The 56,039-nt window shown below is 28.2% G+C and overlaps 1 protein-coding gene across 4 annotated transcripts; it reads left to right on the top strand.

Annotated features, from left to right (window-relative positions):
• Positions 1-26,721: 26,721 nt before the first annotated feature.
• On the top strand, positions 26,722-55,299 carry LOC111028509 (protein spinster homolog 1). Of its 4 annotated transcripts, none has more exons than XM_022307176.1 (12): positions 26,722-26,749; positions 45,122-45,383; positions 46,312-46,467; positions 47,668-47,778; positions 47,873-47,927; positions 48,211-48,318; positions 48,625-48,883; positions 48,972-49,165; positions 51,035-51,119; positions 51,222-51,419; positions 51,972-52,133; positions 54,909-55,299. In XM_022307176.1, exons 1-11 carry the CDS (start codon positions 26,737-26,739, stop codon positions 52,127-52,129), a joined length of 1,599 nt encoding a protein of 532 aa, XP_022162868.1. In that variant the 5' UTR covers positions 26,722-26,736; the 3' UTR covers positions 52,130-52,133; positions 54,909-55,299. The 4 variants fall into 4 exon arrangements, with proteins under 4 accessions (XP_022162868.1, XP_022162867.1, XP_022162866.1 ...); XM_022307175.1 differs by lacking the exon at positions 26,722-26,749 and adding an exon at positions 33,980-34,208 and having other exon boundaries at positions 54,912-55,299; XM_022307174.1 differs by lacking the exon at positions 26,722-26,749 and adding an exon at positions 33,980-34,208.
• The last annotated feature ends 740 nt before the right edge of the window (positions 55,300-56,039 follow it).

The raw sequence follows: 56,039 nt of genomic DNA, 5'->3' as shown, positions 1-56,039 counted from the left end.
AAATTGATACTTCGACACGATCGGAATTTGTGTACCTACTAAACTAATTTAAGCTTTCAACATCATTATGTAATATAATAGGTGAGATTTAAAAACAAACAAAAATAAAAAAAGCTACTACTAATGGCAATTAATTTAAATCTAGAAATGTCTAACATTTAGAATAATCATAATAATTTAATAAAGTAGGTTAGGTACCTAATTTCAAAATAAAATATATAAACTAAATAGATCTATAGGAAATAATATAATTTTGTTGTCACTTACTAGTAATAATGCCTCAATTCTGAATTATCATTGAATTAAAAATTTAACACATCCGTTAGTCGTTACAGGAAATACTTACCCAATCACGAGGTCCCTACAGTGATGAAATCCTACAATACAGCAGAGTGACTTCTCGGTTTTTTAAATATCTATAACTTGCGTAAGGTAGGTTTAGTGTAGTTATTAGTACAATACAAATACACTTAAATGTTTTAAAGTCTACACATTCTTGCATACACATAGGTATACTATAATATTATAAAAATATAGGCACTATAATTATTAGTTACATGTTTCAATACGAATTCCGATAGAAGTCCTTGATACAAAATAACTCATATAAAATAAAAAATAGGCACTACATTATCATATATATAAATATATGTATAAATATATATATATTAAAATCTATAAAATCTATACAGATTTAATCATATTAAATCATAAAAATAATTACCAAGTGATCTAATATTTTATATATTGTTCTGTTAGTCATTTGTAAGAATAGTCCTGTTTAAATCCCTTATATATAATATATTATATCATGTTTCATCTCAACTGATACACTGAGCTCAATTATCTTAAATGTTTGTATTAAAACACCGATTTTATAAAGCTATTAAAGTATTATAACCCTTTCAGTATCACTGACGCATCATTAAAATTGCACTCAGGGCCACTGTCACACATACGTGTCTTGTATGTTTTATTATTTTAAAATTATTTTAAGGCGTTGGTGCCACTGCAATATAATAGCATTTTATGAAGTTTACAAGGCATAAAAATCTATACTATCTGGTAATATATTCAATCATACAGAAGAACATTTGGTTTTTACCAAATTAATTGGTTCCCTAAATGTTATCGTACTGCATGGGCCGTTATTTTATTCAGTCCTGTGAGGTAATAGTTAAAATATTGATGTTTTAATGAGAGGGTTAAAAAAGTGGGCAAGTAGATGACTGTTTTGCTGTAAATTATAGGTGTCAAGTATATGTACCTCGTTATTGACGAAGTTATTATGGAAGGGTTAAATTTGAATTCAATGATAAATCATAGTATACAAATAATGGTTCACAGCGAAAACAGTTTGTCGATTACTTAGTTTATTTTATAATATTATATTTATAGTAAAATAGTAATTTATTTTACTATTAGTAATTCAGTAGATTGAATTAATTTTTGCCAAAAACATTGCATTTATTATATCATTCATATTTAACAACCATAATATAGTATACATTCTAATCATATAATATGGTTGTTATTTACTTTTGAGTCAATACTGGCATACCATACAACAGTGTGACTAGTTCGTGTTCATTAACTATGAATCTGAATGTTTTGGAAATATCATTGTTTGTATAACATATAGAATATGCATCAAAGTTTTAAGTTTCAAGAATTATAATTTAGATATCAAATTTTGTTCAAGTTTAAACTTGTTTCTATAAAAAGAAATTGTGCCTATATATTTTTTAGATTTTTAGACTTCATTAAGATCTACAATAACTTATATTGAGTGAAACCTTATACTTATTACATTTTCAACCTTTAGTTGTATACATTGAACATTAAATATATTTTTAGCTATAAAATAATATACAAATGTTCGTGTTTTTGATGAGTTTTTTTAAAAATGATTACTTCAAATACGTATAAAAAGAATCTTAAAATAAATTTTAAATAGCTATGAAAAACTTATGCAGAATCTTACATTCAATTTTTGAGCCTTTTCACCAAACTTAAACATTTTGAATTTTTCGAAACATTCTGTGAAATTTTTAAAGTCGCAAGTTATTCATTTTTAACTACAGCAATACGACAAAGTCAAAAATCCCTGTTTTTCCTTAATGTTTTTTTGTTTTTCTCTTTTGAAAAGTATTGAGATTTTTCTTAATTGTGATCCCTTTAAAAAATTCATCAAATATTAAATACCTATTTTATAATTAAATAAAATAAATTATAATAAATTGAAACTAATCTCTGTTAAAGCAAGATTGGTTGAAGTTCAAAGCATATATGCAAATATATACCTACCTTACATTTACTTTTTTTTTATTAAAAGAAAAAATATGTACAATCGATATTATTATACTCTACAATAAATAATACGGTTAATAATTTACAAAACTGGACGGCCTGATGGAAGGGGGTGTCCAAACAACACTATACTTCAATTCTAGACTTTTATAATTATTTTTTTTATTTTTATTTTATTTTTATTGATTGAGAAGGTCCCTGGGCCTATTTCACTTTAGACGACATGGTGTGTTATCGGGGAGAGTGAGGGGGGAGAGATTGGAAATGAGTGGATTAGGGTGGTTGACTGTGTTATTGTGAAATAATTTATAGTAGTGGTAGGCTAGGGTATTAATGTTTGGGATTTTGAAGTCAGAGTGGAGTGTGAGGTTGCTAACGTAGGACATTTACTTAAACTTAAATTTTACTAAACAATTTGTTTACAACCAACCTTGAAATATTTAAATTCATTTAAATTCGTGCACAATATTATAATAAAGACAATTTCGATAACTATAATATGTCTCATAAATACTAAATTCTTAAACTTAACGGGATTTATGATCTGCAACCTTCTTAGATGATTCTTATTGACATTTTTATTGCCTTGAAACATATATTTGTATTAAAACACTAACTACTAGTTCCATAGTCGCAGCGGATTTTTTGCTATAGTAAAAAAAAAAGTAAAAAATAATTACAATTATTATTATAATATAATTAATATATAATAATATAGTAGGTACCTATAATAGAATGAATAATTATAGACTATAATACTCATTTAGGAAGCATAAAATATAATAACTTACAAATTACGATAGATCTAAGATAATTTTATTTCTTACAGATTAGTTTAATATGTTATCGGAACTCGTTACAATAATATTAGATTTAAAAATATTGGTTATGTTGGAAAAAAGTACTGAAACACAAACGCTCGTTATTTGTAACGTTTTGAGAAATAGAATATTTTGAAAAAAGTATTAGCTTGATACATTTTTAATTTATCAGTTGAGTCATACGATTTACGGGTGAGGTATTCAATGTCATACTCACAACTAACTATAATTTTTATACATATTTGAATATTTCGATTTCTATATTTTTAACATTGATATCTATAATTTTAAATTTTATTTTAACATTCAAATACGGTAAATTATAAAAAGTTGGTGCGTTGGCCCCCTTTTTTTTTAATAGGAAACCTATATATTATATAGATATACATATTATTATGTATTAATGCCATAATGCTAGCTCCACACTCTCGCCGAGGCGAAGCGAGGCAGCGCGAGCACGAGAGTGTAGTCGGTTCACTCGTGTCGTCTTGTCTCGCCTCGCCTCGCCTCGTACGCGCTCCGTTCGGTGTCGGTATTTTGGTCACGAGTCAAAGGACACGCGGCACGAGGCGAGCTCGCGAGAGTGTGGAGGAAGCATAAAACAATTATATTATACATGTCTTGTTAATTGTTTTATAATATTTTCATAAAATAGTTTTGTTCCTAATAACTATCATATTGTATCAAATTAATAAATATACTTGGCATAGACATGATTGTTAAAAGACAAGAATTAACATAAAACGCAAAATTATTGACATTTAATCGATACGCGGTTATTCATATCAAATATTTATATTTATCCTAATCCTATGCATTTACAATGATAATATCAATAATATTGTATCACGTGTATGTACTTACTGTCTATTCTTTTGCTTTAAAACAGTTTTTGAGAGTTGAAATAGTTGACATCTCCGTTAAAAAACGTCTACGTAACTACTCTATTGCACCTTTTAATTTAATATAAATTTTATTTTAAGCTTCAGGCGCAAATTGCACTTTAAATTTAAGGGTAATTATTATATCATATATTAAGGATATATATATTTTTTTAAAGTTAACCTATGGAACATTATCTTGCACACATTTTGTTTATATTGTATTTAAAAAAAAGATTACATAATTGCAGCATGTTATTTACTAAACGTTAATTTACAGTAGATTATGGAGTCTATATTTAGTAGAACAATACTTACTAATATTATTATGTACGGGCTCAGCTTAGTTGTCGGTTTGATACGGGACACCTTGTTATAGCTATTATTTATATTTTCAGAATCTAATACATATTTTTTAAACAACCAACATTGCAACATAGATGTACACATATTGTACGAGCATTATTTATACAAATGGTTATCACTTATCACTTAGCATAATAGAGTTGCGCATTTAACACATAAAAAACCTTAAAATCTCAAAAAAGTAGTTAATTTAATGTGAGTTAAAAGATAATATTTGAAGGAAATTATTGAAATTGTAGAAAAAGTAATAAACCCCCAAAACAATTCCTAATAAATTAAAAAATACCATATAATTTTAAATTAAAAGTAGAAAAATCGAATTCATTATTAGAACCTAATTTAAACTTTGTGTTAAAGAAGCTATATGGTTAACAGTAAGCTAAGACTAGTGCATTTCTTCTACAAATTTTGCACAGCCCCAGTAATAATATCATATCTATAATAGCAATGTTAATGTTAAATAAAAAAAATACAACAATAATTATAAATTTATTAGCAAATTAAACACATATATACTTTAACATATTCCTATACAATTGCTAAACTAACATCCACCCCATTCGAGACTATGATGTGTATTAAGACACGTTATTCTTTTAGCAGCTGTAGTAGTTTTAGATTCTAAGCTGGAAGATAAGTAGTCAAAATAATTCTTTGATCTTCGACTTCAATATCTTTTCTGATTGCAAAGTGAATCTAGTTGGTGCGTTTGAGAGAGGACAACTTTCAAAATTCCCAGTTGTTTTCAGAAATGCCAGAGAAAAAATTAAAAATTAGGAAAAACTAGAAGTTTTAGATGAAAATAAATTTTGGTTTTTAGTGCAACTCTAAAAAAATAACTATAGATACATGCAATTTTTACTAAATTTTGTAGTAGCATATTCTATACATCTTAAAATGTTCGAAATATTTTGTCTCGTGTTGAGCTATTTGAAGGTACACGACATTTTAGATTTTTATATTTTTTTCCAATTAATGTCGATAATAAAATTTCACCCGGTTAAAAAAACTTGAGAGTGTAATGCCAGGACCCTCATAAGTTTATGTCTGTGGAAATCAAAAAAGGTAGAGCGTAAATCCACAGTAATTTTTATGAGCTCTAGAAGTTAGAATTTTTATCATTTGCTCCTATCTCGTTTTGAGCTGTGGACAAACATTTTCAATTTTTTTATTTTTTATTCTATAAATTTCAATAAAATTGTATTCGTTGGGTCACATAGCTTGAAAATTTAATACAAGATTTCTTATAAGTAGTTATAAAAGCAATTTAGAATATTAAAGATATTTAAAGATTTTTTTATAAGTATTTAAAGTTCAAATTTTTACCAAATTTATTAAAATTGAAGTCAAGGAAATCTCATAAATATTTCATACTGTAACCAAAGATCTAAAAAATATACAAACAGTTAATTTTACAGGCATTTTAAATTCAAATTTAGACGAGATGACATTTAAAAATCAAGAATAACAATTTTCGTTATTTTGTTGTAATTTAAAAACATTATTCCAACAAATCCATTATACTGCAGTGATTTCTCTATAGACATATAATGTACAGCAGAGCATTATTATTGACTTCCTGGTTTTCTTTATTCATAACACTTATCATGTTTGAATTTTCGTTGAATCGTATCATTAATATCATAATAATTATGTTGGTTGAAAATACCTTAATTCCTTTTAATTTTCAAAACAACCATTTGAACATTAGTAACTACTCTTTAGATGAATATTACACTCTTGCTTAAACCCATCATTTGTTATTATAGAACAAGATAAAACATGTGGCACATCTCCTAGTCGGAAACAAATATGTACCTACCCACTCAGATATTTTCAAGGTGTTGTTTGTGTAAGTACTTATAGGATATATGACATCGAATGCCAACATTTAATAACCAGAAGTAAAAACTTCAGATTATATAAATGTAATATAGACTGTTTATTTAGGGAAAAATGTAATATTATAAGAATTTTCATTTCATTTCAGTACCTACCTATTGTTATATTAAAATGTTATTTTATCATTTGTGTTGTATTATAGATATTTAAATATTTTTCACGAGTTAATATTTTGACAAATGGCATTTTTAAAAAAAACCATATAATACCAGCACACCAGATTAGTTTAAAGTTTAAACTATAATAGTATAATAGTTAAATGTTATTTAGTATTTTCATTATAGTTATAATATTTTTTCAAAATAAAATCTAAATATAAAATACTGAAATGCAAAGAAAAGGATCGGATAAAATTATTTAATTGAATATTTATGATAATTAATTAGGTACATAATATTTTCTTTGAATATCGATATTTTTTAATCACAAAATAAATGGATGAACCTTGTATGTTGTACACACTGCAGTCACACAGGCATGAAATTTAATTTATTGAATGAATAATTATGAATGAATAAGTACCTACGTAATAAGTAATAACAAAATAAGTTAGTGTATGTTTTTAATATCAAACATCTCGTTAATATTCACTTTTATATTACAAAAATATTACGAATAATCATACATTTTGAAAACTTTAAGAAAAATAGATATGTTGTTAAAAAACAAAAAGGGAAAATCCAATTTAAATTACAGTATTCATCGTGAGAAACATATTATCATCATTTCCAAATTACATTACCTTAGTAAGTAGGTCTTATAGTTACCTAACAACTTAATACATTTATAAAACTAATATAGATATTGTTTTCAATATAGCTTATACATAAACTGTATAAAATATATTTTGAGTATTTTCAACTTTAGGGAAATCACATTAAGTATTTTAAAAGCCGTAATGGAAAAATCTAAAACTTATAAGTAACGGTTTTTTTTTATTCTTCTGAATTTCGAGCAAAGCGATGATAGTTTCTGAAATGAACATAAAATTTTATTGATTATAACGATGCGTAGATGTATGTGGAAAATTACTATGGGCAATGGGCATCATAATGTAAATATATACATTTAAAAGCTACATGGCTGAATAATAGTAATTTAAAAGTTAATATGCATTTAATTTTTAAAATCTTTTAACGAGATTTTAATATCGCAAGCTATTACATTATAGTTTGTTTACATTGTAATATTTATAATTGAGTGGAAATTGACTGTCAATTTTATATTACAGAATATGTGTTAATACACCTACGTTTACTGAATGCCAAGTTAAGTATTTCCATAGGTACTGATAAAAAAAATAAAGAACCACTTTAATAATTCATTATAATATCTTTAATATTGTATAATAAATATTATAATAATACGCTGTTGCGCTGTAGACATCTACATAATATATTAATATATATAAATCAAGGTATGACCACGTCCTTCTCTATTAAAACTTATTATCTCTAGAGTATGTGCCAACTGTTAAGAATGTATAGGCCATACACAATGCACATAATATTATTTTATAACATTTAATGTAGGTATATACTCATTCAGAGCTCCAATAATATATAATATGGCTTTGTTTTTATTTACATTGATAATACACGTTTATTATTTTCCATACGTTTTTTTAAATTGAAAAAACTACTTAAATTTATACAATACTCTAGACATTTAATCTTACACACGTGAAATCTCTAAATAAGTAATGGTTCACTGAGGCGTCGAAATATCCAATCGTAATATCATCAAACTACTCAATAGTAGAATGCAAAGCACATTTATATGATTTTATATTTAGTGGGACCTCCTAGACATCAATACCTATAGAATTTAATTAGTTAGGTGTGTAATGAATTATAGTTAATAACTTCTATTGATTATACGATATATTAGCCTCATGTATAACCAAGTATATCAAATAAGAACAACATATAAGTTTTCATTGTAAATGAATCACTGAACATTTAACTGAATACAAAATTTTTAAAATGACATCATCGGAGTAAATGTGTGATAAAAATTAAAGTCCTATTGATTTTAAATTTAAATATAAAACTTTATATATAAAGACTGACAATAAATGAATATTATGCATTGTTATAGTGTTATATAGGCACACGAAAAATACTAAAATATAGTTAGCGTATAATATAAGTTTTGTAAAAAACATTAAACATTATAAAATGAGAAAACTTTGACAAACACTCAAAAAAAAAGGAAGTAAAGCAGTAAATTGACTAAACCAATGATAGTTTATTTTATAGTATTTTATGTAATTTTTCAAATTTGATAAAATTACAAAAAATATAAACTTTCATCTTGTAAGACATTAATAAATCACAGTATGATTTATTTTACACAAGGGTACTGTATTGGTATTTCAGTGTAAAGTTATAAAAGTATTTTTTTTAAATACTTAAAAAACCGGTGAATAATTTTCAAAAAAAAATTATAAAAATAAGGATTAGGTTCAGGTACACGAGTATATTATATTTACCTATAATATAATGTCAACTAACCAAAATTCAAAGTCTCTAAGTTATTTTTAGAAACGCCGCGACAAAAAAATGAACAAAAAATATTTTGTTTAAATAGTGGTTGCAAATTTACATAAATTGACGTTTTATCAAGTTTTCATTCTTACACTATAGATTTCCAATGTTCAAAACGAAACATATTATGATATAAAAGTTCATTTCTCTAAAAAAGAATATATTTTATTAAACAAAAATAATGTTGAATTCCCTATTGCGCGTTCTAATATTATAGTTCAATTATGGTGATTAAACATCACGTCTTCAACTTTAATAGTAAAACCTATTCCTATTCTGTACACCAACGGTTAGGTTACGTATATAGAAGGGGACGTATTTAGTTATATTAGGTCCTGATATCTATTCCATCTGAATTTCTTTTAAGACTTAGATTGTTTGTTTTCCCTATGCTGGTTTTCTTTTGCAGAGTTTAACAACTAGTCAATAAAAACACAACTTGACCCTACGTGGTCAATTACGTAACATTTTATATGTTATGCAAGACGTATGCAACCTATATAATATAAGACGTGCCAAAATCGTAAACGAAACATACAAGACCTGTGGACAATACGAATGGCTTTTAGTACAATAGTAATTTATAAACAACGCTGCCTATTCATATTATTTTATAAAACTGACGATTGTCTAAATTTAACATAGAATCCCTACAGGTATTGGTCAGTGGTCGACCACAATTGTAAATAATCGGGAAAAAAGTCATGAATTACCACATCCGCAGATTTAAGGTAAAATTACATCTAAATCTTAAACAAATATCATTCACTTAACTTACGGTGAAAAAGTTTGTACTAGACACTCATTAAATGGTTAAAAAAATCTAAGTATTTAAAAATATGCTTCTTAATTATACTTAAAAAGTTAAAAATCCATAAATCAGAATTTGAATGAATTCATTATGAATGGAAAATATGAGGCGTGCATTCTTGATGAAGCCCTCTGTATATAGTTATCGAGCGCAAACATAATATAGGTACCTAAATTAAACTGTTATGATTGATTTTCATAAGGAAATATGAATAAATTAAATACACTTCTATTAAAATTGAGGAACGTTTAAAAATCAATACAGATAACCAAAACAGGCTCAACTAAATAATAATATGACGAAGAGTATTATTATCATTAGAAATTAGAACTTTGTTATTGTCTATTGAATGAATAATAATAATACAAAGATAAGACATGAATTATTATACGTATGCAATATTTCATGTTAAATAATCACTACAATAAAAACATTGATATGATAATGATTGGCATTCTAGTGTTGTTGTGTGTGGGTGACAATGTAGAATTTATGTTTATCAGTTGAATTTTTTTAAATTCTAAACGACATTGTTCGAAAATTGTTCTTAATATATTTGTAAGGTGCTTATTATAAATGTATTTTTATTACTTACTCAGGCTGAAAATATCGCCCACGTCCTGGTACGTCCATCCTAGGCGCCGCACCTTGTATTTGGTATAATAATTTGATTTATGCTTCAATTCTATGTGAGTTTTCAATATAATATATAATTATCTATATGCATACAATCAGTGTGAGTTTATTTTTTTTTTTAACAAAATACGAGTATACCTTTATTTAAATAAGTAAATTAAACATTAGCGTGGTTACTTGTATTTCAGAAAAACTGTGTACAAATTTGAAATAGAAGTACGATTTTTATTAGTATTAGACTCTCTAATGCACATGATCTATTTTTTTGTTTTGTATTAACCTTTAACCGAAGTTATGACTATAACAGTTGCATGAAACATAATCTATTAGATTTTTTTGTTGGTCGTTAGGCATCACTTTTTCTGGTAGAACAATAACTCACTAACACGTTTATGTGACCAATATTATCATAAATTGAATGTAAATTGTAAATAAAATAATTTTTAATGTAGGTTAATTAGGGAATTATAAACTCCAAAACTATGACGTACAGTTTTGAACTTAAACTATATTTAGCTGATTTTTTTTGTAATTCAAGAGTTTTGAAATGTCAGCTGAATATTTATTTTAACATTTTACAGAAATATCATTTTAGAAAATTGAAAATGTGTTGTTTTCCCCCGTTATAGTTTGTAATTTAATACAATTTTTAAATTTAATAATTATTAAAATAATTGATCCTATAATAACATGTTAATTATATATATTTATATCATAATCTAACTACATTCTCTTTCCATGATACAAGGTTAAACCGTAGTAGCGACAGAGGTAACTTTATAATCTGTTATTGTTTTAACTTATTGTTTCAATTTATATTCTCATTGAATTAATTTTAACAGTCACGTAAATATTTTTAATTTTTAGACAATTAACATGACAAATTAAAAAATGTAATGCCTGAATAAATTATCTCGAAAATTTAAGCAGAATTTAAAGTAGAAAAATCTAAGTGTAAGAAAAATGACTACATATCCTAGGTATTGCTACACTCAGTGTTTTGAAGTCGAAAATATCAATGTATCATGAAAATATATCTCACCGAAGTGATTGAAGCATGACTGGTCGTTCCAATATTTACTCAGAACTTACTGCTGTTGTATCATTTATAGGTTATCTCTAATCTCTATACAATATTCGCATATAAAAAAACATAATAAAACAAGTGATTAGAATGTAGCTTAGAAAAAGATGAATTTAAAGTATTTGTGATTATCGTGGAATATAATGGAGAATGGCTGTAAATCTGTCATATAATAAAATAATATTTATAATATTTACTTCTAAAATATAAATAACTTTTTCTTTACTTACTTTATTTTTTATTGTATATGTTTATAAATAAAAATTAGTTATAATAATAAGAATTAAAATAAAAAAATAAATATACCTACCCAGGTATTTGGTTGAGGTATGTCCATTAAATCGTATGTTATTATTATTTTTAAGTACCTAATACACTACAATAATAGATTCATATCTTTTTGAAAATGGTTAAAAATATATTGAGTAAATTTGTTGATTGTAATTGAACATTGATTAGTTTTCATTAGTATTTTCCCTTGATTTATAATATATTAATTTAGCTTACATAAATTGAATGGTTTATATAATAAGTCGATATCAATAAACTTGTCCATTGAGTAAATTAAACATTGTCAATAACCTACCTACTCCGACGGGAAAGCTAAAGCGATTTAACAAAATATGTTAAATAATTAATTAATATGGCTCTCAGAAGTTATAATATCCTTGATTAAAATTAACACATAATATGCAATTCACGACTGGTAATTTCATTTTTATTGCCAAAATTTGTTGATGCCAAGTTATTTCGAAAGTTATATTAGAAATGTAGATAGGATACAACCTAACCCCAGATAGTTACTTCAGCTGCAAGGTAGATGTGATAAAACAACAACCCATACAAAGGTTTGCACAATTAGTAATTTCGGTAATAAATAATTTACATTATAATGGAATGAAAGATGGATGAACGGTAAGCACAAATAAGTGCCATCCAACAGAGCACAGGATAAATTTAATAATTGTTCGGGCTTCGAAATTGATACCTAACAAATTAACTATGAATATACTCGTTTTGACCAGCATTTGGTCATTAGTTAAATATATACTCTCTATATAATATTCCAAAGTTAATTTTGTATGAAACCTAATTGAAAACTTATAAACTGTACATTTTTAAAAGCCATCACTAATTATAAGTTAATTAATCCATAGGGTGTAAAAAAAGTCATACAATAATATACTATTGTAATAAGTCCTTAAGTAAAATATCTATTACAGATTTTTCAATTTAACAAGTTTGACTTCCGTAACTGGGACTCCTACAGGTTCTGCCTACCTACGCGTTTATACATAATAGTATAATATGGCAATGATTCTAAACCGGACTATTGCAAAGTTGTCAAGTAAAATATGTTATCGATAAAAATATTTTATCTCATTCTAATACTCATTATTATTCATTTCTAATAATTGCACTGATACGTTTGTTCACCGGAAATTCTTAAGCCATGATACGCAAACCACTGATGGTACACGGAAAACCACGTGGTGGAATAGGAAATACATTTTAAAAATTTCACCGATTGATCATTTTGGATAGTTTTATTTTAAATCGTCAGTGATACATGACTACTGATCAAATATTATACAATTTTGGGAATATCATTTGATTTGCCCTTAAAACATAAATCGTTCTTAAAATAATAAAAATTGTGTACAAGTGGACATATAATATCTAAAACTTGATTACAGTCAATAGAAAACTTAATTTGTTGTTTATGTTAATGAATATTATTATGACGAATGACGAATGACTATGATCATTGATCAGTTATTGTTGTCGTACTTATATCAGCTATTTTACAAACACATATTAATATAATATAAGAGTAGTACATACGACTTTTATTTTATAACTATGATGAAAAATCAATAAAAATCTGTAAATAAATATTTATAATTGCAAACTCACGATAAAAATTAAAAATACAAATCAATTAAAAACAATTAGTTTTAGGAATAAATTCAATCATTTTAATGAAAAAACTTTGAAAAAAATAAACATACATTTTTGGCTGAGTAAATAAAGTATTAAATACCTATTTAATAACGATATAATGTAAAGATGGTGATAATTATCATTTTTCATTTTTAACGAAATACTTAATTATTTTTATCAACTGATTATACCTATAATAATGAATGTTATAAAAAAATTAACTGCGCGCTGAAAGAACATAATCAACTATTATAATTTAACAAATTCAAAGTTGTGTTAACTTAAATATAAAATAAATGTTTAATCGAAATCCAATCAGGCATTAGCTATAGGTATTTCATTATAATATAATAGATATCCAAGATATCCGGATAGTATTATAATTTATTAATAATTTGTGCAGAGTAAATGCTCATAGTCATAATATTTTAATAAATAATCGATTATCTAAATGTTTTTTTAAAATAAATAATTGTGTATTCTTCACCACAAATTGTAATATTAAATCAAAAGTAATGTTAAAGGACTGAATATTTAATACTCATCATAGTTATTAATATAGTAACTGGTAATGAAAAAGAAAGGAAACGAAATAATCTGCACGTTTGTAAGGTATTAATAATGAAATATAAAAAATCGCGGAAGTCGCTGTGCTGCATTGTAGTTTTTGAGTGTAGCTGTCATTGAGTATGTCACTGCAGTAATAGTTGTGTTAAATTTGAATTGAATGAAAGGTAAGTCTTTGCATATTATGAAAAACGATTCTGAGCGAAGGTGGCTGCCTCTATTTCTAAGAATAGAACTATACTTTATTTATAAATTATAATACTATATTATTATTACGATAGTCAACTAATTTTTGACAAGGCATCGCATACATTATATAATTATTATTATTACAGTAGTGATGTCATATTTATAAATTATTTAATATTATTAGTATTAACTTATGCTCCAATACTGACGTGTTATTCGTATATTGTAGATATTTGAATGGTAAAATATTTTGAAATTACTCAAATATAATTTTTCAAATAGAAAAGATAATTACAAAGTCTATAATTCCCAGTTGGTTGGTTTTCAGATATTAATTGACTATTTACCTTACAAAAATAATATAAGCATATAAAAATAGTCCTAATTAAATGTTTTAATTTTATATTTTATTGTGACCTAAAAAAAAAAAATGATATTACTATAAAATTGTTATTTTATAAATATTATAGACTGCATCAAATGTGTATTTAATTCAGCAGAAACAAAATCAATTTTATTATATCCATCAGTTTTGAATCATCATTAAGTGAATGAGTACTATTATAATATTAACAACACATCAAAGGAAGAAAAATAATCGGGGGCAATGTTCAAGGTAAATTTGTACCAGGAAGAAATGCTCAAAGTTTCAAATATATAATTAGAAACAATAGTATTGTTAAAATGCAACTTCACCTTTCAAAATATAATATTATGTTACTGTATAATGTATTGTACATTAATGTCTGTATTTCACTAACAAACAATTGTAGTTTTATTCAAACTTAAGAATATCAACGAGGAAATTATTTTTCGGTAAAACGAACATGCACGTAGGTAGGTAAAATGACAGTATAATGGTTTTCAAAAAAATAGCAATATTTTGAAATATTATGTTATATTTATACATTTATTTATTTATTAATGAATCAAGTGTTATAAATTGTATAGGTATATTATCAATTTATCGAACATGACGTAAGTGCTTTGATGTAAAATTAGTGGAATTCACTGTAGATTTACAGTAGGTACTTAACAATCCAGCCCTCTAATGGCTAAATAATAAGTTTAAAAGATAGCCAGCCAGTAACCTATTATAGACATTTCTAAATCTGGGTCTGAAAATTGATAGAGCTTAAGCCCAATAGGTTTTTTTTTTTGAGTAAAGAATTACTGTGGAGTAATCTGCTAGCTCTGTCTAACACATTTAGTAATTAACTAATAGCTAGGAGATTTCATACCAATAAATATCACTGCTGAACAGGCAATAGGTACGACTGAGATACAAATATTGTATAGGGCATAGGTATATTCACCACTTCGGTAGCGTGTGATCAATATTTTATTTTTTTTAAATATGTAGCATAATTTTTTCATGTTAAAATATTGTTAGCTCTTTCAGCTAATGTTAATCGTTTATTTCTTCTCAGTTAATAATTTTAAAATTGGGATTAGACAATTATAGGTACCTATATAATATGTATTATATATTTATATGTTATGTATATTACATCCATAGTTACGTGTATTGTAGGTATGGAATAGTGATACAAATATTTATATTTCAGAATTATTTTATTCATAACATATAATAAATTAAATTATCGTTTTACTAAAATAATTGTCATACTAAAATAAATAAAATTTCCCAAAAAAAATATAACTATTTTCAAACTTGAGTCTCCTTTGGAAATCGGAATATAAAGACACAAATAAGTTGAAATATTTACCATAAATTAATGCGGCTCCCTGTTTTTATTTTTACATTTACAGCACTATCGAGTACACTTAAAGATACGACGCGTAATTATTTTTGACAGCAGTGTAAAGTACTTAATTTTTTTACTTTGATTGTTTTCAATATTTCATTTCTTATAAATATGTAGGTGTAACACATCAATATTATTAATTTTGTTTACCCCCCTCCATTGACATAAGACTAAATATGCCACTGAAATGAATTATAAAATAAGTTTTCAACATTTTGTAATTATTAATAACAAATATAATTTTAAAATATTAAATTAACTTTTTTTTTTAAATAATAATACAATTATTGGTGATACAATAAGCTGAATAAGCATAATATAAATGCTTAACGAATAATACAAGGACATATGCATTTGTTGAAAAAACCATCCGGTGACAGAACTTTAATATATACAATAATAATTTAAAATATTGGAAAAATATTTTAAGTAATTGGATGCCAATATTGTATTTCAAGAATTGAATTCATTGAAGAATACTGAATAATTAATTATTGAATATTCATAACATAGTAGGTAAATAAATTAAAAGACAATTCTTCATACCTAAGTGATAATTGATAGCATATTTTTAGATTTTAATGGGTACTAAATTTGGTGATCAAATGTATTTCCTGAATAAAATAATAACATTGAATCTATTCATAAATTGTATATTATTTTACTAGTTATGGTTCATGCAAATTTATATGTATAGGCGTGGATTTTTCTAAAATCAAGTGGATAATAACTAGTATTTACCTATACCTGTATAGTAGCTAAGCTTATAAATTAAATAACAACTAACGAAGAATAAAAAATATTTAATTATAATAAACAGGTACTTTATAATTTATACTTTATAACTTTGAATTTATTATAATGTCTATTATCGTTACATTTATAACAATAATAATACAAAATAAAAAGGTTTACCGGAGTTTTAGCATAACATCACATTATAGTTTTTAACATGCACTACAGTAATACTTTATAGTTTTTATGTATAGTATTCAGAACATAAGTCAATGACATACAATATTAGATGTATGGACAATGGACCCCTTTAAGATAATTTAAAAATGACAAAACCGATCACGAATAGCAACTAAGTCAAATAAATGATAATAGATAAATTATTAAGTATTTTTTTTTACTTACAATTTTTGAACCCATCAAAATAACAATAAAAAAATTATATAACAGCTACTCTAACCCTTATATTTGTGCTCATTAAAAATAATTTTTATTGAAAATACACAGATTACGCTATAAGAAATAATGATAATAGGTAGGAACACTAATGATGTCATAAATCAATATTTAATAATCATAAAAACAATAAGGATATTAAAATCATGTATAATTAAACATATAATAGATATACCAGTATATTACCATAGTTGGATAATTAGTCACTGATTATTTTGGTAGCCATAATATTGATACCTACAGGCTACATGGGGGGTTTAAAAAAAAAACTAAAACACGCACATAGAACACACACTATACACACACGTGACATGTCATCCGTCGTGAAGTTCCGGTAGTTACCTATCTAAGTCTCTATCTACACTTATCAGATCTTTTTCTGGCTTGTGCAAACTCAAACTATCTATTCCATTCTGCCTATCCCTCTTTCTCTCCGGCTTGGCAGTTCTAAATATTGCACACTAATCACCAGTCGACCTTGTCCTTGAACCGTTCACCATTCTCTATCAATATTACAAAAACTTCATAATACCCGATAAAAAATTCTCATTTCTTATGTGCTTGTGCCTATGCGTCTATTATTTTTCGAATGTACTTATACCCCCATGAGGAGGATTGCGACTGTAAGGTCGATGCGGAAATGACACTGTAACTTACTGTTGTGTGCGAGGAAAGTACTATAATATGTACTTACTCGGTTAGGTACCCGCTGCGAATCTAACCACAACGTCCACGACCATAACCTGCAATATTATTAATCGAAATAGGCGTGGTCGGTGTTTGTAATAATAATAAAAAAAAAAATAGCATAATTTTATTTCCTGTTCGTATCAGTATCGGAACCAATGGAAACGCATTCAACTAAAATACAAAAAGGGTAGCTATAAGCTATTGTAAATTATAATACATATAATTATGTGAATAACTAATGTCTAATAGGTGTCTGATTTTAAAGTGAGGCTAAAAGTCAGTGCATTGATGAAAACAGTTAAATATACTATTAGCATAACTATTAGCACTACTATCTTAGATTCTGTTTGAACATTTAGTGAATATTTTAATATGAAGTTTTTCTGTAGATACAATTATTGTTGAGAATTAAAAACGAAATATTATGTAGGTTTATATTTGGTTATTTGAGAATTTAGGTTGTACTTCAAATTTACCATATACCTAATAGTTAAATTATCTCACTAGAAAAATAAAAGCAGTTTATAAATGCTTTGTTTATTTAAGCTATCGACATTTTACATTCAATTTCACATTTAAACTGAATTCTGTCCTTTATTAATATGATACAACATCTAAATAATAAATTGACAGTCGTCGGATTTTTCACAGTTGTCAAATTATGCAGTAGAAGCATATATGCTAAAAATAATAATTGAATACAACTTTCAAAATCCAGAATCGTTTTGTTTGCAATTCATACCCGGCTATACGATTTTAACTTTTAGCCATTTTTGTTTGTATTAACTATTATTTGAGATCATTATTATCAGTTTTCAAATGTGATTGATCGTCACTGAGTATTTATAAATAATAAATTATTCTCAGCATTTTACGTGCGACAGGTTATATTAGCATTTTAAATTAAAACATAATATTATATACTATATATAACATCAATGTACCTATAGATTTAAGAGTGTAGACTTTTTTTTTTACGCATTTGCTTCGATGTTCAAGTCTCACCCCATCTCAGAACCGTAATTTTTAATTTATAACCCTTCGTTATATTATACTATATGCATATTATTTAACCTGTACCTTAGGTTGGTATAAATTCTATCATTCTTTATCGGTCTATGAACTATCAGCGTTCGGTGACACCTCTTCCTGGCTATTGTCACATGGTAGGTTTTTTTGTCACATAGTCAGTGTATACAATATATTTATATAGGTATGAATTCGCCGAGATCATGATAATCATTGACCTCAGCAACTCGATACCGAGAATAGGATGGAGACCTTGGAAGCTGCTCAGATAGAAATGTCGTACCATTAACTCATCGATCTAGGTAGGTACTAGGTAGTACCTAGGCAGTTACAGTATTCACTATGTATACATTCCGTGTGTACTTCATAGTTCATTATATACTCCATAACTTCTTGCAATGAATGTATGATTGTATGAACGTTTCACTTTTCAAAACATCCGTAGAATACTCATGGAACAATATCATAAACATCATAAACTTTAATTAATTTGTGTTTCGGTTTACAATGAATGTCATGAATCATGATGACATGATCATTGTCCATCTGCATGCAGTACTCGGAATATTCTTCTGAAAAGTCTGACTGGATATAGTGGCAGGGTACTGAATATTTATCTGGCTTTGAGTAGGTACTACATCTGTGCTGAATATAGCGGTGCACTATTATTATGATTATAAGCTTGAAATAATGTTAAGTCGTTGCATTCGGAAAGCTGATTTTAGCAAAACTTTGTTAAAAATACAATTTTCTTGAAATATGTTTCGAAATGTTTTACAGTAGTCGATATTTTTTCTTTACGCTTAATAAAACTACTGAGAAATCGAAAAATTACCAATTACTAGGTACTCTAGAAAAATGTATATTCGATTTATGGCTTTATTTGAACTTTGAAGTTTTTAAAGCACTCTATTTCTATCTACAGATAAGAAAAAAATAAAAATAATATTGTTGTTGTTTATTATTATAATAGTATTTAATTGATGACTTTATATTTTTTTCATCGCAGTTACATTTCTTACGATACCAAAAATTTGTATTCTTTAATATGTGGCTAAGGTAATTATTGTATAATAGTTAAATGAAGTTCGATTATTGACATTAATATGTCTTATGTATGGAGGCCAAAAAAAGTTTTTAATGACGTTGGTACTAGTAATTACAAATTTCCAATATTAATATTAAAAAATCTCTCTTTTTGGAAAAAAAAACATAAAGTAATTAACATGACCTGATCTTGGGTTTTATTTCTTTATATTAACACGTATGTATTGTAAGTTTATGATAGAAAAATAACAAAAGGCAATGTTGCAGTAAATATCCGAAAGAGATAAAGGAGGATGTATATTTTCTACTCCTAACTTCATACTTTGCCATTATAGGGAAGCATAGGCATTAATCCTAAAATTTTTTTAAGAGCATCTCAATAGATAACCGATTTTAGTGTATCAAAAGATACTTGAAAGAAATAAATATTTAGCTCGTTGAAATTAAATTCATACCAATTACTTCAATTCAAAGTATTAATTCGTTTACAAACTCTAGAGTCTAGAGGACCATAGTTAATTAACTAGTGAACCAAAATTGATGATTTGACCATCAATATTTTCAGAAAAAAAAGCTTTACAGAGTCCATTAAAAATATAGTTGTCACCATTTAAAAAAAAGTAGATTTTACTGTTGGTACAAATGTGTGTTCAAAAATTTGGAAATTGTTATAAAAAATATTCCTGTTAAAAATAAAGAAACAAGTCTTTTTTTGTTTTTTCGAAATCCCTTATATTATCTTTCCATAATAGTTAAAAAAAACCGCTTACATTGACATAAGATACACCCGGTATACGTAATATAATATTCATTTTGTATAATGTATTAGATCTTTCAAAATTATAAGTGGGGAAGCTGTAAAAAGATATATTCCCTTTATTATTATATTTAATGAACTCGTTTTTATAACTTAAATTGTTTACTTGTACACCGCACAGTTGCACTATCATAGTATCGTATTAAACCTAGTTTAATACATTGTTTATAAATATATTGTCCATCGTATACCACTATACCAGATACCTACATTGAACATATTTTCACTCCGTTTTTTTTTTCGTAATAACAGTTATTAATAATGATTAATAACGAATATATATATATATAATATACTTTGAACACACATAATTAAAAAAAAAAATTTAATTGAAATAATTATCTTGAAGTCCATGACATTGGTCAAGATAAAACGAGTGTTATGGAAATTCTGTATTATTCATTGTAGGGTCTATAGTCGTAATTGATAACAAATACCCAAAACTAATTTAAGGTCAACGAATTTTAATTACCAGCTTATAACTTCTCACCATATTATTACTTATTGATGAATTATACTTTAATTTGTAATTATGACTATAATCATAGTATCTCAGCAACATTTATAAAGTATTTATTTTACCTTTATGTGTACTAAAATATAATAAAATATATATAGCGTGATTCACCTGGCACGCCCGCTTTTAATTTTTTTCCTTTAATAGTTAATTTATTCAAATTCTGGTTTTTGGAATTTTTAATATTCTCAAATACCATATTTTCAAATTCTTGAGATTTTCGTACTACAGCATAAGTAGTTTGTATCATTCCAGGACAAAGATCTTAAGTAGTACAAAAAACATCAAGAATTTGTTAATAAGATGTTTAAGTATATTACAGAATTTGAACAACTACGTCCTTAAATAAAAAAGGGGTGAACCACCCTGTATAATCCTATTGATATAATATTTTTTTAATGTAACTAAAAAACTTGGTTTTATTAAAAATTATTTAATTATTAATATCAATAGTATTGTTAAATATTTATAGAAATAAACGTACCTATTAACAATGTCTTTATAGACTTTTCTAAATTATTCAAATGTTCAGTACGAAACAATTTGGTATTATTGATAAATTATTTAATAAACGTTTGTTTTAAATGTTTCATGACTCTAGTATAAGGTTCGGTTAATTCAAATTTAAAGGTACCTATAACAGGTGCAATTTCCATTTAAACAAAATACACATTTTGTGCTTTAGTTTTTGATAAATAATTAGTTCAATGTTATATTCTTCAAACATAAATTAAGTATAACTTTTATAGTAGTATTTATATTATAAATTATTCTTGATTATACAGAACTTAATATATTAATACATAGGTATAGTATCAGTCATGTATATATAAATATAATTTAAGTGTAGTTGGTGAATAAACGATACGGGACTGGGTGGCAGTATTGTGCTAAACGGTTTCCACCCCAGTTTCCGGGTTTTGAACGAAAAAAAAGGTCATGTATACATAATATATTAAATTAGGTATACAAATAGGATACAGAAATAGGGAAACACTAATGAACACTATAAGTCACTCTTCACTTACTTCAACTAACTAGTACTGAAAAATCTGAAATTGTTATTTTTAAGCCTTGAAGTAATAATAAACAATAATATATAAAATATATCGTTGTTAAAACAGGTGTGCTCTAAATTTAAAAATTTCTTCACGTGATTTAAATTAAGGTAAGCATATTATATTTGCAAAATTAGTGTGGAGTTCAGAAAGTTAACAATAGTTGTGATCAATTTTTAATCGACTGATAAATGTAGTTACGAATACAATAAAACACGAATTAGGAACTATATTTACTTATATATTTGAAATGGACTTTTTAGTGTTACAGACGGGTTTTTGCTAGAAAACCATCAGAACTCACTCATAAACAACTTTTATACCCTCTTATTCCCGAGAATCCTGGTTATAGACTCAAATTAATGCGGGATAATAATATTTTGATTTAAGTACCTACTTCAAGTTTCAATCAGAAGCTTCGCCTAACACAATAAGCCATAATAATTATAGATTGTTAAATTCGTATTTTAATATTGAACACTTTAGAATCCTATGATAACACATGGGATATTTACTATCTTAAGCCAATAAGTGACAATTATCAACGAGACACAAGTACACAACACCCAGATCAGCGTGTGAATTCATACAACCAAAAACCAAAAAAAAAAATTCAATATCATGACCTTAAAATCATCATTATTTTATGGTTAATATTTAATAATTCGCTCAAATCCTATTGAATGGTTTTTAAACCCGACATCGATCAGTCATTATAAACTTGACAAAAACATATTTTCACTCATTAGTTATGTTGTTATGTTTTGAACAATTGCTCAACATAGTTTCACGTTTTTCCTTAGTAGTATTGATATTTATACCAGTTAAATGTAATATATTTTATAATTTAAGAACCATAAAATAAATGTTAGCTATAAATTAATATTTATAATGCAGACAATTACACAAATGTATACATAGTTACTGAACATGTCTGTGTTATGTAGACATATAGTTTTTAGAGTAGGTACTTTTAAAAATAAATATAATGAGCTTCAAATGAATTTTAAATAATGCTGGGCGACTCCTTATATTTTTTATATGAACAAGGTTTGTTCTTACAGACAAGTGTGGAAGGTAATCACTGCAATAACTTTTTAAATTACATAGGTAGGTATAGGTATGTAGTAGTACTAGGTATGCTGTGTTAACTATAACTGTGATTATATGTTATTGTAAAAGTAACTAATACACAAATCAAAAGTGTTGACTTTTAGTTACTACTAATTTTAGCAGTAATTTTGGTTTTATCAATAATTATTTAACATTTAATTATTCTTATAAACTAGAAGTTTCTTTTACTTAATTAAATAACCAATTTCATTTTATCGTTTATATTCAACAAGCGTTAGGAAAGAATTGTTCAACGCAATTCTACACTTTAAGATAATAAACATCATGTGTTAATACCCTATCCTTGATATTTACTTTGAAATCGTGACTAAAGAATCGATCTCATTCATACGAACTCACTCTTAGGAATACAATAAATATACGCGAATCTGTTTGATCTAGTTCGTTTAATATTTCAAATTATAACTTTGATGTAGGCACCTTACCTAAATATTTTCTCATGGACTTTATACATGCCAATTTTTAAAATACAAATTGATAAAACCAGAATATTATTATATAATATTAAGATAATGAAATGTGTCGATTAGTATTTCCGATTAGTCTTATTAAAAATTAAAGTAAAATATTATGGTTACATAGATTTTATATTAAAGTCAATGTACATTCAATTTATAAACCATGCGTATATGTAAATGTAAATACATATGTGTAGGTGTATGTTATGATTCATAAAAAATAAAATGTGTTAACATTTAAACTCATTATACAAGTATTTGTTTATATTATATTATAATATGCAACAACAAATTAAATAATGATATACATAAGTTAAAACATAACACATAAGCTCTTATAAGTTATAACTTATATCGAATGGTGCAAATTATGTAAGCATAACCATGACCTCTAAACCACTTTTTGATATGATAATAAATAATACCATTAGTCTTTATTTATTTTAAGTTGGAACTTTAATAATACGTGTTATATTTTCTGGACATAATTAAAAATGTATACAAAATATATACTTAACTAAAAAAAAAACCAATTTAAGACTTAATAGGTAGGTAATAAAATGTAATAGAAATGAGTGTAATTTTATTTGTATATGGCTTGAAAAACATACAACCATAAACTGGTTATCTCAACCAAAAATTAAAAATACAATACACGTTACACACAAAATAGTTTACATCATATTGTGACACCCTATATAGTTCCGATAAATTGTGTATCATCAAAAATATTTTATATTCATTCAATCTTTTATAAACTATTTATTTTTCGATTGATTTCAGTTGGTTATATTATATCGTATCGACAATAATACCAATAATCATATCGAATAATTAAATTAATGATTGTTATAAAATATTTTCAGGATATTAGTGACAGTAAAAATAGATTCGTATTTTATATAAAAATGTATTATACGATTGTGTTGAATTCTGTGATTTTTATTTCCAGGAAGTGTAAAAGATAAACAGTATCGTATGTACCTACGGTAGTTTTAGTTATACGTATTTTTATCGTTTTTTTTGTTCTCACTGATTGTAACAATTTGACATTGGATTATAAGATGTGTTGGCGTGACTAGGAAATCTATTATTACAAATTCGAAACAAAAATGTGAATATTTTTTCAACGCCTCCTTGAGATAAGTATAAATGTGTAGCCTTATGTATTTCGTTACAAGTTTTAACCAAAAATTGCAATAAACGACCACGTTTGTTCCAGCCGATCTGCAATTGCGTGGACGGAATATCAGGAAGGCAATTCACAATAAAATAATATGTGTTAGTAATAGCTTCAATATTCCACATTTTTGAAGGACACATATTTTGCAAAAACAAATCTGAAATTGAAAAAAAAATACGTTCAGTCTAATAATTATGAATCATAATGTTAAATGTCAAATTAAACTGTTAACTATATTGTATGTAAGTAAAAATAAACCCAAAGAAATCTTACATTTTACAACATCAATATCATTAGCAGTATTATGTACTAATAGTACTATTTAACTTTATTTTTAGCATATTACATTTTGAGTCCTTAAATTGATAAGTAAATAATTGCCATGTAAATTGTAGTATTATGTATGAAACCCGATCTGTATAGTGTTGTTCCTTGGCAGACCACAAAAGTACCTATAATAGTATAATGTCGTCTGCGTGTGGCCCACTAATAATAGCCATTTAATATTCCATCAGTATATTTACCTGTTTACTTGGTGTGTGTATAGATCAACTTAAAATAATAAAAATAAAAAAATGTTGGTAAGTGGATACCGATCTGCTGCACATAAAGTGGGTTACTGTAAGGGATCTATTGAATTTGAATTCAAAGATATAAAATCATTGTATACGAAAAACGATTCAGAGCAAAGACAATCTATCAGCCTATACATTACTATCAGTGTATATTTTGTTACTATCGCTATTAAAGTAATTAATTTTACTGTTGGTAAAACAGTAGGTTGATGAACTCATTTTTGCCGATTAAATTTATTTGATACACTTTAAAAGTGTCAAGACTCACAAATAATATTTTAGAATTAGTTAGAAAAAAAATTGTAATCGTTATTCTCTATTAAAATATCAATTTTTGTCCTTGAACTTTGAACTTAAAAATATTTAATAGAAAAACTGTGTCGACATAATTTTTTAGATTTTTTGGTGATCGTATGAATGCTCGTGAGGAATCTTGTATCACATTTTCAAGCGAAATTGTCTTTATTGATATTTATTTTTTGTTAAAGGTACCTATTCTAACTTATAGAATATCTGTTTCTTGTATTAAATTTTCAAATCATAGATATGAAAAGAAACTATTTATAAATTTCTAACATAAAATCAATTTAGAAAACAGATAATAATATATTAATTAATTAATTAATTAAATTTTAACTTCAGACGCTCGTCAAATACTATTGAGAATGTACGCTTAACTTTTTTTGGAATTACACTGATAAAAACTTGTCAAACCATGTGTCTATGGATATTTTTGTTAGTCAAGCCAAACAAATTTGTTTTGAGTTTCATTTTTCTTTAATTTTTTTGTTTTTCCCTATACTTTGGGAAACTACTGGGAATTTTCAATCTTGATCTCTTGTATGCACCAGCTATATTCACTTTAACACCAAAAACAAATGCTGAAATTTAAAATTGAAGCATTATTTTGACTATTTATGGTGTAAATAAACACACGTCATTGTAAAATCGATACATTCATTGCTCTGCTCGGGATAAAAAAATGAAATTTTAATATTTTAGAAATAATTGCCTTTTTTAAAATTTTGATCTTCACTGTATTATAATATGTAATGATGACATGATAACTACATTTTAAGAAAATATAAATACCTAAGCTCATAAATAAATAAAATCACTTTTACGTGTGCAACCGTACTGATTAGACGTGCTTCCAAGTGCTGTTCCCTTATCTAATCGCTGCACATTCATTACGCAACTTTACGCCGATGTCTACCGCAGGTAATAAAATGCTTTATCATATTACAATATATATTAAAACATAATTACCCCGAAAATCGTACATCCGTACAAAAGTGAACTAAATGATATGTCTGAACCAAATCTTATTAAATCACCCGACAAAAAAAATATGACCGATCCTAATATACCGTCAACCAACACTCAATCTATACTTACATAAAGTACAAATACTCCAAGCTTCGCATCAAAAGTAGCCTCCGAACAACTACCAAAAAGAGAATTAGCCATAGTATTCAACACTATCGAAAATATACCACAAATTGATTATCTTATCGCTCTTTCCAAATTAATTTCACCGAAAGACATTACGTATGCTTCCCGGGTATCTAAAGGTCGTTTCTGTGTATATCTCTCAAACAAAAATACAATCGACAATCTTCTTGCCAACCACCAAAACATTACCGTCAATAACCAGATTATCAATATTCGCCGTCTAATTAACCCAGCAAAAAAATTAATATTTTCTAATGTTTGCCCAACAATTCCTAATTCTATTATCGAATCGAGTTTAAATTATGCCGGTTTTACTTTAGTATCGCTGATTATTAAACCAAGAGCTGGATTTAATATAGAAGGTCTTACACACATTATGAGTTTCAAAAGACAAATTTTTGTCAAATCAGATGATTTTGAAAACAAACCTACATCGATTATAATTAACCACGAAGACATTGCATATAGAATATTCATAAACGACGACACAGTTACATGTTTCCACTGTAAATTAAAAGGACACATTTCAAACCAATGCCTTAATCTGAAAACGCAATTAGTACAAATTGAAACACATAATATCTCTCCACCCGAAACAAAAATAAATGAGAACATGACGACAACGAACTTAATCCTGAATCAAATGAAGATATTAACAACATTGAATTTAACATTGCTCCACCCATGGGGACAAAAAACTGGCGCCTTCTACATCAACCCTATCTCCCCCCCTACTTCTCCGAATAACGAAACCTCAAACGTCTTCTCAATGGATCATACCTCACAAGATATAAGTGAAAACGATAACTCAGATTGGCAAATAAAATCAACAAAAAAAACGATAGAGAACCCCTTCTCTAGAACTTTTCATCGCTAACCTGAATACAAGACTAAAACCCGCAAAAAAATATTTTGAAAGAAAAACACGTGCAATCTCATTCATTCAATTCAAAGATATGATTGAAAATTTACAAGAGAACAACAATATAATTGAAACCTAACCTTGCAATACCTATCAACTCGGAAATTGAAGTAATTGCAACAAGAATACAGCTACGCCTGGAAATAACCATATACAATATATATTTACCTGATAGTATAGTTTTTTCTTGACAACAAATAATTAATATAATAAAGAAACTACCCTCACCTTACATAATGGTCGGGAATTTCAACAGCAGAAATACAAATTGGGGATGTAATCACACCGAGCCTAGAGGAAAAATTATTGAGAAAATCATAGATGACGAAAATATTACACTCCTCAACAATGGAACATTTACTCGTCATAATTCGTCCAAAGGAACCTTTTCAGCGATCGACCTATCCTTAGCCTCTCCGTCAACCTCCCCATACCTCTCATGGGAAGTCATGACCGATTATTTTAATAGCGATCGTTGGCCAATATTAATTAAAATACACCATATAAACAGCCCACAGACCCCCAACAACACAAACAAATGGAACCTGAGAAATCCAAACTGGACGCTCTATTCAGACATAATAGACAAAACTATGTCAGAAAACCAAATTCTTAACAACGAATTAAATACAGATGAAATTGACATAATTGGAATTTGGTTTCCAAAGGAATAAGTCCACCATAGATGCTTTAACTATAATAACAGAAGACATTTACTCAGCCTTCAACATCAAACAACACGTACTATTAACTTCACTTGACATTGAAAAAGCCTACGATATGGTTTGGCGCCATCAAATACTAGATATACTCCAAAAAAATATAATTAATAGCAATACACTCGCCTATATCTCAAATTTTCTATAAAAACGATCCTTCTCGGTAAAATTAAACGAAACCCATTGGGAAAAATCAACGGGGTTCAAATTTGGCCCAGCAAAATCCAAAAGTATCCTATTCTCATACAAAACAAATACAACCCCACCACAAATATACATGAACAATATTCTAATTCCACTCACAAATGACTTAAAAATGTTAGGATTAAACCTAGGATTAAAAGTCTAGTACTGTCCGTCATCGATTATGGTTCCATAATTTACGGAGCAGCCCCTGAATCAATTTTAAAATCATTAGATCCAATCCACAATCATGGCATCCGACTGAGTATTGGCGCCTTTAAAACTAGCGCCATACCTAGCATCATATGTGAAGCAAATACACCGCCACTCGAAATAAGACGAAACATGCTCATCAATAAATTTGCACTTAAAAGACTAGCCGCAAGGACAATGCTATATCACCATATATATATCACTATATACCTTTTCAATACTTCACCTCCTTCATTGTACTTAAAAAAAAATCAGCCAATATCTACACGAATTAAAAGATGGCTAGACACATCAAATACACCACTGCCTAAACTACTCTCCCCTGTTCCCTACATATACCCTCCTTGGAAAATGAACATAAACATCAACACCTCATTGATCCAAGAAATCCAAAACATAGAGCCGTCCAAAATCCCTAAACATTTTAATGACATTATACTTAAGAATTTCTATAATCACAAAATTATCTACACCGATGGATCAAAATTCAACGTCAAAACAGGACTAGCTATAATTACAGATGAAGAAACCTTCAAGTTCTCTTCACTGGAGATTAATTCTATTTTCACCATCGAGGCACTAGCGATCCTGAAAGCCATAGAACTAACTGAACAAAATTGGAAAAATACAAAGTCCTTCTTAATAGCCAGCGATTCTCTTAGTTCTATCCTAGCTTTACAAAACCAAGGGACATCAAATGAAATAATAAAAAACATACAAGAAACAGCCTCTTTCCTTGCCCCCCGTTCGATAACCTTCATATGGATTCCTAAAGCCCACAAAAACATACCAAGAAATGAAAAAGCTGATGTAGCAGCTAAAGAAGCCACCACCAACATCAATATCCCCAAAATAGACCTCTCATCTTTCAAGGACACTGCCCGAGACGCCTTAAAAAGTAGCAAAAAGATTCACCAACGACTCTGTGACTAGGAACTGAACAACAAGTTATACCAAATAAAACCTTTTTTGTCACCTAACCCGAATCCTCCCTCGAGTACGAGAAGACAACAAGTGATATGGACACGGATAAAAATTGGACACACAAACATCACACACGTCCAATTAATAAGAAGAGAGCCGAGACGAAACTGCGAACTCTGCAACAACGCCCCGATTTCCATAACACACCTACTCTTAGAATGCCCTAATCTAACCGAACAAAGAAAAAAATTTCCTCACCTCACATTAAGAGATATTTTAAGTATAGACAATTTTAACTATTTAATAACATTCCTTAAAATAACCAATCTATATAATAGAATCTAAATTGTTATATATACTATTATTACCTATACCATTATCACCAGGGCTGTGAATTTAATGCATTTGCATGCTTTTTTTTGCTACACTTTATAAAAAAATGGATTCGGGCAAAATTTGTTTTGACTTATTTGTAGTTCAAATACCAAATTTTATTTTGCATATTTTTGCATATTTCATGGGTTAGGGCATATAAATGCATGTTTTAATAATTTTTTTGTTTAAATGCTTTTTTTTCGTAATATTCACATTTTTTCGGTCCATCTTATAGTATAAACTATAACTTTTATAGTTTTATCGAAACTATTCTATATTTACTCGGATATTTAACGTGTATTATTATTGACTATTGTACTATTGAAGTCGAGATTAAATTAATTTACTGATATCAACTCGTACATAAGTTATGTAACACATATGACAAAAATCATTAGACGATCGTAAATCGTAATCTTTTAGCCTGGTGCGATCCATTGACCAATGTGCGTCTTGCGTGTGTTTGAGTGTTATTCTTATCGTGTTGATTTCGTTGTTTAATTGGTTTATTGCACTTATTAAGTTATTCATACTTGTCATTTTTTTAAAAATAATATTGCATAATAAAAATGCCAAAAGAAAAATCATCGGTAGCGACCCGTTTAAAAAACTATGTTTCGGAATTTGGAAACATATTTACAACGGACAATAAAATTAGTAAAAATACTAATATTTAAACTAAAATTTATAAAAAAATTATACTAATGAAAAAAATAAAAATAAAAGTTTAATTTTTGTAGCATATTTTAAGAATTTTTAGAGCATATTTTGTCAGATTTTAACGCATATATGCATGCATATTTAATAGTTTTTAAGTGCATTAAATTCACAGCCCTGATTATCACTATATACTTGTACTATACTGTATTATCTTTATTTAAATATTATGATGATTGTAAATAACTTGTAAAAATGTTTTGTTCCCGACTAATGACTTTAATGTTGAAGCCGTATTAATAAATAAAAAAAATAAAATAAAATATGGTGATGTCTTCAATTGACGATTTGTTTATAAAATTTTACATAATTTAATATGTGTTATTAATTTATTATGTTAAACACTATAAGTATTATAACATTGACCTAGACATCTACAGACATAAATAATTTCTATGCTCCAACTCTAAGACATAATGCTTGTATTGGTATAAAGAGCATTAATTAAGGTTGAAGGATATCATAAAACCATTTCGTACTTTCACAGTCAAGGGTTTACCGTGCCTATAATGAGCAGTAAACGATTTTTAAGAGTGTATGGGCGTATAGTATGTTTACAACTCCTGTGTTGAACAATAATTAGAGCCCAACTTATTTAGGGCCTTAAAATACATTTCATTAGTATGATTTCCGTTTCCGAATACCGAGGTTGAAACAGACAAGCTATCAGGCTATCTATAGATATATATATCTGAAACAAGTATACCTAGATTTTCTTAGAACAGGATGACGAGAGACTGACTCATTGATATGATGTATACTTTGAGATATTATTTTTCTGGAGAGTGAATGTCGATTAACAAGACCATAACATTTAAAGTCCGACTGCGATGTCGGGAAATAATCAAAAATACTGAATCGTAAATATATATATTAATTTCATCCGTCCACAGAGACAAGTAAAATTGTTGGTATAGAGCAGAGAAGTCCTGACCGTATTGTCGAGGAGAGATTATGCTAGTGAAAATAATAATATAATCGTGCTATACAATCATTGTTATATCATTTGGAGTAGGGGCGTAAGGCTATAAGTACAACTGATAAAGTAAAGGTCTATCTAGACCAAAAAAACTATATAGGATGAGCCAGGAGGTCAAAAATTAACACAGTATAATCCGTGTGAGATGCGCTCGGTTTCTGTGTCAACGACGATTTTAATCATCAGGTTTTCATGGAGCCTTTCTTGTTGAAACATAAAGTAGACAATATTCCAATAATGAAACTATTAGTATTAAGTGATAAGTATAAGTGAAAAGTGTGAACGTTGTATGCAATACCTCTATTATACTTATAGTTTTAAATAACATAATATTATGTTATTATTAGAAATGATTATTTATTTTATTAAGTATATTGTATATAATATTAATATACATTATAGATTTAAACATTTCATATTTCATACTCACATAGAATAATGGATAAAAAGTTATGTTAAAAATGTCAAGCCGTAACTTAATGATTTAAAACCCATTGTATTTATATTTAAAAAATTACAATTACGGAAATCGTGTTTGGATTACAATTTTATTTGAATATATGTAGTATGCAATCTGTTGGAACATAATAATACATTTCATACTTTTTACAACAATACCTACATGCTACATATAATTGCGTGTAACAAATTTCATATTCTTCCTGATCACGAAACTGTCCACGTAAACATATCCTAGTAATTTGTGCAATCTAGCGTCAAGTGTGAACAGACTTTAATAACCACACGGGGTGCATTGGCTATGAATACCAGTCAAATCAGTCGGTTTCATGGTCAAGTATGAAGTCTCATTTTTTTTAAATATTTAAAAAAAAATATAATTACATAATATTTTAGTCAATGAACGAAAAAGTGTCGTAGGTTCTTATATTATTTAGTAGGTGGTTTAAGTTTCAGCATAATATCTTCTATATATTATTGTCTGTTGTATAATTCTTTGTTGTTTTTACCAGTGGTGTGATAATTATTATTTATTGTAACTATTATTATTATTATTATTATTATTGTTATTAATCATATAAAAATATGTACGCTTATTGAACCTATCAGTTGAATCATACCATTATAACGGATATGCCCTTGAAATTAAAATTATTATATCTATTTTTATTACTTATGTATCGCTATGCATAATAAAATACAATTTTTTTCACATGCAAATGCCTAAGAATGACAAGCTTACACAGGCAATGCTCTACTTGAGTCGAATGACACGATGATGTGGCACATCATTGTATAGGTGTACTGCAGTGTACTCCCCGTATTATTTTAAGTTCGTTATATTTTTTAAAAGAAGAAACAATCATATTATATAATTAAATACTAATTGCTGTATACATTTCCAACATTATAAATGTATAACACTTATTGTGCTCGGTCACGGTTGGACACACTCGCGTATTCTGAGGAATTTTATATATTCCGATAGTGCTGATTATTTATATACATAATACCTGCACAGACACACACAGACACACATATTTATGTATTATATTATATTTATATAGGTGTACCTTGGCGTTTCGTAATATACACTCGCACACACACGCACACAAGTACACGTAGATGTTTTTACTTTGTTTGTTTTTTTTATTTCTTTTTTATTTAGGGTCATCGAGTCTCTGCGTTCTACCTATATGTTCGGTGAGACCTGCAATGGACACAATACAAGACGTTTGAGCGCGCGCACACTATATAGCACGCTTAATATACATTAACTCCGTTTTATTTTCATCATTAACAACGTTTATTATTAATCTACCGATAATAATGGACCTTGACTCGATTTTGTGTCTATATTATGCTAACTCAAATGATGTTCACGTCTATATTATTATTATTATTATTGTTATTATTGTACACTATATGGGTATTAAATATTGACCTACCAGTAACAGTTGCAGGCACGCTATCATATTTTATTAAAGTTATTAGTCAAGTTCCTACAATTGCTGCAGGATGAGTGTTTTTTGATGGATAGTGATAGTCTATAACCCGAGGTATTAGTAATTAATTAACCATCTGCAAGTGGGTAATTGTTTTGAAAAATAAATAATTTTTCACTACTACGTACCATATGCTTTTTGCTTCAAATTTAAATTTAAACCCAAACAGGATAAAACATCAATATACATACGCGTACTTACAATAATATGGATAATACTGATATTACAGGTAACGATTCCCATTATTTTCCTTTTCTGAATTAAATTTTATATTGTTTAACTTGATGAATGATTTTTCGCATTAATTATTAAATGATTGCTCGAAAACAAATGCAACAGCGTAAGCGAAGAACACTTCTATTTAAAAAATATTTTTTTTACATTATATTAATAACTAAATTTGTAGTTAAATTAAAAAAAAAATATTTCTTATTAAAACATGTTGTTACTTCAAAGAGTTTTTGTTATTTACTGTACAATTTTCAATTAATTTGTTTAATAATTTGTGTATAGTGTGTCTAATTTAACTTTAATCTATTATTCAGTACAAGAAAGCTAACAAAAGTAATTAAATTTCACAACATTTTATTACATATTAAATAACCAATAAAAATTGAGACTATTTATTTTTAATGAATTGTATAACATAGTTACCTATAATATACCTTAAAATACAAAACTTTTTGTTAAAATCTGTTTAATATTAACATTATTCTTCCACTTAAAAATTCCTCCCGTCTTTATAGAATTTATTTTTAAGATACTTTGTGAAAATATAGTACGCAAGAACTAATCTTAAACAATTTTATATTATTATAAAATACAATATAAAAGTAAATAATTTGAGCAACAAAAAACCTTTTAAGTTTAAAAATATTGTTGAATTTGTTATACCTATTTTATGATTTCTATAACAATAAAAAAAAATAGGTGCTCTTCTTAGTCTACCAATCTACATTACATTATTTTAGATTGGTGAGAAACTGAGAACATACAATGTATTTCACACAATTCGAAATGAAAACTATATAAAATATAAGATAAAAGTTATTTATAAAGAAACAAAAACGTAGATGTAACTTTATGATAGTTTTGATTATTAAATATACCTACACTTAAGTAAAATAAAAAATAATAATAAATGAATAAATAACTACGTATAGGTATTTACGATTGTAGTTCTATCATATTTATTTCTACAGTGAATGTCGTATTATAGCTATTATAGTAATGTATACATTAACGCATCAAATAACTATATATTTGTAAAAAAACGACTTCAGTATGAAAATGAAATTTATTTATAATGATATTCAAGTGAAAATTTGGAACCAACTATATCGTTGAGTGTATCTATTTCAGTATATATTGGCTTTTTATTTTAGATGCTGAGGTTTTTTTTTTTGTTTAAAATAATGTAATTTTCAACTTTGGTAGTTTCTGGTCTAGTAGCAAATTAGATTGAGTTGGTAATTGTTAAAATGGGGTCAAAGTTAAAATTTTCAGTTATTTGCAAAAATATTGGGAAAAACTAAAACAAATGTAAAATTGACAGAAACACTAAAATAATTAGGCAATATCGATTTTTGAAAAAATGGTTTATGTTAACTATCATTATAAAAAATAAACAACTATAGAGTGCAGATACATAAATACAATTTTCACCCAATATTAGTATTTTCTAAATATGAACTCAATTTTAAAATATTTTAGTTTATTTTAAGCTGTATGAAATATTAGTTTTTTTTAGTTATTTTGATTTATGTTTAAAACAATTTTTTTATAGCAAAAAACTTTGATTAGGAAAATATTCCTCAAAAAATGTCTTACTGGTGATAAAAAATATAGTAATTTCATGTGAACAAATGTTATAGACATTTTATGTTATAATTTTGACAAACTTGGGTATTTAAATAAAAAATTGAAATTTTCAAACACCTAAAGATTTTAGTTATGTTGTAATTAAAAAATATATTAATATTTTAGGGACTTGAAACTTTTCATCATCATTATTTCTATACCCAATGTTTTTAAGCTAATTTTGAGTTATAGTTTATACCATGAGTCTTTTCACACTTTGATACGATGCGTTTTGGTCGATAACTTGCAAGTTATAAGTAAAAAACAATAGTTGGTATATAATAATGGTATTATATTATTAAATTGCGATGTTTTTGACAAAAATTAGTTCAACACCTGAATACCATACTATTTAATTAAGGAAAACTAAATTTAATATTATACTTACTTAATATTAGTGGGATAAATAATTATAAAATATTCATAAAATTAGAGGTGACACTTCGTATCCGTTCAGAATCATATTTTGCGTAACCTGCAATGATATATATCATTGAATTAAAACTTAACTCATCCATTACAGTGACCTACTCAATGATGAAGTACTTTCGACACCTATAATTATACAGTAGAACGACTTTCCAGTTTTTTTTTACAACATTATAGGTATAGATAAACTCATTATTGTTTTTAAGTAATGAATTATTCATTTATTTAAATTTCAATAAATTAATATTAAAATGATTATTTTGTTATCCGTGTTGTACCAAAATGTTTGATATTTTGTCATAATCATGTTTAAACTATCTTAACTTGTACGTATTATGTAGGTACTAATTTTAACAGTACACTGGCACACTCTCTATAATTGTATTCAGTCAAGCATATCTAATGTAAAGTTAATACAGTCTGGTGTAAAATATTACGTTGTATACAACTTATACCAATAAAATACACAAAAATCAAGAAATCTTTGGTATCTGACTAAATTACTATGGCAATATTCGAAGGAAATATTCACAAACTCTTAAGTATTTAATATTGATTTTATGTTTTACTTTTATACTATAATATTTGTATTTTATAACTCAGATTTTATTTTTCAAAAATTGTATAAATAAATATGATACCGAAAATAATGTAATATATTATAATACACAGTTTTTAGAATAAAAATGGTATTGTTCAAAATGTAATTATGAAAAAAGTCTATTATCAGATAAAAAAAAAATTATGAGCTATTTATTAATATAACAATATAATAAAGTAAAAATACAAAATCACGTTTCATTTTACTGATGCCCAGTCGCGCCCAGGGTTAATATTTTCGCGCGATGGTGTAACCTATTATAATTTATAATACCTACGATACAATTTATGAGCAAAAACATCAACATTTTCAAATAAACTGATTAAATCTGATTTAGACGTTTTATCATGGACAAGGTCTTTTGTATATAGGGCTGAGGGGGTGAAAGTACACAATTCGTTTTTCGTTGCAATGCTATTTATTAAGTATTAATATTATTTACAACACTATTTGTGCTGTCTACTTTATATTAAATTTGAAACATTTTCGGTTCATTATTAATATGATATACAACCTAGTGTTGTACGAATTTCTGACACTGATATAAAAGTATACTGTTTTATTTCTATATCAAATTGTAAATTAGCTCAAAGTTCAAGGTCTATTTTTAATAAGATTAGAGTTTTCCTTTTATGAACAATTTTAACAATGTATACATCATACAACTTCGTTTCTTTAAAACAACACAATACTAAAAGAAAATTTTTTTTCAAAATTCAATGAATTATTTAAAAGTACTTATACATTCATTAGTGAAACAAATTTGTAATGTAAGAATTTTTTGTTAGGATGGTTTTTCATAGTTTGATTGTCAAAATGATAAGAATATAAAAAAATTACTATTTATTTATAATAAGATCTAAGTATATTTTTTACTTAATAATAAATTATTTTATTATGAATATTATATTTTATTTATTTATTTTTAGCAATATGGTAGGTTGAATTACATTTTTTTTACAAAATTCTTGCATATTATGCTATACCTATTTTTAACTATTATGTTACGTATATTATATAATATTGTTATTAACTTAATAACATATATAGTTAAGGTAAACGACTTAATATGAAGTTTTTATTCTATTTTCAAGATTTTAACATAAATTTAAAACAATTTTAAACGTAGGAAATTTCAAAAGTTTATAATACAAAATAAACAGAATTTGTTTATAATGTACAACTCAAAAATAGCTAAAATATTTTGAAAATCATATCATTAAAATTGCGTTTATAAATATATACTATTTGACTAAATGGGTGAACTTTTCAAGTCTCTATAGTTATTTTTACCATAATATCGATTCTGTCAAAAACCGGTGTTGCGTAAATATCCCCGTTGTCTAGCTGTTTTTTCTTAATGATTATCTAAAAAACTAAGTACTAGGAATTTTTACTTTTAACCTTCCAAAGTACTACCTTGATCGTATTTGTTACCTGCAGTAACCAACCTCAATGTTGAAGACAGAAGAATTTTTCTTTTTCAAAAATGTTTGTTTGGGCACACTCGGAAAAAACCAAACATTGTGTAAAACCAATTGTTATGCTCAGTTCAGCATTTAAAATTTAGATTTTTTTTGGTTCTTTTATAGTTTCTGAGTAGTGCAATGAATGAATTTATTTTGTATTTATTTTTAAAAATTACGGTGTAGACATTTTGTTTGTTCAAAAATAATATAAAATGCCAACTGGGGGGAAAATTGAGAAAACTTTGTTCCACCACAAGTTGCCGAAACCGAAATGCAAAAAAATAGATATTTTATAGCACCAACCTTTGCTCAATATTGTTTTTAAATGTAATTATATATTAATTACAATTTTTCTTTTAAATAATTTAATAAGTCCCGTAAAACGTCTGCATAAATATATGGCCAACTTCTTTTTAGTTAGATTTTTAATTGCACCAAATTTCATAAAAAATAGGAATTTAATTGTTGTGAAGAGTTAATCAGTTAATCCATTTATATTTTATCTTTCTGATTATTATTGTGTTATTTTTTTAAAGTATCATTATTATTCTATTAAGTACTATAGTGTGTAATATAAAATTTTTCTATACATTGGGTTGATGAATAGCGTTGCTTAAAATTATTTCAGTCAGTCACTCCCTAGGTACTTATTTTTTTTTTTATAATTTCTACAATTTTAAACACAAAGTTTAAAAATGTATTCATTTATGTGTTAAGATTATACAATAATAGTCTTACATGATATTATGTAATCTATATTTACATTATAAGGTAATTATAGTTGATTAGTATTAGTTAACAATTTTTTTTTCACACATTTTTGTTCACCTTAAAATAACATGTTTGTTTTGGTCATTTATAATCACATGCTTAATGAATTTAATGCAGACGGTTACTTAAAAATCTTGATTAATCTAGGCGCAAATAATTATTTTGTACCATTATTATAAAATAAGCGGAAATCCTTCGAACGTTGTCTAGGCTACTGTTCCGGATATAGACTTCTGAAACAGTACTTACCCAGTCATATAAGCAGTCGCCAGTCAGCATATTATATATATCATAATCTATTCAACTGCGTTATTAATTCGAAATAAAATTAAAATTGAATAAATACAAATGAGTATTAATAGTTGCTAATTTATTTTAAAGTTATATTTATAGTAAATTTATTATTAAATAAGCTAGATTATCTAATATTACTTATAATTATTTTGGTGTATTTTGTACAGCAGTAATCAGATAATATATAATGTATTTACCAAATTGGATTTTTTTACATAATATAGTGCTTAATACTTAATGTGCGCATAATGAAAGTATTAATTTTATGAAAAACATTTAACTGAATACTTAGGTAAAAGGAGTATGATTGATTTACTGATAACTGATAAAGTGATAAGTAATGTGAAAACTGAATAAAATAAATATATCATATTAACAAATATTAAAGAATAAATATGTACGTATCATATATTGATTAATTTTTGGAATATTATTTTATAGTTATAACTTATAGTTTAGTGTTTTATAATTATTTTCTCAAGCTTCAACAAACAAGTACATTTTACATTCATCTATTTGCCGGCCTCCGTTTTTGGCCTCCATTTCTAACTAACTGCGTATCATAAAATAATTATTAAATCATAACACACTAAAATATATGAAGATAGGATATCTTTATGATATAAAGGAAATATTTTTAATTACTATCAAAACTATATTGTCGTACTTATAATACACCATCAATTTTTTTTTTCATAATTTAGAATATTATCATTATTGCTATTGTTGTACATTCAAAATGCTAAACGTGACGATTTAAAATCCATTACACCTTTAATTAATATCACCACAACACACGCAATTCAAGAACAACAGTTTATGTGATATTATGCTGAAATGCCCAAAGTTAATATTATTTAATTAATAATAGTTTTAATCTGGTTTTCCATTGTTATGTCATGAAATATAAATAATTATTCATTATAAATCCATACTAGTAAGAGTTATATTATATATTATGTAGGTACTCAAGGTATAATAAAAATATTCTTACATTTTCTTCAAAGTATATGTGAAGAATTTATGTGTTCAGTAAATTATTTTTAAGTGTGAAACATGTTACACGTATACTATAACTAGGTACTGTGTAATTTAAATAATGTGTACCTATACCTATTTAATAACTATTAAGTAATAATATACACAATAAATTGTACAGTCTAAATGTTACAATTAATTATTATTATACCTTTGATTTGAGCTTAAATGCTTAATCGTATGTCGATTTATTATTGTAAAGAATATCACTTGTATAGTTGTATATTATACACTTTGAAATAACATATTTGTTTAGATATTTTTTCTCACACAAAACTAGTGGCACATTTTTATTTCAAAATGTTTAATATAATTATTATTAGGTATTAAAAACTTACGTGGGAAAAAATCTTATCCAGCTATAAAAATATATATAAATATTTACGACCAAGCGGATTTATATTGTATTTTATCGTTTAAAATAATTATTGTTTTGATCATTTTATTGACTACTTTTTTAAGTTGTCCAATAACATCTAACACGATCGCGTGAATAAGGTGTGCACAAATCTATTGCTCGATAATCGGTTCGATAAAAGTGCAGACGACTAACGACGTGTCCACGTGATCAAATTCCAAAGTCACCTGCGAGTTACGAGTGACAAGTTCGTGGAACGTATAGAGGAAACGGTTTTGGCCAAACACCGAGGAGATGAAATTTTAATATTATATCTACAACTAAAAGTGTACGATTATTTTCCCGTAAACAAGGTATTCGAAAATACGACTGATGACACATTTTGCACCCTCGCCGATCATCCGTCTTCGTGAATCGTCGGATACAAATTTAATATCAATGGCATAATTTATTATCATGCAGGATGCTAATACGACGTCATTACATCTACAACTGGTACGGACATACCCAATACGTCCGCGTCCGTCTGGCTCGACGCCCGAAGCTGCAATGTGTGGTCGCGGGAAAAAACCGCACACGTGGAACGTAGTTTGCTGTGACGATGTTTCGCGTCTGTAAAAATTCCGAGCCCGCATTGAAAACCGCTTCGATTCCCGGAGGCGATCCGTCCCCACCCCCGTGAGTACGTAAATACGGCTAGTGATCGCGGAGACCCTACGGCTGCCAACGCGCTGGACCGATCGAGTGTTTCCTGATGGAGTGCAGCAAGTTAATAACAATAATACTACACGGGTATTAGGTGTAGTGTGGTACAGAAACGAGGAGAAGATGAAAAAAAAAGTGGAAAAACGCAATCGGGCCCACCGAAAGGCATGCGTCGACCTTGAAATCGGTCGGCGGCGGCAGTGGCGGCGGTGGAGGAGGTGACCGTCAATCGCCGCACGCGGCGGCGGCGGTTTACTCGAGCTGGTGAGGGTACAAGGTCTGTGCCCGTACCTACCTCTAGACCGATGTTTTAAATTGGACCCGAGCATCCCAACGGGCACCAGTATCCGACGGACCGTTGCCGCCGTTTGGCGATTTTCTGCGAAATCAAGTTTTGTTGTTTTTACGTTGTGTGTTTATTTCGTTTTTTACAACCCTATATACCAGTGCCGATAGTATTCGATTATAATATTTTTTTTTGTATTTCGATTTCTTCGAATTTCTAAACCAAAGTTTTTCTAAACCGCTGCCGTAGTTCGAAGAACCGATATTTTGTCGAATAATACTCATTGCACACCATAATATAGGAGTTCGCGGGTTATTCAGCTTCACGCCGATTGACCGTAAACTACGAACATTACGTTACTATAAACACAGCTGCAGAACGTCCAATCGCGGGCAACAGCATCACACGTCGACGAGACTACGAAGTATCATTAAAGTTTAAAAGGGTACGTGTACAACGGAATGAGAAAGTTTACTTGGCTAAGCCGCGCGCGTGTTTACGATTATTGCATAAAATATATTATATTATTATTTCGTTTGAGCGTGCAGTGTGCATGTGTGTGAATGCTGCAACTGCAGCGCGTGCACGGTTTGACGAGAATCGAGTTGAAATCGAAAAACCTTAGTCGGATTGGAATCGAGAGTAATATAAAAAAAAACTCCCGAGTGAATCGACAATATTTTCATCTCAGCTGTTCGTCTTTATAAACGTACACGAAAAATTCACAAAAAAAAAAAAAAATTAATATGAATAAGACAATAATAATGGGCCTTGACTCGTAATGCTATTAAAGAAAATAATAATAAATTATGTGTACATGTGTGTATATATTTACGTCTGTGTTTGTGTGTGTGTGCGTGAGCTCAGTTACATAGATTATACACGTATATATTATATTTGTCCCCAATTGGATACAAGGAGGACGACACTTTTCGTCGCCAAACGATCAATATGGCAGAAAAAAATACGCACAACCAGTAAAACTGAACTTGCATGATATATACAAGTCAATCGGAACGCGTCTGTTAGCTTGTGCGTCTTTTTAATATCGTTTCCCGTAAGCCCAATTTAAATGTATTATAGGTTCACTATATACGATTAAATCGCTATCGAATGAATTCCACATTTATACGTGTGCGAGTGGAATTTTTACTACTTTAGTTACAATAAATTATAAAAAGAGGATACGAATAAAAATAAGTAAGTGTTTATATCTCTTAACATTTTAACATTTTATTTTTTTTAATATTTCAAAAATCTTGATTGTAGAGAAAGATTAAATATTGATTGCGTTGCATCAATCTTATTTATGTATCAATTGAACTAATTATTTTATTGAAAGTTTTTTTCACACCCAAAATATTTTTTTATTTATATGTATACATATCAATATGTCATAACAGAATAATTGACAAGTACACTGTAGTATTATTGACAGTATTAGTACTCTGTTATTGTCTTATATAATAATTTGGTACACTTCAATATTTTAGATTTTTTTTTCTAGTTCACATAATATTTGTTCTAATTTCAACTGATTATCAAGCTAACAATTTTAATATCTGAATGAACCAAAATGCATATGTCCTTCGGTTTTGAGTAAAAAAATGAAATAATGCATTAATGAACAAGTAATAATTCCAATACCTAGTTGAAAACCGGCTGTAACGTACAAACTACTAACTAATAATTATTTAACCACAGATACTTTCAAAAAGATAAATATTAATTTGCTTATATTATGTATACATAAATATTATAGACTAAATACTGAATAATGAAAAATGTTCAAATAATATAAGTTAGTTAGGTATATATTATAATATACACTTATTATTTGTGAAACTGTTTAGTTTCGAAACATGTTCACAACGTAACCTGCTTCAATATTTTTTGTTTCCGCAGTACGTGATATCAATTAATGTTTATGACGCAATATCTAAATTTCGATACAATTTTTATTGGCTCGGTATCAATGTTTTACAATAATAGTAACCGTTCTTCGAACGCGGAACTCACGAGTGCGTCCCAACTCAAGGTCAGCGGAGAAGACCGAACTGAAAGATCTAAGCTTAGATCTTAACAAACGATGAGTATTTTAATTAAAATTATACGAACACATTACTTCCTTTAATTTCGGTTGTCCCCACTCCACCCCCTGGAGATTTTTACACAGTATTCGGGAAAACAATAGATGCCATTCGTTGATTTGCCAGCAAAAAAAGTAAAAGTGAAAACTGAATAACCTCAAAACGACGTGTACACACGAGCAGAAGACACACACGACTGATTCCGATGAACTTGGGCTTTGAGTTTATAATAGCAGTCGCCAGCGAACAAACGGTTCTTTATTGCAATCTAACTGTGTCATCTTAAAATTGTTTTTCCATTTTATTTATTCTTTGTATCTCTGATTGAAAAATAATAATTACCATAAATATCATAAATATCAAAACCATAAAAATGATCGAATATGTATCGGGCGACCGCATATATCGTTCAACCGCCACCGCAGCGTCCGAGGAGGTCATCCGATGCAAACATACCTATACACCCCACAAAGATGAAACGCACTGGACCGGCACTGAGAGTCAAAGACAGATAGTAATTATGTAAAGAAGTGATTTATACTGTTTAAAAACAAAAAATGTATGAAAAAAATTTTAAAAAAATTGGAAAACATACAAATTGCCCAGTCATTAGTTTGTTTGTTTAACAATAAAGTTTCAACAATATCTATGTTGTGTAAATAATGGAAAATTAGGCCACGTGATGGGACGAACACCATTGGAGGACTTTGATGATTTTTTTACAAGCCGACAGACGTCTTTTGTTATCATACTATTATTACATATTGTCCAAACTACAATGACTATCGCCACGAGAAGAAAATCTCAAAAATTTTCCATCAGTTCCGTTGTATATGCATTCATCCATAAAGCTATATAAATCGACTTTCAAATTCGCGAAGAAAAACGTGTTCAGATAGAACACGCTATATCACATAATATATCAGTAATAATATAATATATATAGTGACCATGAATTTTGCGCATTCGCGCAATACACCCTTGACTTATTAGAACTTGTTTGTTGCGCCGCGTTGTTATAAATCTCAAACCTTGTTTGTAACAGCGACAGCTCGACATAAAAATATGTGCGCATTCCACCCCGTGGTCCTCCAAACTGCAAACGCACGCACGCAAACACTATAGAGCACAGATAGGTTGATTCATGCTCGGACTACGGATTTTTTCCTAAATTTATTCATACCATGTTTTTTTCCATAATGTCAGTTACATCATTAATGTTTTTTACCATACTATTCCAGGAATATCATATCAATCTACCGACATGCATTCCTACATCAAAAAATTGGGTTTCCTGTATAAGACGTACGTGCTCACGATCCTCACATTGGGTTACTTGACATCTGAAATGGGACATTTCTTGATCGGAGTAACCAGCAAGGCGACGGCTCGAGACGTGCATTACGGCGACATCAAGTGTCAACTTCTGGAACACCTGGCCGATTCGAACGTGTTCAACTATACGTTACACGAACGTTGCGATACGTCACCCGACCAGAGATCGTAAGTATAATAATAATTGTCATCTATTGCGATGAAGTGGATTTTGGTAAAGGGCGAAGGCACGCGGTGACAACACATATAGCATAGAATATTATGTGAAATTCTTTCAATAATTTCGTTTACACGCGGTGCGTACGGTTTATGATCATATTCGTACGCTCATTAATACAATATAGTAATATATTATATGATTATATCATTATTTTATATTATACGACCGACCTCTGAAAACTGGCTTTTGCGTTATTGGTCGTGGCCACTGAGCGATGCGATGGGAAATAAAATACATTGCACGCGGACCGCGGACGTCTCAATAACGAACGCATTCGACCATTTCTTTTCGCCGTCTCCGCCGACGGTGTTTTATTCATTTATTGTTCGATCGTTTTTTTTTTCTATTGCCTATATTATCATGGCAATAATATTATTACTCGCGCACGTGGGAGCTCTCCTGTGTTGTACTGGAACTCGTTTCGAGTTTGATGACAAACGACAATAATAATAATAATACTCTTTTGGTGATAATATTTTATCCATAAATCGATTACGCTGTATAATATACCGACCGACGTAATTAGTCCGGGTCAAGTTTATTCGATTATAATGACACGAACAATAATTTTGAGCTATTATCTCGACGAATTCGTATTGTAGCAACCTTGTGTGTAATGTGTATACTATATGATATTCAAACGGTTATGACGGCCGTTTTTTCTCGTCTGATGGTTTCAAAATGGTTTGTTGCGCATCTAAATTTCCAGATAGTACGACACACACACCGGACGTTTATGGGCACGCGGTAGACCGTCCGAAACAAACGTATATCGCATATCCTTATAAAATCAGTCCATCGTGCCACTAGACCGCAGTTGTTTTTTGTCGTGTTGCATATTGTTTACGTTTTACTGATATAAAATATTCCTGACAGGTGCGAGTTGTTAGTCCTAGAAGACGGATCACCGTTCTGCGAATGGAACTACAACGGACTCGGTTTCCAATATCAACTGTTGGCGGGACCGGCGTTTATCGCCGTCTACTCCATCGTAGGCGTATTTTTCGGCATGGCCGCAGACAAATTCAACAGGTAAATAAAACCGCAATCAGAATTGAAACTAAAAAAAAAGCAGTCAAGTGAGCAACGCTCTGCTATACATTAGGTGTCTTGAGAAGGCACTGCAATGGATGTGTTAAATTTTAATTCGATGACATAAAAACATTGTATACGAAAAACGATTCTGAGCGAAGATTATCTGTCAGTCGTTAATTATATTATCAAATACTAAGTATATTTTATGAATAAAGTAATTTATTTTTTTATTAGGTACTAGCACTACAGAAGGTTTAATTAATTTTTAATTTAAAATTTAATTGTGTGTTTAAAATATAATCATATATTTTGAAGTTTCATGTACCCGAGGGCCAGGAGCATTACATTTTTTATTAAAAGCTCAACTTATTTTTGATTTCCATCAACAACAACCTACTAGGAACCTTGTATTAAATTGTCAAGTTTTTGATCGAGCAAAATTTTTTTATCGACTTTAATTAAATAAGACTGATAAAAATGAAAAATTTGATATGCTTTCAAATAGCTCAATATGAGTCAAAATATTTTGAAAATTGTATGGTGCATAGTACTAATATTAACATTTAGTAGAATTTTCATGTATCTGCCGAAATTTTTTTAGAGTAACATTAATGTTTTGTCGAAAAAGTCCTGTTTTTCTTTAATATTTTTGTTTTTCATTTTTTCGCTTTTGAAAACTACTGGGAATTTTATATTCTGACCTCCCGAATGCACCACTTTAGTTCACTTTCCTGCCAAAAAGACACTAACGTTCACACATAAGCATTTTTCGACTACTTAAAGTGAACAAATGTATAAAAAATAAAAGATTCCCTCAGAATCTAATATAATTTTAAAAAACGAGTATTGATTAATTTCATTCGTGTATACATGCGTGTGTTGATATATATGCAACAAATAAGGAAGTAATTTTTAGAAAACCCAGGAAAAAATAATGTGCTCACTCATTAGTTGAATATATATAAATAAGTAGTTGTTCTGATTTAATAGAATTAAGAAAATATGAGAGTAACAATTGTAATTCACATTTTAAAGTGTTCAGCTTCTAATGAAAAGTTGTAAAAGTTAAGTACTGTATTATTTGTTGCGCCACTTTCGCATGTCGAATGTCTATTATACGGTGCACGTGAAACGTGCATAATATTGTGATTATTAGTTATTACAACTTTTATCTTATTATGCATTTGAATTGTTTAGAGTCCGACTACTGTCTCTATGCACATTGATCAGTGCCGCGGCTATCGGTCTCATTGGAATGGCTACCAGCTACTGGCATCTGATACTTCTCAGGATCATGCTTGCTATTGGGTGGGTAACAATATTTTTAAAACAATTAAACGTCAGCAACAACAAGAAACGCGACCTCGGTGATTAATAATTGTACTTTCGTTATTTGTTACAGCGAGGCCGGTACCAATCCCTTGTCCACGGGAATACTGTCCGATTTGTTTTCAGAGGTAAGCACGCACGAAATCACGACTTTGTCCGTGTAAAATACAATGAAAAATAAATCTCCTATCGATTGTTTTCATTGCAAATTTTTTTAATTTAATTTTTTTTTTAAATCTACACTAAAGATAGTAGAAAAATAATATTTATCATTATTTTCCTAACAATCGAGAAGAATTATTTTTAACTCTAAAAATAGTATTCGGAAAACGAATTTTATAAGTATTTAACTTATTAATTATAGTTATAATATTTTAGTGGATATTTAATATATATTTAATTATAATTTAGGAAAAACGAGGTTTAGTCATGGCGATCTTTAATTGGGGAATTTACGCTGGAATTGGTTTGGCTTTTCCAGTCGGCCGGTACGTTACTGAAATGAACGTTGGTGGTTTGGTGAGTAAAATTAAAACTATTTAAATGTATTATAATACTTATACAGTTATATCAACTCTAGTGAATTTTTATACAAATTATTGCAAATACGTTACATATTTTAAACATCTTAGATACCAAGATAGAATTATTTTACTTGACTTCAATTTTAATTTTTGTTTGTTGTTTTGTTTTTATTCCCTCGTTTAGAAGACGTGTTATAATATTAATGATACCTTCACTGATTTTCAGTTTTGATTTTATATTTTAAACTGTTTACCCGTACAAAATAATTATTCTAATAAATTTACCATACACATTAATTAGGGATGGAGAGTGCCATACTATGTCAGTGGAATGATTGGACTGATCGTAGCAGCTTTAGCTATCACCACAATGACTGAACCTAAGAGAACAGCAATAAGCGAAGAAGCCGATAACGATAACAACGAAGTATCGAAACCTCGTTCTGTGGTACAGAACACTACTGCACCGACCGAAAGTTCCGAGAAAACCTCCATCTGGAAGGTGCTTTTCCAACCAAAAATTTTGATTTTGTGCATTGCCGCTTCTATTAGACACACCGGTATGGACTCTTATAAATGAATATCCAAAACACAAAACAACTGTATGAAAGTATTTTTAATGTTTTGTGTTTGTATCGTTATTTACAGGAGGATTCTGTTTCGCCTACAACGCCGACCTGTTTTATCGGGACATCTTTCCGGGTTACGATTTGGGATGGTCTTTGTTCGTCGTCACATTCTTGGTCGGTAGCGTCGGTGTGGTAATCGGTGGAGTTACTTCTGACAGTATCGTGAAGAAATATGGAATAAGATCTAGAGTAGCTGTGCTAGCCATAAGTCAGGTATGTGAATATAGGAATACCAGAAATTTGATCGTCACTAATACACTACCCACAATACTATTATTATATCATAATTTTATGCGAAACCATTTGATTAAACTGGTTAACTAAATTCCTACAATAATAATGTTGGTAATTTGCATTAATCATCAAAATATTACATATTATGCAAAATGTAATAGTTCGCTGACCGGAATTGGTTAACACACGTTATAAACACTGTTATTAATTTCAAATAAATGTTAGGTATCTATGTTATTTAAGACTAATAATTGAGGTCCATATATTAATATGTTTATTTTTCACACCAATTATTACATAATTCATCTTGTTATACTTGTCGTTTTAATCATAAATTATAAATATCATTCGGACACAATATTATTATCTCACAATCCTTATAAATAATATATTAATCCGACTTGAATATTACTATTTTTAATGAGATTAAATCAATTTAATACTTGGCAGCCACAATAATGGCTCATAAGTTGTATAGCCTTGAAATTCAGGATTGAAATAAATCAAAACGTTTTTGAAGTATAAATAACTAAATAAATACGTATTCGTTTAATATAATACATCTTCGCGGTATTGTTAACAATGGTTGATTTTAATGTTGGGCAATAATATAACACAAAGAACATCAATTTTTCAAGTATAATACTATTCATATTAAAATATAGTTTTGAAAATATTTGAACTCAATTATAAATTAATTGAATAAATATATTTCAAACAAAATCATTTTTATTAATATCTTGTATATTAGATTGTAGAATGAATAATGATAAAATATATTATGTAAATATTAAATTATTATAATATTCTATTTACAATTTAAAATCAAAAGTTTTTTTTTCAATAAATGTAAATATATATCAGGGATCCTGAGTTATATTCATAACACTAAAAACATATAACAATGTTCTGTAAAATGTCTTTTAACTGAAAAAAACAAATTATCAACTAATGTTCTTGCATATTTCCATAGTAATTATGTATGATAATTATTATGTATTTGTTGAAAAATGTTTAATCTGATATATTAAAATAATTTAATTTTAAACGTACAATATAAATTAAAAAATTATAAATGTAAAATGTATGTCATTTAGTATAATAGTAGGTTTAAAAATATATAAAGCCTACTGTCTAGTATTAATTTCATGTAAGAAACTTCATAAAACCTGAAAGAAAGGTAGACATCAAGACATTAAACAGTATATGATACGTTAGCTGCATCGAGTTGTGTTTACTTGCTCTCCATTTAGAGTCATCTAATTGGAAAGTTTAGTCTAAATATATTTTATTCAGAGCAAATAGCAATATATTTTTCATAATACGAATAAGGCAAACTAATAATATTGTAAAAACTTGTATTATAATTGTACCTACTAATAAGTAATACTAATAGGTGAAACTGATAATAAATATCAAATTGATATCAAAGTAACATTCAATTTTGTATGAATAAAAAATAAACTGTAAAACAGAACAACAATAAAGAATTCATAATAATTAATATATTGTATTGTAACTTATAAATAGGTACACCAAAAAATAATTAATTAGACAGCAAAACTGTATTTTTGTAGTTATCAATATTAATTTTTATAAACGATAAATTACATTAACTGTCAATCATATTACGGAAAATTTACATTTTTCTTCGTTAAAATAATTTATTGATTTTAAACATGGTAATATATTAATTAGTACAGTGAAAATTGCACATTGCAAAAGCACACTCATCACAGTTAGCTTATAAAATAGTATTTAAATTGTTCGGAAATAATTTAAACATTTAACAACGAAACTTTTGGAATATTTTCTGTATTTTAACTTATCACAACTTTTATGTTACAGTTGATCGCAACACCTTTTGCGTACGGAAGCATTTACTTAGGACCTACCGGTGCCATGGTAACACTTGCCATATCTTACTTATTCGGTAAGTCATTTAACACCTGATACCAACAGTTCATATTTTAATTTATTATCTGACGTCATAACTTATAATATAATAATTCTTAAAACTGTTTATTTTCTATAGCCGAAATGTGGTTCGGTATTTTGTTTGCCATACTTGTTGAGTCTGTGCCGATGTCAGTCCGGTCGACTACTGTTGGTGCCTTCCTGTTTTGGATGAACAACTTCGGTGGTAATGTTCCTATGTTTGTCGAACCAGTCAGAAAAGCATACGACTACAAAACAGCATTGGCTATTTTCTACGCCGGTTTCTACTTATTAAGTGAGTTCCAAGTTAGCGGCAAATATACATACATGCGTGTTTAGGAGACTACCCCTTAAAAAAAATACTCAAAACAATTGAAATTAAATAATTACAGCTGATACCTATTATAAATAATTGGTGAATTATTTTAATTTAATTTCCAATGCTTTTGTCAATTACCAATGTTAATGTACTTGAGAACTTTTGATTTAATATTTTTTTGCATATTATTTATTATAAAATCACATTAATCCATTGATAATTTGAATTGGTAGCGCAAGGACGAAAACTGTAACAAGACAGAAATTACTATACTTATTTATTTATTTGTTATGATTAGACTGTGCCCTTTTGTATAATTACAGTTCATACACATTAACCTACTTTATATTATAAATTATACACATAGTTTAATAATTTAATTATTAATTGTGTACCTTATGTACTAAGATTTATTCCCAAATTGAAAGTTCAAAAAATTACTAGTCTATGGATGTTAAGTTTGTCCGATATTCATTTAAAAGCTTTATTTCAAATCAGTATGCAAGTTTAATTACCATAATATTTTAGGTTCATTGATGTTTGGTATGACTGTGTTGTTCATGGGAAAGAAAAAATCGAAGAATGCCAATGTTCACACATTGGCTGGTATCGAAAATGGAGGCTTCAAGAACACTGAATTGGAAAATGGCCATAAAGGTTTTCCAAGCTTAGAAAACCATCTATAAAAAGGTATAATGGATTTTTTTATAATAATTAAGTTTAGATTAATTAATAATATTGTATACCAGGTGCCAACAACGAAAACAATTCATTATTTTACCTTAATGAGCTAAAAATAGAATATACATTTGAAAATAGATCCCTATCATATAATCCAAATTTAATAAATACAAAAAAATCTAGATTCTAACTAGAATATTTATTGGGCAATTCTTTATTTCTAAAAATACATGTATTTATGTGTCAGATCAAAAAGCTTCGTGTGTCATGGGTTGCCGTCACAGATCTTAACGTCGTGCAAAAAAGTAGCATTAAAAAAAATTAGTATTTAAACATTTTTAAATAATATTCTTCCAAGAAAATGCTTTCTCATTGAACTTAATTTAAGATACGAATAATATGTTAAAAATAAAATATAATGTAAATTCAATTATTTTGATAACATTCATATTATAAAAGTCTGATTGATTATGAACAACTCAACATCGACAATAATCGTTAGAAACCTTTAAAACTAGTAGATATCGTAATTGGCCGTAATGATTCAGTAAGACAACAAATATTTTTTATTTGAGTTTAATAAGAATTTAGTAGTATCACATATTTTTCATAAAAAATGGCTTTAATTAAGTAATACAGCAAAATAGTAAATTATCGATTTCTTAAGATGCTAACTTAAAAAGGTATCACATTTAAAATTTTCCAAAATACTGAATAAATATTATTTATAAAAGACATACCTTATTATAATTCCAAATGGTTATTATCTGTATACTATCTGAAAAAAACAGTTTTTAATATTATCTGAGATTCTGCTATTATCTACATATACACATCGTATTATATATTCTAGTTTATAGTAATAAACACAAGTAATAATAATTACTAGTCTCTTAAATGTAAAACTATCAATGATGTTGAATGTCTAATAAAACACTAATAAATAGTTAAAAAACCTAAGTATAAATATTTATTAAATTTGAATTTAGTTTGTATAACACCTGCATTAATAATGTATAACCGAAGTACCTACAGCCCACCAAATAAAAACAAAACAGAATTTTAAATTGTGCCTCAAAATTGTAATTTATTAAGTACAATTTATGTTTATTAAATGACTTTACTCATCTGCTATCTATAACTAAATTACATTTAATTAACTTTCTAAGTTAAAAGATTGAAATAATTATTACACTAAGACTCGTCTATATGCTTACTTACGAACACGTTTGCAGTATAATTTGCGAATAAGAATCGGTTTTAATTAAGCTACTTAACAGTTTTCAATTGTATATCTGCATTACAAGAACATTTTAGTTTTACATATTCGATAAATAACCGTTAACAAATTATTAGCTATTATAATATAATAATATATAATATATGTTTTACACAAATTAAACTACATAATAATATGAATATAAGACATAAACATAGCCCCAGCCTATGAAAGGTTCACGTCCATTTCGTTTTGGCATTATTTCTCATGCGTGTAACATAGACATAAATCCAAAAAATAAGCAACTAAAAAACGAATGAGTTCATAATAGTGTGGTAACGACTAACGACTCGAAGGATTAAAAATGGCAGCTCGTGGCCCTTGGTTTTCGGGGTGGGGAGAGGAGAGGAGAATGAGAAAAACAGAATACTGACTGACTCTTAGAGTAAGTTGCGGTGCAACACATTTCGCCGTGATCGGCAGGGATCCGGACGCGTATTTTTAGCACTGAGAAAACAATAGCCCGTCTCCGACAGGACATACATCATCGTCACCACGCGCAAGCAGCCGCAAGTGCACCAAAAATAGACGACCCTGTGATCGAAGGTCACATGATCGATTTCCTCCGGATATCCGCCCAATGCCGGCGTATCTTATATGCCCGTGTTATTGGATATCGACCCCTTTCCCGTTTGTTTTGTGTATTTTTTTGACTGCGCGAGACCGGAAATTTACTATTTCCATCGCTATACCACGCGCACCCTACGCAAGGCCAATGCCCTCGTGTAAGAGACGTCGAGACCTTGTACTTGTGGTTGACGGATAATAGCTATGCATATTGAAGTAAGGTGAGGGGTAGGTCATAAATTATTATACACAAATATATAATTCAGTCGAGTTCCGACAACTAGAACCTCGACAATTCGAAAACCCTCGTAACTCAGTTTTTTCTTGCCCCCCTGGAGTGTGTATAAATTATATTCGAGTCATTTAGCTTGAAAAACACACAAGCAGAATTTTACAGCAGATTGGTCTGAATGAATGTCTGATACACAAACAGAACGATAATGCATAATACCTCTACCTCAATTATATTTAAAATATATAACATCGATAATGTGTGGGCAGGTACTTTCCTCCTCGTCTGCCCTCCGGCTGAAAACGTGTGCTCTATTGCATACACGTGTCGTTCGAAAAACAATAATATCATACATTCGAACTCAAATGTCGTGAACATTAAAAACATGGACGACGCAACATAATGTGTGACAATGTGTGTCGTGTTGGACGGGCAGGCGGTCGGTCGTCTGTCGGTCGCCGTTGTGCAGGTCCATGCCCTCTCGAAAAACCGATAAAATATCTAAGCAGCTAGAGCTTAAAAATCGCCGACGAGTGCCCCGCGGCAAAATTCCAGAGTGAAATTCCGACGGTGCTGGGTCGGTCACCATACGAACCGTCCAAAACGATATTATTATTATTTTTAATGTTTGGTGTTACGCAATCGAATATTATTATAGTATGATATTTATTACTGTCCATTATAATTTATTGTTTTTATGTTTCAGAAGAACGCAATCGACAAAGTTGCAGCTGCCGAGGCCACCTTGAAAACACTCGACGGACACCCATTCGGGGTCATCGTCACAAAAGTGGCGGCACAAACGACGCTGCAGCAGCGGACGAGAAAGAAGGAAACGAATATTGTCCGTCGACTATAAGTTATGACTTATAATATATGTGTACATATATTATGAGAATTCCAATTATATAGGAGATGTGATAATTAACGTTTAAGATGATTTTATTCTTATTATTATTCTGTTGTAAATATTTTGTTGTACATTTTTTGATTGACCGTCGTCGACGTCGTCGTCTCCACTGACGTGCAGGCTGCGGCTATAATTCGCGTGTGCAAAACGCGCTCTTTAAGATCTTAGTCACCCCTCGTGGCTCGTTAATTTTATACATTAAACCCACTATTTGTTGTTCGGTGGTAAACATAGAGAGTCGGTATCGTTATTAATATAATATATACACATAAATATAATATAATATATGGCGCAACCGTTCTGCATGGTTACCTCTATATTTATTTAAATTATATTATTTTTATTTATTTACATATAAATCGCGTAAACGATCAAAATACGTTTATTGAAATTATATTGTATTATATTATTTTTATTACAATAATTATTATTTGTTTTTTTTTTTTTTTTTAATGCTTAATGTATTGTTTTTCTATAATATAAAATATGCTCACACAAGATCATATAAATTACATACGTATACGCTTATTATACACATCGCGAACGAATCTGTACGATAGTATATAATTTTGAGTAGTTGTAAGACTTAGCGGGGCCACGGAGTAGCATTNCGCGTAAACGATCAAAATACGTTTATTGAAATTATATTGTATTATATTATTTTTATTACAATAATTATTATTTTTTTTTTTTTTTTTTTTTGTAATGCATAATGTATTGATTTTCTATTCTATATAATATGCACACACTTGATCATATAAATTACACACGTATACGCTTATTATACACATCGCGAACGAATCTGTACGATAGTATATAATTTTGAGTAGTTGTAAGACTTAGCGGGGCCACGGAGTAGCATTTTTATTTTATTTTATTTTATTTATATTTTTGTTATATTTATAAACGTAAATGCTGTTCACTCCG

The sequence above is a fragment of the Myzus persicae genome, unplaced genomic scaffold (assembly GCF_001856785.1).
Source record: "Myzus persicae strain clone G006 unplaced genomic scaffold, MPER_G0061.0, whole genome shotgun sequence".
Classification (NCBI taxonomy): Eukaryota; Metazoa; Arthropoda; class Insecta; order Hemiptera; family Aphididae; genus Myzus; species Myzus persicae.
The sequence above is the reverse complement of the archived record's forward strand: the minus strand, read 5'-3'. Positions and strand labels throughout refer to the sequence as shown.

Coding starts and splice junctions, on each gene's coding strand:
- LOC111028509 (XM_022307175.1), top strand. CDS start 34,187: ATGGATAATACTGATATTACAG. Junction 45,384..46,311: donor ACGTCACCCGACCAGAGATC/GTAAGTATAATA, acceptor TATTCCTGACAG/GTGCGAGTTGTTAGTCCTAG. Junction 51,120..51,221: donor TGCCATATCTTACTTATTCG/GTAAGTCATTTA, acceptor TATTTTCTATAG/CCGAAATGTGGTTCGGTATT.